This window comes from Cheilinus undulatus, linkage group 2 (genome assembly GCF_018320785.1).
Source record: "Cheilinus undulatus linkage group 2, ASM1832078v1, whole genome shotgun sequence".
In the NCBI taxonomy this organism is placed as follows: domain Eukaryota; kingdom Metazoa; phylum Chordata; class Actinopteri; order Labriformes; family Labridae; genus Cheilinus; species Cheilinus undulatus.
The window spans coordinates 22,199,855-22,264,063 of record NC_054866.1 but is presented as its reverse complement, the minus strand read 5'-3'; the positions used below and the strand labels follow the sequence as shown (position 1 = coordinate 22,264,063).

The 64,209-nt window shown below is 37.5% G+C and overlaps 2 protein-coding genes across 3 annotated transcripts; both read left to right on the top strand.

Moving 5' to 3' along the window:
* Positions 1–7,748: 7,748 nt before the first annotated feature.
* On the top strand, positions 7,749–42,299 carry cuedc1b (CUE domain containing 1b). Of its 2 annotated transcripts, none has more exons than XM_041805001.1 (11): positions 7,749–7,887; positions 16,836–17,467; positions 19,205–19,332; positions 21,070–21,196; positions 23,115–23,376; positions 25,993–26,058; positions 26,264–26,344; positions 27,962–28,055; positions 29,894–29,952; positions 30,918–30,984; positions 39,482–42,299. In XM_041805001.1, coding segments are annotated over exons 2-11 (1,188 nt in total). In that variant the 5' UTR covers positions 7,749–7,887; positions 16,836–17,164; the 3' UTR covers positions 39,483–42,299. The 2 variants fall into 2 exon arrangements, with proteins under 2 accessions (XP_041660935.1, XP_041660926.1); XM_041804992.1 differs by having other exon boundaries at positions 30,915–30,984.
* Positions 42,300–47,038: 4,739 nt separating this feature from the next.
* Positions 47,039–63,035, top strand: wsb1 (WD repeat and SOCS box containing 1). The gene is made up of 9 exons (XM_041808142.1): positions 47,039–47,397; positions 48,928–49,096; positions 52,327–52,610; positions 52,696–52,827; positions 53,788–53,888; positions 56,120–56,292; positions 57,655–57,768; positions 60,240–60,347; positions 60,532–63,035. Exons 1-9 carry the CDS (start codon positions 47,358–47,360, stop codon positions 60,692–60,694), a joined length of 1,284 nt encoding a protein of 427 aa, XP_041664076.1. The 5' UTR covers positions 47,039–47,357; the 3' UTR covers positions 60,695–63,035.
* The last annotated feature ends 1,174 nt before the right edge of the window (positions 63,036–64,209 follow it).

The window sequence follows — 64,209 nt, the reverse complement described above, 5'->3', positions numbered from 1 at the left end:
CCTATTTTGATGTTTACTGTTAAATTATAAACAGAAGCAAACTGCTGGATGCAACCTGAAGGTAACTTGTTGCACCAAATCTTAGTTTGATGTTTCACATCAGACAAATCCACGCATTTCGTATTTCTCTCCCTAGACATTTAAAATGCCATTCAGTATCTCCTCATCCTACTTCCAAACCACGGACCAGCAAGCGTTTCTTACTTGCATACAGCCCCCATAAATAAGTTGTATTCTATTACATGACATGGTCAAATTCAAGGTGGGTGAATTTGATTTAGGACTGTTTCTCCTGGTCATGATGGTATAGTGATAATTTCTAAGAAAATCTAAACGCCGTGGAATTGAAGGGTTACTTTAACAGCAGCAGAGAGCTTTTTAAAATCCAAATGCTTGATAACAAATGTTTAAACATCCAAATCTGAAGGGAAATGAGGTTGCTTGATGTATGCACTGATTTACAATCATGAATTTGTCCTGTTGATTAAATGAATGTGTGTCAGTGTGGACACACACTTGTTAAAGATTAGACATGAGCTGTCCTCAGGCTCTATGAAGACTTGAAACACAAGGGAAACACTAGAAACTCAAACTGACATAAGGAAATATGACACAGGGGTAGTTTAGGGTTGCTGCTCTGTATCTGCAGTTTCTACTTCATGTTATTTAGTTATCTGATATTTGTCATTGACCATATTCACATACGGCCAGTTTTTCATGAAGTGATGCCCAAGATGGTGAGCTAAAATGGTGTAATGTCTTACTGCTGAATGTGTTGTCCACTGCAAAAAAAATTTGAAGTAAGAAACTGTCTTCATATGTTGATTAACCAATTTTAAAGAAAAAGCTTCAGATTCAAAACAGAGGGACACTGTTTATATTGGGTAAAATAATTTAAACCAATTATGGGGGTTTTCAGCAATGAGACAATTTATGGAACAAAATCAAATTTAATCCTAATTTTTTGCTCCCTCAACAACAAAAAGAAGTCCTAGACACCCAGTTTCAGTTTTTTTTTTTTTTTTTTTGCTCTATTAATGAAAAAAATTGCTTGCAAACTTAAATGCAGTCTTTAGATTTTACAAATTACACACTGTTGATGTTTTCTATAAACTTTTGATGGTTTAATTTGTCTCAATGCACCTTCCTGATGAAATGGGTGTAGTTTTTTCAGCTTATGAACTTGTTTATTCTGTAGATCATTCAAATAACAGATGGTATTCTTTTTAAATGTATCATTAGAAAAAATGTCATATAATGATGATTTGATACCGTCAGTCAACTTTGGGTCAAAATCTAATATAGCTAACAATTCAATAAATTCCCTGCTCTTTAGCGTGCCTACTGGCAAGAAATGTTCCCCCTTTAAAAATGCATTGTCATCAGTGATTGATAGAACATTCTTGGCAAATGTTAGCAAGAAATTGCTAACATTAGCAGTTATGACTTGGCTTTTCATAGCTAACGGCTTTTTAGAAAGCATTTTGGTTAAATCTCTGGGACAGTTAGGTCAGCTAGAATTCCACCAGCTTTAAGCTAGCTTTACAGTAAGCTAGCAAAGAATAAACCTATTTCTTGTAGTTTCTTTTTAAATTCTCAAACATCGGAGTTTGCTGGAATCAAAGCTAAGGCTGAAGGTTTTGGCTCATTAAATATTGTGCTAGAATTTTGATAAAATCAGCTGAAAGCAGCTTAGCAGCTACTAGCTAATTAGTTATTCCAGGAGCCTATTTGTAAAGTTATTACTAGCTTTCAGCTAGCTAGAATAACATTTAGCCATCTGAAATCATGTACCCTTTCTTTTGTAGCTGCCAAACTGCAGTTAGCTGCATGTAGCCTACATTTCTTACTAATCTCAGAAAATTAGAATAAAGTGATAACGTTAAAGAAGTGAAACTCTCATGGCTTGCAGCACATGAAAATCAAAAGTAGTGCAGCACCAATTTAAAATGTTATCAGGCTAATCAGACTGCTAAAAATTAAAACTTTTAGCTATAACCTCGGCTATCCTTTATCATTAGAAAAAAAATGCATGCCTTAACTACGTTGTCACATGTGATGTTTGTGCTAGCTTTAAAGTGGTTGAATGCTAAGATTAGCTGAGTCTGGTAGTCACATGTTTTAGCTTTAAATAGCTGTTTATCAGGTGGAGAAATTACATGTTTTCAATAATTGCACACTTAATTCAGCAGTAAGATGTTATCACAGCATTAAAGCTCACACTGTGAAGGATATGTCCAATAAAAATGGCAGCTGTTTAAATAGGATATATTAGTGAGTATGGTGAACAGCCCAGGAGCTCCTCTGTCCTACACGTGGTTTTGTTCATATCTAAGCTTAAAAAAGCATTTTTATCATCCTGTTATTCTCAAGTCTAATATCTTGATGTTATTTTGTTCTGCCCAAACCTGAGTAACCTCATGCTAAATGTTTTCAATAACTCCTGCTTTTGAGGGCCTCTTGTATCAGAAATAAGTTCAGCTTAGTCTGGCTCACTGATTTCAGAAGGCTCATTATGAACTGTCTCTGTGTAGCCTGGATTTGGTCTGTCTGAGTCTTTAACAGTGATTTATCACAGAAAGATGTCTTAGCTTAGGGATCTGTGTATGTTTTGGTCATGGATTTATGGCTCTGAAAATTAATTGTTAAAAAAAAAAAAGAAAAATCCAATTAAACACTTCTGCTTGTCCAGTTTTGATGAAGAAATAGAAAATCTCACTGTTCACTAATTTTTATGAGCTCATTTTAAAACAAAAATCAAATAACCACTAATTTTTCATTTCTTAACATCTATTTCAAAACCATAAATCTACGACCAAAAGATGCAAGAACCCTTTAGATAAGGTTTGGATTTACAACTGTTTAAGAAAAAAAGTTGTTTAGAGAACAAGTGTCACCTCAGAGAGATGACATACAAAAAAATGTTTTCCTAGAAAGGATACACCCTCAGATTTTGGTTGGTTCCAACCTGAGATCCAGCCCCTAATTACTGCCTACAGGCTGAATTTTATGATACAGGTTCCAGGTTAGAAAAATCTCATACAATTAAGAAGAACAAACTATGGATGACATTTGTAATAAACAGATTTCAAATCTAATATACTTGGATTAGTACATCAGGATTTCATTTTAACTACATGATAAACTAACCTGACAAACCAGATGGATGTGTTTCACACATCCATCTGGAAAACCTTCAATATACAGTGTTTGGGAAAGGGCAGAGCCTTTAAAAAAAAAAAAAAAGAAACTCGGAGGGTGGCGACATCTTTACGGGCCAATCAGAGCAACAAAACACGTGACGTTGGCGCTAGCGAGGTGCGCGTGCGCAGCTACCGAGGAATACACTCCACATAGAACTGCATAACATGAACCATGGCAACTGTGGACATGCTATTGCATTACTAAGTGTTATCTTTTTGTTTGCATTTCTTCAACTTTCAGCCTCACTGCACTCTGGGTGTTTTCTTTTTATATTTAGCATTTTCAGTGAATTTAAGGCAATGTTGATTAGCAATAAGGCAACTTAATGTTGAAACTGAAGGACATTATGGAGGGTAGATGTGGGGTTACATTCAAATACAACAGGGAATCAAACAATATGGATTTTCAACTTGAAGATGATTGTAGTTTTAAAAAATAAACTATGTTGATACACGTTTAATACCATGGCAAAAGAAACACAAGTGATAGACACCCATTTTTTATTTCTTGTTTTTTTAATAAACAATTGCAGATAAACTCCTGCAGGCTGTCAAAATTGTATAGACAATGGCATTGTTTCCATAATGATACATTGCCAATGTTTTTGTGCAATTTAGACAGAGTTGTTTTTCTCTAGTGGCAGCTTTTAGTTAAAAATGTGACTGAAGATTTTCACGTTTTTCAATACTATTGATCATTGTAATAATGGAGATTTTAGCATTTTAAACATGGTATCAATCAAAATTGTAGACAACCTTAATAAAGTGTAAAATAACTTGGCTGGTGTATCTCAGGAAGGTAAATAAGCATGTCTGGGGCAGCTGATGGAGGTTAAGGGTCATAAAAAAATTTTAAGTAGGAAAAGTTGCATTTTGACAATGATTTACTGACAGGAAGTTGTCCACATGTTGGTGCTGGGAGCAGTAGCCATATTGTCTGTCTAAACTTGTGGTCGTGTCCGCTCCTTGTTTTTTAATCCAGATTAAAATATGCCATACTATCACCACCCCTCTTTAAAAGGAAAACCCTCGTAACCCAAATGATCAAACTGTTCATTTCTCTGTAAATAAGATACTGACAGTACTTTTCTATAACACTGGACAGAAAGAGATATAAAGGGAACATGATTAGCCTATTTTTTTGTTTCTGTTTGGTTTGTTCTGCTTCATCCTCCTGTCAGTCTCACGCTGTGCGGCTGGTTTTTACGTGTTTGCAAAGCTAGACGACAAGTCGATCATTGGATTATTTAAACGGGTGTGAAGTTCATGTGCCCAGAAGCATTTAACATGTACAGATCAGTTTTTGCTAGGCTCATCTTAAGTTTGATTTGTTGATTGTACAGATCTATTAGGAGAAAAAATAAAAGTTATTAAAAGTGTTTATGGTATACTCTTTTTCCATGTCCTCTTTGGTGCATTCTTGGTATGTTTTCCCTGTTCAGTTTCCTGTTGTCCAATGTTAAGATCACAGAGGCTCATGTGTACCTCGCTTTGTCAGGATGGAGCTGGAATTTTGTCACTATTTTTTTTTTTAATCGAAGTTTTGCTCTGAATAATCACCATCATAATCTTTCCTTCTTTGTAAATTACACATCATAAACAGTCATGTGCACAAGTTTTAGGCATGTAGGGTGCTAGGGATTCACCCCAGGGCCTGATATGCCACAACCGGGGTGGAGGGGGGACGAGTCAAGCTCAACACATCAATAAAGCCAAGGTCGGCAGTCAAGGTCAAGCTTGATGGCATCTCTTTTGTCTGGGAGTTTTCACCCCCGGTAATATGCTAGACATGCTAGACAGTTGGTGGTTTTCAGGCCCTTGGGACATCCACAGCACAACCAAGTGGCTCGTGGCAACCCTACTACCCTTGCGGACAGTACCCTAGGTCGTGCTGACTTGCCAAAAAAAAGTCCACTCCTTACTGTACCTGAAAGGTGTGGACTTTGCTATTTTTTCAACAAATCATTTTCTCATGCCCCTGGTAATATGCAGAGACATCCAGAGCACTAGGACCATGCCCCACCTCTACAGGTATCTTCCCCGCTGGCCCCTCCATGATGCATGCAGCCATCCCTGATGTCTGATTCAGCCTACTGGGTTCTGGGCATCCAGTTTGCAGTGAGCTGGTGCCCGTTGAAGCACAGCTGACACTCTCATCATTTATTTATTTATTTATAAAGTTTATTTGATAGGGACAATGCAAATTACATAGTAAAACTTCAGCCTGTTACAAACAAGCTAAAAGTAACTGATGTTTCACATATAGAGATTATAGCTATTGCTAGTTTCCATCTCCTGTCCCTAGTTAGGCTTTTAGAAAATGAAAATGAAAGAAGGTAAAAGTCATCATCCGACCCTTTCCATCCCCGCTCTCCAGAGCATGTCACCTTTGCACACGGTCTTATGCAGTACTGTAGTTGAATGTTGCCTGAACTTTCCAGGGCTCCTTGTGGAGGTTTCCTTCAGGAACACATGTCCCATACAGGCAAGTATATCCTACAAGAAAGCCTGTGACCGAACACAAGTTGGAAATTAAGAATATCTTTGACCTTACACCTCTTCCAATGACTGGACTGCATTGAAGACACTGTAACAATTTTAGGGGAAACAAGTTTCTATTTGTTTTGAGTACAGACAGAAATAAGCTCATTTTTAAATTACCCAAATCTAATTTCACATTCAGCCTTAGAGACTGCGTGGTGATGTAGTGGCTTGTACTGTTGACTCACAGAAAGAACATTACTGGTTTGAATCACAGTTGAGCAGGGCTCTGTGTGGAGTTTGCATTTTTCTCCTGTGCATGTGAGGGTTCTTACCGGGTACTCCAGCTTCCTTGCGCATTCCAAAGCCAGGCCTGAAATGCTAGCTTAATTTGTGACAATTAATTGTCTGTAAATTTGAGTGTGACTGCTTGTTTGTCTTTATGTCAACCCTGTCATTGACTATCAACGAGCCACGGTTTTACCCTGTGCCCTGAATGTGACCAGCAGTAAAGATAATGGAGGAAAGCATGCTGCCATGTACACTTCTTCCTTGACCAAAAAGGTAGTTTAAAAGGTTTTTACTTAGACTTTTTTGTAACACTGTAGGATGTTAACAACAGTCAACACCCTCAGCAGCTTTTAAAAACTGACATAGCACACACGAAAGTGAACATGACTGAACAGATTCCCATTAGTCATGCACCTTTATTTTCTACCATAGCAACATCATTTACGGTTTGTCATAATACACAAGTGAGAATCATGGATGAAGCTGACTGTTACAGTACCATACACTCTAGTTAACACATTTGTCCATCCAGAAAGACCCTGACATTAAAAATTGCAGTGATTGCAACATCAGTGATGATTGACTGAGATGTGCATAGAGAATTGCAATAATCTAAATGGAAGAAAGTTAAAGTGTATTACAGTTTTAAGATCTGGAGAGGAAAGCTCTGGTCTTAATTAAGTGATCTTACTTTAGTGATAGCCACTGTTTGATAACAGCAAGCAGGTACATGATTGATCCAGACTTTTTAATTGTGTGAAGATAAATCTGAATTTCAAAAGTATAACAGTAAAACAAAATAAAACTTACAGTGGTTGGATATCCTGTACACATGCAACAACATATGCACAGAAAAAGTTAATGGTCCAAATACTGAGCCCTGGGGAACTCCACACAGTAGAGGAGGAAACATGATTGTTGATTCAGATTGTCATAATAACTAATTGAAACAGAAAAATCAAAGTTTACACACACATCCCTGTGTCAGAGTTTTTCTACATTATTACTGCTTTGAAAAAACACCTTAATTTGCCCCTACCATGTTTTTCTTTTTAGATATGCATGCATCCTTCAACATTTAGACTTCTCTGTAAATGCAAATAATCAAGAAAAGCTAGCTTTTTGTTTCCAGAAAAATCCAGACAATGCACACCAGTATTTCATTTTAAATTTGGAAGTTCATTGGTACAGATTTTTTTTCATTTATAAAGTCAAATTTGCCTACTTATTTCATGTAACATCTTCTCCACATCAGCAGCTTGAATAAACACGCATCCATTTATTTGTGTTTGCTTTTTCTGAAGACACACATTCCTTCTAAATTCATATTAGCTCTACAACTGCACAGTCTTTGAATTTACTGACAAAAATTACACCTTTGTGCATATTACAATAACGATGATACAAATTGGCATATTATTTGAACTATGAGTTAATACACTTATTTTATGATTTTTATCTAAGAAGTGAAAGGAAACTTCAATTTTTTATTCTTTGACAGAGCTAATCCACCTTTTATCCATTCAGTGAATATAAATAATATTATTTGTGTACATGATATTATCTCTCAATTACTGTAAATATGTAAGTATAGGGAGTTTCAAAATTAATTTGTGTCAAAATATTATTTTGGGATGCATACCAACCCCTCCCCTCCCACTTCGAAAAATAAGGAGACACTGGTATTTTATTTTGAAGTTTGGAGTTTGTGTGCTCGCGCTGTCACCCAATTTCCATCTGTGTTTTTACGTCGGACAGAGTGTGTTTACGGCAGCCAGTCTGCTGCTGTTTGAGGCTCGGACAGTATCCTTCTGTTTCACATTACAATGATAAAAGGCTCCGCTCTGCCTCACAGCTGTTCTTTACATCGACTCTTCAGCTCTGCGTTGATGTTTTCCGTTCGTCTTTAACTGTGAGTAACCTTCTTTTTAATCCACATTTTCATTAAACACATTTATCCGCTCTAATGTTAAAAATTAACCCCACTTTATTACCCCGTGTTGTTTGTAAACACCAACAGAACGACTGGAAAAAGGTCTTTCTCTTGTATAGCATGCTCGGTGGTAATAAGGGTTTTTCAGCAGATTATAACTGTAGACAGAGATTTAGTGATCGTTTGATTTTGTTTGGGTGCAGAGAGTCAGTGACCGCGGCCTTCTCAATCTGACTTCTCTCTCTCTCTCTACGTGCCTGGCACTGATTAGTTAGCTGTTATAGCTAACCACTCTTTACGTTTTATAACCAAAGGTTCATGTCGTGTTCCTATCATTTTATATTGCATAAACTCGCCGTTATATTATTTTAAAAGAAACCATTCGAGTCATTAACCACGTTATTTAAAGCAGCATTGACAGATCTGAGTCTGCTAACAGCTGCTGAAGAGAACCGTTAGCCGTTAGCAGCGGAACGATTGCAGCACATGCAGACCCACTTTACACAAAAACAACAACGGAGATATTTAAAGACAACGAAATATGACAAATAAATGATGAGCTTCAAATATCTTTGTTGCCCACTCTTAAATCTAGCATACATGTGGTGCGTCAGGCACTTAAAGATTTCACTGAAACGGTCTCATTATTTTCTCTCTATATAATCTGCTCTGGATACTGTGTAGACTGTAAGCCTATGCAGTTATCAAGAAATGGGGTTTCACTGAATAAATTACCTATTGAGAAATGTCTAGCAATATTATAACTCCTCCCAATACATTTAAAAAATCAATACTATTATGTAGAGTTTGAACGAATTACACAACTGTATACAGTACATTGCAATAATTTTAACTAGTAGGGGACAATCATGTCTTTATCAGAGTTTTTTATTTGTTAAATTAAATCTGTATTAGCAAAATTCAAAAACCATCTGACAGAACTCAGTGTAATATCCTGGACATGACTGCAAAGTATAAAATTGTACGTGTCAAGAGATTTTTATGCCTTGAGTTTTTCTTTAGGAAGTTTATGCAGTATTTCTCCACAATGTATACTGTATGACAATTTCCATCCACAGTGATTTTGGCCATTTAGATGGATAACAGACCCAGTGAGCTGATAGTGAATATGGCTCAAGAAACATCAGCAAATTGCTAGGGGTTAACTTGGGTCTGTAAGTCAACTCGTCCTCTGCTGACATACTATTGATATATTTAGAGAAGGTGTCCAGATGGTCCATAACTGCTCCACAAGACACATCATCACTGTTTACATAAACAAAGATGGTGGTTTGAAATAAAAGACTTATATTTATGATAGAAATGCCATATGAGTCCAGTATTGGGTGTCTAGGACTTCTGTTTTTGTTGCTGTAATATCAAACAGATATTTGATATTGCTTGATTTGAACTAGGATTGCATCAAAACTTATTAGAACATTATGGAATAGAAATGACTTTTTTCAGGTATTAGTCAAACCCTCAGGTGTAATTAGCATAAAGCGGTCGGGGGGCAAGGCCATCCATAAGGGGATAAAGGGGAGAGCTCCTGGGGCCCAGCCTAACTAGTGGCCAATGGAGGTTTGCAAAATCATGTCCATTATAAAGTTCAGCTATGATGAGCTTTTTTTTTTTTGCCTTGCTAATAACCACTCTTTTCAAAGCAACATTTTTTTTTATTATTCATACCTTGGTATAAAGCCTTTTTAAAATGTAAATCCCTTTTCTTGAAGTGGCTAAAAATGGGTGGAGAAGGTGGTGTACTGGGATTTTACAAGCAGCAAAAAATGGGTTAAAGTGGCAAAAATTGACTAATGGAGGCAAAAATGGGCAGAAAGTTGCTTAAATGGGTCAAAAGTGAAAAAAAGAAACAGGCAAAAAGGGTTGTGAAAAGGGGATATTAGTCAAAAACTGTTAGAAATAGCTGGAAAGTGGCAAAAGGGGTGGGGACATGGTGGGTTAAAAGTGGCAGAAATGGGCAGAAAAGGTGTTAAAATTGGATTAAAAAGTGTCAAAAATTGGTTAAAATGGGCAAAAGAAAAATGATGAAAAGGGTTAGAATGTAGCAAAAATTGTACAAATTTTTGGAAAAGTGGCGAATACCAGCAGAAAAACTGGGTTGGTTAAAAGGGGCTAAATGTGGGCACAAATTAATAACTGATTCAACATCACATTTAGACATTCTTTTCAGCTCCAAAATGAAGTTACTGTTAGCCAGGACGCTAACACCAGTACTACGCATCCAAAACACATGCATTGATACTATCAATAAATCACAACCCCCATTCCTGGGGTTTGCCAGTTCTGTGGGCAGGCTTGTCGCAGGAATGAATCAAAACTTAACATAATGTTCTTGTTATTTCTCATCAACAGTATATAGATAACATATATATAAATGTTTAAATTGGTGTTTTTAGCCAATTTCTTCCTCTATTATATGTCTAGAAAATGCTTTGTAAACAAGTTATGGTCACTATTTTTTAACGGGGATACATCTCTGTCTGGAGAAAAAAGGAAATATAAATACTGAAAAAAAAACAACAAAATGGTACGTCCAAAACTAATTTTGTGCATGGAAATATTTCAATCTGCTTTCCATACAAAAAGCATCTTAATCACTGAAAACTGAACTTGCAGTCAACCAGTTGGGTCAATGTAAATATCAGTGTTAAAGTGTGAAATTTTAAAGTAGAGATTCAACTTTAAAGCTGTGCATGAAAAAGTCTTTTATAGCCAGCATGCTCCAGTTTTGAATAAGAATAACTGAGTTTCATCAGTTTTCATTGTAGGCGGTTTTGGTCTTTGTAATATTATATTTTAGCTGAAAACTTCTATTTGTATGTTTTCCTTTAATCCCAATTTCTTATCCAAATGAGAAGATTAGTTAACATCTGTTCAAGAGTCATTTATTGTTTTTCAGTTTGTTTTTTAAGACGCATACTGGTGTATACCTGCAGTCACTCATTATGTTTTATTTTGATGTCTTCAAAATGAGCTGGGTAAACTTGAATTTTCCCTGTTTAGGAACAATCTCTACATGTCATTGTATCAGCCCTGACGCACTCAGAGTTGTTTTATTAAGCCTTCATTTAAAGCCATTATTGTGCAAGCAGGAACATCTGGCTCTCCTGCAGCGGGTTATGATCCCTTTTTTAATTTAAATGGTGTCAGGCTGTAGAATCGCTCTGCATTTGTCTGTCTCAATCCAGCTGTTCTCATCTGTGTGTGTTTACATACATGTACGTAAGTGTAGGGTTTCTTTGTCACAACTCCAGACTAACAAAGATGACAGAGACTAAATATAACCAGGAGAAATGTTCACTAGAGCTGGGGGATATTATGGACAAAAGTTCTTTTTCAATTTTTTTAGCTGAATGCAAAAACTATATCTCAGAAAAAAATAAAGAGGGTTTCTGAGTCAAACCCACGTGGGCCAGTTCCCAAATGTCACACAGGTACGTTTGTTTACAGCCAACGACATGGTGTAAACATGTACATGAATGTTGACATGGAAACAAACTACCTGTAATTGGAAACATAAATTAATTAGAAATACATTTAAAACATAAAAATATGGAAATGCTCCTTAAATTAAATTAAATAAAAAGATGATCATTCCCCACTTATACTAAACATTTCAAATAGATTATCTTGTGGTCAATCAAATTGCATTTTTAAACCTTGATATGATTCTATTTGAAGTAAAATCTATTCAAAACCACCAAAAATCCCAGGAAATCTTCTCCACTCTGTTTACATTGCAGAAAAAAAAACTTTTGCAGTGTTTTAGACATAAATTAATTGGTGATTTAGACAGTTCTCGTTGTCTTTCTCTTTCTTGCTTAAAAATATGAATGAAGGAGGGAGCGCAGGTGGCCTAGCGGTCTAAAGGGCTACCCATGTACGCAGGCACCCCGGATTCGAATCGTGCCTGTGGCCCTTTGCCGCATGTCTCTCCCCACTCTCTCCCATTTCTAACTCTATCCACTGTCCTACTCTATCGTATAAAGGCATGAAAAGCCCAAAATAAATCTTAAAAAAATATATAGCCTATATTTGAATGAAGGTCTGTAGATTTGTCAAAGCGTATGTACTTTTCCCTGTTGACGATCATTAACACAGACAGGTATTGCATTCACATGAGGAAATAAAGTTTTGCTCTGTTTTTCTGAGTTTGTCACACATAAGTTGAGAAACTCTCTCAAACCAAAGTTGTAGGTGCTGCCAGTGCAAAAAGCCCCTTCTATGAACACAGGCCCTTAATGAGGCCTTCTTGTAGTCCATGTATTTACTGGTTTAATTCCAGTCCAGTCAGTCAAAACAGTCAAACCAGACTGTATTTTCTATCTTCAGCTGGTAATCAGCCATTTTCTGTGCACTGATACAGACACACTCTCTCTGAGGACCCAGAGTCCTGGATTGTGTGCTAAATTTAGCCAGCATCTAAGGTGCAGGATTAATATGATGATGTTGGGAAGATATCTTTGTAAGTGCACCATCCTGGCATGGTTTCACATTTAGTCTGGTACTTGTATGCTTATATTCTGTGGCAGAACTGGGTTAAAACATTTCACAGTTAGTTTTTTCTTCCAGTGATTTGGTTTTTAAACTTTTAGGTTGTTTAAAAGTCAAGAAAAGTCGAAAAGAAGACGTATACAATTAACGTTGCACGTTGTCTGCATTATTAAAGTTCTTTTAATTAAAATAAACTCAGTAATGGTGCCGTAGAGCTGCTCATTCTACTGTTATCACTTTTTTAAGTGCAGCAAGAACAAGGTCTCTGTTTGACTTAAACCCCCTCTTCTATCAGAGTTACTAACCTCTTTGTTTCTCAAGATGCAGAGGAAAATATCACAGCAAGATGCCTCATAACCTTTTTCAAAAGATGCAGTTTTCATAAATACGATGCTTTTTTCATGTGCAAAAGTTGAGAATGGGAATTAGAATTTTTTATCCAACTCGGCTGTCCGTTTTCCCGTCAGCCTTTTATGTTCTGCAGGAAGTTGTTTGAGGCCAATCGGTAAGTGCAACAGGAAAAAATCTGGAAAATTCTTCATGAGTGAGTAGGTAGGCAGGAAGACCATAAGACCATGCCATCTTCATGTTCCTAATGAAACTGCTTTATATGCTTTTTTGCCTGCCTTGACTTGGAAATGTAAACATTACATTGTATGAGTCCCTTTTACGTCATGTCACCCTGAGATCCCCATCTTCTGTTCTACAAGGAAAATATGCTGTGAGGGACAGACATGAATAAGCAATTGAGGAAAGTTTTAGGGGCAATCTATCTAAAATTTTCACGAGTGCATGTGCGAAAAGAGCTGAAAGGTGACTTTCAGATGTCAAACTTAAACACCAGTCTCTCAGCACAGAACAAATTTTCTTTGGCTGTACCTTCACTGTCCATCAGCGCACCACCTCCCCTCCTCTGCCTCCTGTCACTATGTGTTCTGACTGCCATTCATAGGACTGATCTTATTTCTTTGAAATATTTTAGGCGAAAGGACGCCTTTTCTTCAGTTTGTAAAGTATGCCGGGTCTCAAAATTAGTACACCTATGACAGCACTCCATCATTATGACTAAGGGTAGACCATTTGTTGGCATGGCTGATTATTGATGCTGGTATTTGGCATCTAGTCTATTTCATTTTTCCAATAATCATCCAAAATCAATTAATTCAACAATGTGCTGTCTTGGCTCCACTGCTAGGGGTGTCTTCCTCCTGCCTTTGTTTTCACTCTCCACAGTCTCACCCAATGTCCTTCCCACAACACTATCTGACGGGCTTGATGTCCCACAACTACCAGCCAATCAATACTGAAGCCTGGGTGGCATTGACACTGGGAGTGACGCCATCACTTCCTGTTTCCTGCTGCTAAGGTGTTGCTCTGTACTGTTTCTCATGTTGACAGAGCTAATGCTAAATTGTTTATTTCCCCTAGTGTGTTTAACATGCAGTTTTAGGCCCCGTCCACACGGAGACAAAGTCAGGAGTAGACGCAAAAGTATTTTGTTGTATCAGCGTTTTTGCCACATGGTAACGGCATTTTAGGAGGCCATGAACAGTCCTTTTTGAAACCGGGTCCCAGAGTGAACAAATCTGTAAATGCTTACCATTTTGTCTTCGTGTGGATGGCCAAACGCATCTGTCTTGAAACGATTAAGTCACACATAGTGTAGGCCACTTACCCCGTATGCACATATTGAACCAAAACAACAATGGCGGATTACAGGGGGTGTGTTTGTGCTGCAGAAACTATTGAGACACCAGATGTTCTGAAATCCAACACAGAGAACAACCTGGAGGGCAACTAGAAGAAAGTTTATGGCAGTTTTCTGTGATCTTCTCTCTTTTGGTGCATTTCCGTGGCGGCAATATAGCACCATGTACAGGCTTCGCATATATACTACAGCGTTTTCAGTTGTTTTCAGAGGGCCCGTGGTTACAAGGATATTTCCTGAAACAGTCCCATATTTATGGAAAACTTTTTCGAAACGAAATGGAAGTATATCATTTTGGTCTTCATGTGGACAAGGCTTCACTTTATTCTCATTAGTACAGTTTGTTTTTTTATAACAAACGTGTATCTTTTCCAAATATTGGTTATTGGTCACATGCTTGCTCCTCTAATTCTGAGAGACATAGAGTTTTGTTGAATATAAGACATTTTTTACTCTAGCAAAAAACTAGATTATTTATTTGAATTAGTAACAAGAAGTTGATGCTATAAATGTGGTGGACATGGGACTCGCTGAAGCGGGACAAAGATCAGATGTGAAATTCTCTTGTCTCATCACACAGTAATGCATTGTGAGTTTAATATCTCACTCATTCAGTGTGTCACGTTCTTAGTGCACACGCACACACTCGTCTTCAGTGTGGCACAAGGGTGAGACCATCAGAGCAGACATCTTGTTTACATCAAAGGCAGACTCTTGATGAGAGAGAGGATCTGTTTATAGGCTGGACGGGGCCTGGCACCGCCATGTGGCACTGGGCAGCCGCCAGCTACAATCACCCCCCCCAATCCTCTATCCTCCATCCATCCCCCTTCTGCGAAGCAGGAAGGAAGAGAGAGGCAGGAATTAATTAAGAGCAGCTACAGCCAGTCTCTACATGTCTTCAGTTTCATAATTCAGTCCACCATATGTACAAGGATGTAAAAGCCTTTTTCTAAGGCACAGATACAGGGACCATCTTGGAACCTCAGTATTAATCATTACTTTTGTTTTCTGTTATTCTGACAATTATTTTTTTGGATTAGTTGATTCATTTTTAGGTCTACAAATGTCTGAATGATATTTCTGTTTTGAAATAGCCCATTTCCATGGGGCAAAAGTGATATCTTACATAGTCATTCAAATTGTCCAGCCAAAAGAAAATAGTATAGCTAAAGCTATTAAGACTTGATTTGCTGTGTCAAAGCACACTTTTTTTGCACATTTCTGTTTCGTTTGCAGTCTTCTCCAGCATTTATGGTTGGGCTTTATTTTGAGGTTGTTTGAGTAATTATTGCTCACTATTTTAGGAATTGATTGTCAGATTTATTTTTTATTTCAACATGCTTACATGCACACTTAAATAGATTTTGAATTCACTGCAAACAATACAAACTATGGTATCACATTATGTAGATTTTCTAAGGCAGGAAGTGTCAATACATTAATTGTGAGTTAAGGTTCATTATTAGTGCATAACTTTTTATATATAGGCTATATGTATTTATATTGTGACCAGTCCAGGGTGTACTTCGCCTCTCACCCAGTGACAGCTGGGACAGGCTCCAGCCCCCTGCGACCCCAAACGGGATAAACAGTGTAGAAAATGGATGGATGGATGGATTAATCACATGCTTTATTGTTCCTTTCAACATTGGTTAAGCCACTGCAGCGTCTCCCTGCAGCCACAGTGATGTAGAAGAAGTCCACTCCTGCTCCCTAATATCTCACTTTACTCTAAAAAAAACTCACAGACAGCTTAGTGGAAAAGTCAAAGTCACCTGCACCTCGTGTTATCAAACATTTATCTTTTTACTGTTCCCTTTGAACTCATAACAAGTTCCTTTTTCCATGGTTGAGATAATGTAATACTCTTCAATCTTCCTGAAAGTCCTTATTTTCTTCAAAATAAAAGCAGCCCCCTTTAGTTCAAGACAGTACAAAAATCCCAAATGAAGCAAAAGCATTTTAAATGTAAAATTGTGGAATCTCAAAATGGGGAGATTAATTGTGATTATTGTTATTTTCCTCATTTACTCCTGAGACATGAGCTTTTGTTTGGAATGCATTTTTTGTTTCTACCACTTACTTGGGATCAGTAGGACCTGATAAGGATTAAACCCTAAGCCTTGTCTTTGAACAGGAAGTAGTTTTCACCAAATAATGATATCTGCATATGAGGACAACAGGCTTACCTTACTTTAGAACACACAAAAATAAAAAAAAAATGTAAGTTTTAAGTTTATATACATTTTGATTTTGTTTCTGCCTGTTGATAGGGGGCGGTTCAGTCAGTAAGACATACTGTCAGTGATCCAAAGGCGTACGGTTTAGTCCTTTCTGTAATGATAGACAACAAGAAGTTGGTAAGGCCAGGTATGAACTTAATTTCCACTAAAAATTCAGGAGATCCTTGAAAAATCCCTTTTAAATAATGCGGGATTAACAAAACATTAAAAAATTAAAAAAGACATTAACAAAACTTCTGTGAAAAAAATCCCTTAAAAACTGACCCAAAAATGTGCTCAAATATTCTTCAAATACCTCGGTAAGCTTTCTGAAAAAGTTTAAAGATTTATATAAATATGTGACCAAAAAATCTGTGAAAATTCCTGAAAATTTTAAAGCAAATTGCCTCCAATTTTTCTGATTTTTCTGCATATCAGATTATAGACATGACTAAGATTCTGCGTTTTTCTCTCTGCAGGTGCTGATGACTGTAACGTAGCCATGAACATTTCCAGGTGGACTTTAATCTCTACCTGGTGACAGAACCTCAGAATTTTTATTTCTGTCACCACCTCATCAGGCGATCCTCACACTCCCTAAAACACTGTCAGCCATGTTGGATGAGTCTGAATAACGTGCAGCTGTGGAGGGGGGTCTCCGGATGTTCTGAGCTCCCATTGACAGACTACTATGTTTGTGCTAGAATGAGAAACTGAGCAGGAGACGGCGAACAGAAGAGAGAGTGACGGGGCCGCAGCGCTTTGTTGGTAACAGAGAAGAAGAGCCGTCCAATCGGGAAGCAGGAGCATGACCAGCCTGTTCAGGCGCAGCAGCAGCAATGGCGGCTCCAGGAGCAGCGGAGGGGGCAGTGGGGGGCAGGGCCAGCTCAACAACAGCAGGCCCAACAGGCAGGTCCGGCGGCTGGAGTTCAACCAGGCCATGGAGGACTTCAAGACAATGTTCCCCTCCATGGACTACGAAGTGATCGAGTGCGTGCTGCGCTCCAACAACGGCGCAGTGGATGCCACCATCGATCAGCTTCTGCAGATGAGCATCGACGGACATGGATCTGATGACAGCTCAGACTCAGATGACAGCATCCCAGCAGAGGTCAGAGGAGGGTTGGAGGTCAAAAGACATTGAAACCACACTGCAAGAACTCAAATCCTACCCAATGTTTTTTACTAAATTAGTTAGTAGTCTAGTCTAGGCAATGCAGGGCTTAAAGTGTCCTTTCTATTTCTTGAAAGAAGATGTTTATCTGGACTTGTCAGGTGAAAATGGCTTATATTAAGTGTAATGATATATTTTTGGCTAGAAATTAGACAAATACTCTTGGTAAGATTTAAGTTTGCAGTGCACAAGATGGTGTAATGTAGATCTGAGAGGCTATGGGTGTAAACCCCCTATTTTCATCACAGTGATTATTAGACAGAAGCAGAAAAGTGCAACTTGAGAATCAGCAACGCATATTCGTTCACCAGGGGAAACATTAGATCATTTCAGCTGTGCTTATAGACAATATAACAGTAAGTAGAAATTTTAGTAAAATACAATAAAAATGAATATTCAAAATTAAAGCATAATGGAAAGAATTATTTAAAGGACTAGAGCAACTTTAAAAAAATGTAGAGAATTAACCAAATGAATATAAGTTTTTGTCCCGTATCTATTACCTTGTTCAGGTCTTAGCAGGAACGTAACTATAGAACTCCTTTTGAGCTACACGCTTTTTGTAGGTCTCACATTTTCTTTGTTGTTTCAAGTCATAATCACCTCTGTGTGAAATGGAAAAATTACTTATACTAACTTGAAAACTGGTCAGTCAGACAGAGTTTCAGTTGCATGACTTAAAACGTAATGAAAATGCGGGACTGTCCCACACAAAGGGGGACATCTGATCACTTAGTTAAAACTTCTCTACTACTTAACATAAAAGTTAAAGAATAAAAGCTGACAGTTCTGTAGACTAACTGTAACTCTTATAACAAATAAAGATAAAAAAAACTTCATCTCTGTGTTTTCAAGAATTTTCCAAAATTTGTGTGTGTCAAAGACTTCTATTTTTGTTGCAGCGATGTCAAAACAGATACCTGTAGAGCTAAAATCATTTCAGAGTTTAAAATTTTGGTATTATGAGTAGTCCAATACTATTACATTTCACACTTTCAGAATTGCTGATTGACGAAATTACATGCTAAACAGGGGAATCACTCCTCTCCAGCTCCTCCCTCTTGCTTTTTAAGAATTTGTGCAATTTCAACAAAGTTTAGGACAATATGGCAATGAGAATTATTATATTTCTAATATTGGGTATCTAAGACATCTGTTTTTGCTGCAGTAGTATTCATTATCAATTAATGTTTGCAAGTATTGTACTGAAGTTTGAAATTCTGGTTTTCAGACAACAGCTCCAGATCAAAGCAATGGTTGCTTTTAAATATGGAGATTGAATCTGATATGACCAGAACATTACAGTATAATGTACTCCCTGCTGGTCTTGCTGTTATCTCCATCACAGACTCTCAAAGCACCTACACGTGTTACTGCTTTATGCTCCCCATGATCATGTGATTTGTACATTGCAGTGAAAGGATGGACTCTGTTCTAAATCTTTGCTGTCCAAACATCTAAATTCAATGACAGGAAGGATCACACCCCTAAATGTAGCACTGCAGAGCTGAAACATTCAGGCTTTGTACCAAAATAAATATCAGATGAAAGGAGCTCTAAATACAGCATCCAGTGATATCTGTCTTTGGATACCCGACCGTAACTGTTATTAAAGTGGGATAAATCTAAATCAAGCAACTCTGAAGCAGCGCTGTTGTGCTTCTCTGTTCTTAGATTCTAGATCGAACACTGGAACCCGATAGTTCAGACGAGGAACCACCTCCGGTCTACTCTCCGCCAGCGTATGACATGCACATTTATGACAGGAAGTACCCAGAAGCCCCGCCCACACCCCCGCCCAGGTGAGGAAGAAAAACAATGTTTTTTTTCTTTTTGGAGGAAGCTGAGGCCCTGATTACACAATAAAAAGATTTCCCAGTTCCGATAAATGCATTTTTGTGTTCTTCTGAGGTTATATTTAACAAATGATAGTGCTGAATAGAGGATTGTATTTGTTTGTAAGGTGTTTGGCCTCATTTTTTATTGTTTGATTGATTTTCTGAAAAAAAAGATTTATTTCAGACTCCTCAACTCTAAAAAAATAACTTGATAAGCTGATGTTTGACTTGTTTAAGGTGTGTGGTATTTTTCTAAATTAATATGAATGTAACATGTGTCCAATTGAGTTTTCTAACCTGTAACAGCTAGTAATGCACTGATCAAACATGTTGACCTCTGATACTAATACTAGGGCTTTGGTATCTGCTGATACCAGTCTGATACACATGTTAAATTAATAATCTGTACTCTTCACTGTTAACATTAGGCTGGGAAACATTTGAATGTGAGCAAGCATCACCCAACAGCTGATGTCTCACTGAATCCTAACAGAGCAGCACTGTTTGTGCAAAGAAGCCTATACTGTGACTTTCATGTTGTCCACAGCTTTTGCATATTGTTAGGATTGTTTCTTCAAATGTCATGCACTTTAGTAAGCTGATAAAAAATTTCCTTGATGACAGTTGAAATTGAGCTCCTGATGTGGGATCTGCAGAGGGTTTTGAGCCTGTAGCACTGCACAGTGCAATAACATCATTGGTGGGTGGGTGATTGCGGTGAAGCTCATAGCTTTTATGTCCATTAACTCTGGTGATTAATATGCTCGCATGTTCTCGGAGAGGCCAGGAAGAGTGCCTTTAAAAATATTTACATGAAAAACTCTACTGTAGTTCCAAGTGTTTTGTTGCTGTCAAACCATCTCTGACTGCCTGCTGTAAAGGCCTTACGTGGTCAGTTAGACAAACTGTTAACAATAAATTTTAGTTGTACCTTTTTGTGGTGCAATTTCTTGATCTTAAGAATTAATTTTAACTTACTTATTTAACCCACCTTGATTGATCTGTACTGAAAATTTTTTTTTTCTTTTAATCTTTCAAGTCTTGCTTTCATGTTTTGCAAGTGTATTTGTAGTTTAGAATTTTAGTTTGCTATGTTAGCGTTAAAAAGCTTCAAGTGAATAAGCATCCATACATTTTGTTTACTCAGTTTTCCCACAATGAATGCAAGTTTGATGTTTTCTTGAGGTCTTAACTTATTTTTCTCATATCCCCAGAGTTACAAAAGGAAGGAAATAGAGATAGCCTTAAAACAAGCCTTTTATCTTGAGGTTAGAGAAAAATAACCAGAAATTACTTAATATCACAGGAAAACATAATAAATAAAATGTATAGCTGTTGATGTCTTCAATGGATATGGATGTGATTAGTTTATTTTTTTTCATCAACTGAAATTACAGAAGTAACTTTGATAGTAGAAGAAGAAAATTAGCTGCAACTCTTGTAGATCTTTGGATTAGTGAGTTACATGCTGACAGATTCCTTAAGAGATTACCCAACTCTTTACTTACATGATAATCTGCAGGCACTTGGTTTGTTTCTGATTGTAAAACCGTTAAGTGCTTCTTGTATCAGGCTTTTAGTGGGCAATTATTGGATGTTAATAATTAATAGTTGTTTAGAATAGCTGGGCGTGGGTTTATAATGTACCTAATGCAGTTTATGGATTAGTAATGATTCCTGTAACTCCTCTCCTACTTGCAGATTTGAAGCCGAACCTCCACCAGGTCACCAGCAGGTCAGAAGCTACCGGAACTGGAACCCTCCTTTACTTGGAAACCTCCCTGATGATTTTCTTAGGATCCTGCCACAACAGCTCGACAGTATTAAGGTCAATTTATTTTAAAAAATCTTGTCTTTTTTATCTTCTTGTATTTGAAACATTGATACCTGAATTACTTTTTATTCCAAAGGTATTAATGGTGTTAAAAAAATAAGTGTTTCACTGTTTGTTGGTGAAATTACTGCTTGTTGTAGAGGCATGCAATAATTATGTATATAATAGTAAAACTGCTGCTGTGGTATGGTCATAGGTGTGTAAAAGGTAGTTTATTGACTGCATAAAGTTGCTGGTTTTATAGGTGGTTGCCAAATGGTTTTAGAAGCTCAACTGTACTGTAAAGCTTAGGTTGTTACTGAAAAGATGTAGAACATTGCTGTTTCATTAAAGACTGTTGCTTTTGGGTTATAGTTTGTCACTGTGGTGTGATAGGTTATTGCTTTGGCTTTCCGGGTTGTTGTGAATGGATAGATTACAAGTGCATCTCAAGAAAGTAGAATATCATGAAAAAAATATTTTTTTCTTGTGATTTAATTCAAGAAGTCAAACTTCCATATATTCTAAATTAATCTCATACAAAGTGAAATATTTCAAGCCTTTTTTATTTTGATTATTACGGATTATTTCTCAAAAAACCTCAAAACTATTAGAATATCACAAAACCACCTGTCCAAAAAAGATTTATAATAGAGATATATAGACCTTCTTCATAATTGTGCTCAGTTATGCACTCAATAATAGGTTGAGGCTCTTTTTGCACGAATTACTGCATCAATGTGATGTGTCATGGAGCCAGTCAGTCTGTGGCACTGCTAGGGTGTTGTGAAGCCCAGGTTGCTCTGATAGCAGCCTTCAGCTCGTCTGAATTATTGAGTCTGGTTTCTCTCATCTTCCTCTTGACATTTCCCCAGAGATTCTCTACTGGGTTCAGGTCAGACTAACTGGCTGGCCAATCAAGCACATTAATATGCCACAGTCAGTGAAACAGTTTCTGATAGTTTTGGCTTCACTGTGGGCAGGTGCCGCTATGAGCTTTTGTGGCTTACCCTCCTTGTGGAGGATGGCAGTGATTGTCTTTTGGACAATATTTAGGTCAGTCTTCCCCATGATTGCAAGTGTACTGAACCAGAGTATGAAGATGGCTGCTCAGGAAACCTTTGCAAATTGAACATTTCCACAACACTGTAGTATTTTGAGATAGTGGATTTTTTATTTTTGTGAGCTGTGAGCCATGATCATCAAGATTAAAATAAAAATGTCTTGAAATCTTTTGTTTTGTGTAAGATGAATTTAGAATATATAGAAATGTACCTTTCTGAAGTAAATCATGTTTGAGATGCTGCTTTTATGTGATAGGTTGTTGCTACAGTGCTCTTTAGGATTGCTGTTATTGAATAGATTGTTGCCAGGCAACAATCTATTCAATAATGCATAGGCTGTTTCCAGATGGGCCTTATTGGTTGCTGTGATGTGAATTGAGATTTAAATTGAATTGTAGAAGGATGTTTAAATTGGATGTATTTTTGCTTTTAGGTCTTGATGTTTGTTTAATGTATTTTATAATCAAAAGGGTTTTTTGTTGATATGATAAGTCATTGACTTGGGTTTTAGATAGTTGCTGAGATGTTATGGGTATTTGCCATTGAATATCAGTTTACATACCGGCTTCAGCTTAAAACATAGCGTAGAGAGGCCACAGAAATATAAAAAGGCCTAACTTTGTATTAGGACCATAATGGCGTTTTAAAAAGTCATGTGTACATCCTTAGTGTAATCAGTGTCTTTCTCACACTTTACTTTCATTTTCAAGTAATTTGTAACACAGAGAACTAAACCTTGTAGTTTTGGAAAGTTTAAAGAAGAAGTTTAAATTATCGCCATCGTCAGATAATTAAGATATGGAGCTGGCAGGTGTAGATATTTTATCAAACCTCATAAAATTATATAAATACTTTCTTCCCATCCACAGAGCTCTCAGAGCAGTCTCTCTCAGCCTTCATCCTCCTCCTCCTCCTCAGTTTCTTCAGTAAGCCAATGGACAGCAGGGTCAGGTTCTCTGTCTGGAGCTGCAGGAACCACCGGAGGTCCAGGTCTGAACTCAGGAGCTACAGAACAAGACAAGAAGCTAAAGCAGTATTTGGAGGACGAACGCATAGCCCTGTTTCTTCAAAACGAGGAGTTCATGAGAGAACTGCAACGCAACCGCGAGTTCCTCATCGCCTTAGAAAGAGGTATGACTATGTGTGTTTGACTGGATATACCTTGAGAAATTCTGGCCTTAAAGTCAACAGCTGAAGTGTTTTTGGTAGTATTGTAAATTGACAGGAAGAAGCGCATACATTCTGAAAACACTGAAACATTAAACATATAACTCTTACCACTGAGATCCTGACAGGTCAAAAGGTTCCCTGTGGAGTTTAGCAGATGAATGTGAGAAGAGGAAAGTATTTTGAACACAGCTGTAAGACCGCAGTGTATTTTGGGTGGAAAACCTTGAATGCAAACCTGCTACAGAAGAACTCCACAGACAACCTTTTAAAAATGTTTGATTTTTTTGTGCTGTTACCGCCATGATATGCCTTGATGCTCAAGTCCTTTGCTCGTCTCTCCGGAATTACTTTTGTCCAAGTAATGAATCTTAACTGAATGATTACAAACTGTACAACACAAAAAGCAACCCAAAGCTACAAACACAAAAAGGTGGTAGAGATAAAATGACAGAGATAATCCAAATTTACTTTCCAAAGTCACCTGTCCTGCTGGAATGAATTTTATATGTGGTTTGCTGTGAATGGATGATAATGATGCACTTCATTCAGTGTCCACCAGAGGCTGACTCCTGTAGTGAGTCAACCCACATAGAGCTCCATGTTAAAATGCCAGACTACTAGATAGACTGTTTTGCATATCCATTGGATGGGATATATTTCATACCCACCTGGGCAATCACCCATAGTCTGTGTTTGGGAAAAGTAGAACCTATCAAGAAAATCTCACAGGGTAATTGAATGAACAGTCTCTCTGTCACATTCCTTACAGGCCTGTCAGAGCATAAGACTTTTGATATTGTCGGTATGCGCAGCCCCTGTAAGTACAGGACGTGAACTGAACAGGCAGAGCTGAACGTGCAATTTTTGTTCAGTATCAGTGAAGCCAATTGATCCATCAAATGCTTGTCAAAGCCAGCTGCGAGAAGAGCAAAAACAGCTTTTCCCCTAACAAGAGCTTTTTTTGCGCACTTCTTTGCTTCTCCTTTAATAAAGAAATGTACGGTTCTGATTTTAAAAAAATCTGCTGCTACATCCAAGCTAATTGCCTTAACGGCAGCCATTGTTTACAGGCTTGCAGTAAAACTAAACCACGCCCATAGCTACTCTCTTGTTCTCCTCAAATTATGTTTATTAGTCTGTCCATTCTCAGAGGACAAAAATTATGAATGATACAGAAATTGGTACAACATTTCAGATAGAAGCTTTGCAAGATGGATCTGCCTGATGACAGACATGGAACATGGCCAATCCATCAGCTTTGCAAGATTACAAAAGAATAGTTTGGGTCCCAGTAGCGCATTTCTTTTCAGCTGTACAGGCTGTTTTATTCTCTTTCATGGTGTACACTTCTCTTTCTCTGCTTTCTGTCACACTTTCAGATGATGAGATTAAAGAACAGTGCTGCTACTTTTGATGGTTTTAAATTCACTGACTGCAGACAGTAGTTTGCTTTGACAGTAGGTCAGATGCTGCAAACTGAACCAGAACTGACTTTTATTTTTGTTCCTGCTGTATCAGGCCATTAACAGTATTGTTTAATTATTTTTCTACCAGGTTTAAAGTTTGTGTATTGTGATAGGTCTACCTCTCATTACTACTGTGCTCAGCTGTGTTTTTACTAATCCATCATGATTTATATATTTAAACTTTTTCTTAGATGATGAGTTTGAATTAACTGTTAAAACATCCATACAACTCTACCTTTACAAGCCTTCCAAGGATGGCTGCTGAGAAGCATCCCCACAGCATGATGCTGCCACCACTGTGCTTCACAATGGGAATTGTGTGTTTGTGGTGATGTGCAGTGTTTGGTGTTTGCCAAGTGGGTGAATACTTTATACAAGCACTGTAACTTACAAATGTATAAGAAACAACACCTACAATTTTTCAGATTTAAAGTCATATATTCATGAGTAAAAAATCAGAATCTTTTAGATGATAAATTTATGAGTTTACAAAGAAAAATCCAGAGTTTTCTAGAGTAGGAAATTAGATATATAATCTCCAAAATATTCTCAATTTTTCATGGACATTTATAGCTCTATTCTTTTCAAAATTTTCAGACTGTCCCTAACACACAACCATATACTGGCCACATTGGTATAAGTTTTTGTGGCATAGGTTTACTTTCTTTTTCTTGCCAATGTTTATGTACTGACAGACTTTTACACTTTTACACTTTTGTCTTGTTTACCTGTGTGAGCAGTTTTGGATTGTGATAGTTTGAGTTTTCATATGTTTCTTTGCTGTTCTTTACTTGGACAAAATTAATTCCATCTGTCTCCATTGTTCACAGTCTTAACATCCCCCAGCTTATGATCAAAGCTCGTGCTTCCATTGTTTCTCTAAATCCCAGCTCAGATTTTAAGCTCGGGATCGATGTTTATTTGCCCCAAATTCTAGTGTTTAGTGTCTTTGAAAAATGTATCTCCAAAATTCTTGGTCACTCACAAATTTTACACTTTACTCAGGTAAACAATTCCCGCCTTCTGTTCAAAGCTTTAAACTGGTTGAGATGATCCCATAAGACCAGATCCCATCACATCAGTGTTCATAACATATGCTCTCTGTTTTTAGATCGCTTGAAGTATGAGTCAAAGAAATCAAAGTCCAATCATTCATCTAGCATGGAGGGTTCTTCAGGTAGATATCACTCATCAAGCTTCCTCTGCTCAGCTGTATGCTCTCTGAACTCTACTGAATACTGGTCTGTGTGTGTGTCTGCACATTCACTGTGATAACTGTTGGTTTGTCTGTAGATATCATACGATAAATACCTGTACAGTGTTTGTGTTCATATACATACTGTAAGTGTGCATTGTGGTAGTGCTGCTGTGTCTGTGTGCAGGAGAACAGTACTCCGCAGCTTCAATGGAGGCCGTCTCTGATGACGCCATGTTCAGGGACAAACTCAAACACATGGGCAAATGTAAGTCTGAGGATTTCATAAACGACTGCAACAAATTTGAAGGGGAATTAGTCTGCTTTTTTTTCATATTTTGGGTCAAATGACTTGTGCACAAAGTTATGAAAGGCTTCTGTTAAATTGTTTCATTCTGCAGCAGGGAAACAGACAGTAATGTCTGCAACATATTACTTTTAAGTGTCAAAGTGTGTCAATTAGAAGTTGTTTTTGACATTGATCGCAGATACAGCCATCAGTACACCTGTATGCATGTTATTATAAAAGTGAAGAAAATAACTGATGAATTTGGTATTTTGGAAGGCAGTTGAGTTCTAAATAATCCTCTCTAAAACTTTTCTTTATCTAGGAATAACTTTTTTAAAAAGTGGTTTGCAAAAAGAATATTAGTTCCTCAGATGACAGCTATATTGGGGAATCTGATGCAAGGGATTTTATTTTACCAGGTTTTAATCAGTCTTAAGAAGATATTGGTGTTTTAGTATGTTTCTTAAGTCCTCAACCAATTTTACTGGTAACAAATTAATCTGTAAGACACTTCAGATTACTTTTTTGTTGTAACATATAATGTAATCAGTTTGCTCTGCAATTCAAGTAATGTGCTGTATGGTTACTTGCTTATAAAAATAATTTTATATTGAAAAAAAGATGCTTTTCTTTTTGTCACAGAAAAAAACAGAAAATCCTTGATGCATCTGCCCAGTTTCTGTTTCTCTCTGGCCTCTGGTCTGGTAGCCGCATACCTGCCCAGAGGCCCAGGTAAACCTACAGCTGTGTCAGTATACATATGCAGCTAATAACTCAGTGAGATGATGGAAAGAGCAGCATTTATTCTGTGGAAATATCCCAATTTTGTTGAATTTTTTGGAAGAAGGGGTTAAGAAAAACAAAATGTAAGTTTGGGAGCCTATGTTGTATTGGTTAACTGTGTCTTATACTGTATTCTTCTACAAAGTTCATTGCTAGATTGTGAGCATATCAAGGGGATGTAAAAGTTATCACATCTGTTATACTGTTATAAGGCTGCAGAATTACAGATAATGGGCAGTAAACTTGGCTTAAGAATGACAGAGTCCACTCATTTAAAGATTGATGACCTACAGTAGACTGCATGCTACAACATCAAGGACATGTAGCAAGTTGCTGAGGGGTTTGGATTTTTGGTAACTCAAAAGCCCTCTAATGTTCTGCTTTTTCAGTAGAGTGATGTCACAGCTGTTTGTTGTTTAAAAACATCATCTTTCTCAACAATGAAGAGGCATATTTCTCTAGTGATCTTTTCTATAGTGTTATCAGACACTCAATCCCATTACACACCTTGCTCCTACTACTTATCCCTTCCCCTATGTTTTGCACGTTCATGTCTAGGAGCAGGGATGTTCGATTCTTATTGAAAAGGAGAAGTAAGCTGAAGTATTAGAGGTACATGAACCTTTTAATGGACACACTTTGATCCATCAATTATGATGTTGCAGATATTACAGCCTCCTAGTGAAAATGTTCAGAAACCTTTTGTAGTTCATTGAGTCATTAAGGCTCAATACATAAAAACTGGGCCCAGGTATGGAATTACCACATTAACTGCATGTTTGGTGAAGTTACTGTTGTTTTCTTCTGATTTAGCCACCAGAAAGAAGCTGTTTGAAATTGCCAAAACGTTCTCAGAGAAGACGAAGAGGAGAAAGTCCAAAAGGAGGACGCTTTTGAAGCACCATTCGTATCTTTCACTTAAAATAAGTTAATTCCATTCCATTTTCTAACCCATATAGACCTAAAGATGCATAAAAGTCACCCCCATTTAACCTATGTATTGTCTAAACCTCTATATACTGTAGTTTTTTAAAAATGGCACAGGATTTCAATGTTTAAAAAGTCTTTATTTCTCATCCTTAATTGCAAATAGAGACTTGAAATCAAGGCATTTGAAAGCTTAGACCAGGGGTGTTCAAACTTTTTTCACTGAGGGAGACATACAGAAATATAAAAGGTTGTTGATTCCACTTTAATATCCACAAGGCGAGGCTTATGATATTTATTAACTCAGAAACAGAATAAAGGACGAGCTGGGGTGGAGGAGGGTTGCAAGAGCAGCTTGCAGAGAGTATGGTAGAGCCTGGCCAGGCAAGAGCAGTCTGAATAAGGCAGCTTGACTGGCCACTAGCGTGCTTAGGGCAAATCAGCTGGCCATCAGCTGATGAGGGCTTGCATTAGATCAGGTGATTGATACAGAGCTTGACTCTGTAGTCTACCTGAACTAATGCTAAAAGCTCGATTTAATGGCTAACAAGGCAAACAGACGATCAACTCAAGGTTTTTGGGGGTACTAATCAGATTTCAGGGGGCCCTGTTTGGTCCTAGCTGCCACTGGCTCAGCCCCTATTATTGGTACTGCTATTCGCTAAAACTCATCAGGGAGTTAGGAAGCAAGATATTATTATTTTGATTGTCACAAAACCACACAAAAACCACATCAATAAATCATTCTTGTTGAGATATAGCTTACAGAATTAGCATTGTAGCACCGTCTTATGCTTAAACTATGAAGTACAATACAGTTGAGCGTGAGCTCTATGTTCAAATGTGGGCCATATTTCATTTTATTTCTAGAATTCGCAGTGGGCCAATGGAATGCATTTGGCCCCTGGGCCATAGTTTGGACACCTCTGGCTTAGACCCCTGTTGTTATCTGTTAATAACTGCTTTTGCACCAAAGTTTGTCAGTATTTTAAAAACCGACAATCAAATCAAAATCATTACTATCCCTCTCTCCAAACATGTCCCTGATCTACTGAACCTTGGCTAGTGGGTCTGCCTTCATATAGTCTGGGTTTTTGGCATTGTTTTTTGTTGTCTGAAAAGCTACTGTAGCCATCGTCTTTGTCACTGCTTAGCTTTAAAAACCTTGTCATCCTTCAGCTTTTCTGTAAAGAGCCTAAGAAAGATATTTTTGATCCTATCTGCCTTCCGTGTATTTAAGTTTACTGCTTTGCAGTTTGTTAGTCAAGTCTTAAAAACACAAAGATCATCCTTAACACGCTGACATCACATCAGGTCTTGAAGGTAAAAGGAGATGCACATTACATTAGGTCTTAACGTGTTAAAGAAGCAAGTCCTTTTGACTAACCATGACTATCAGTCATTTCAAGAGGAAATTATCTTTTATTGTATTTTTCTCTCAAAGAGATTTTTTATCTCAGTGAGTTTTTTTCTGGTTATAAATACAGGTTAAATACATTAAAAATCAATTCAAATAAATATTGAAATCAAAACATCCTTAAAACAGAGTAATCTTGGAATAGCGTTCTCATTATTTTCCTGATAAATGGACTTAACAGCTGAAATATATATGACAGAATCAGCCATTTTTAGCTTGCACATGGCTCTTTGCTTGATGTAATGAATTGTTTTAAATGCTTTTGGAGACAGTGTTTGCTGTCTGGAAAAGACTGAAAATGGCACATATTGAAGTCTGAAGACTGAAGTATCAGTTTGAAATAGCTTATCTGTCCTGTAGCTGTTTTTGATTTCTAGTTTCTTAACTGAGCTCTTTCCCAGATTGGGCACTGCCAACTCTACAGCCAACCTCCTGGATGATGTTGAGGGAAACCCTTGTGGTAAGACTCTTACATCAACTGCAGAAAACAACTAAACAGTCCCTCAATTTGTTTTCATCTATCTGTTATTACGTTTCAAAGAGTGACCGTGTTAATTTGTGACTTTCCGCCAAATGCGTCTGAAGATGTTATTACTGTGGCTGCTGAAAACAAAAAAGATTCCTACAAATGTCTCTGTTTAGTTTTTCATTATGTGAAAATAAACTTGTCAGATGTGTATTTGATGTAAAACCAAAAAACAAACAGTCATGTACGCAATCAGCTGAAAGTCAACAGTCTGCAGGGTCACTAGATGAACCAAAACATCGATTTTGTTTCCATTAATTTTAAAAAGTTTCCATGTGGACTTCTTGAACAGAACATATCTGTCCCACATTTTTATGTTTAACTGTTTATTTTTTATTTTATATTTTACATAACAGGGCAGTCTGTGACACAGGCCTTTTTTAAGGAAATTAATTAACATGTATGTGATAGAGAGAAGGAAAACCTCCATGCACAGAGCTGCTTTCTTTACTTTGAGACATCATTATGATATATTTTCATAGATCTGTGGATCCCATGCTCTGAATCATGGCTTTAACCCCATATGGATCGCAGATCAACTCTGACCAGTTGATTAGCAAATAGTGGCTAACTCCCCCAGAGTTTAAACGTGCATACAGCAGAAGAGGAGAAAAAGGGAAACGACAACACATGAGCTCAGAAGTCAGCATTTTTTTAAATCACTTTTTTTGTGCAGAAACTTATTGATGACTACAGGAAACTTGAATCTCAAGTAACAGATAAAGACCTTCATTCTAATAGTGACAAAATGCCCTGCTTCCATGATGAAAAAGATAAAAACAAAAACAGACTTTTAATGACCTGCTTTTCTATACATGATCAACAACTTTAAATAAGACTGACTTAGTTTTCTGCTTATATAAACAATATTTACGTTTTTGTGTGTTTATGCCCAGAAGAAGATGGTCAGCCCAGAAGAGCCAAAACTCAGGAAGAGAATGAACAACGTAACGAGCCATTATCATGGTAAGATCCTCCCCATTGTCTCCAAGGTGGTCCCAATCAGTGCTGTTATATTTTACAGCTTAATTAAATCGGTCTTTACATGATTGACATGACATGATTAAGGCATCATTCAGGCTCTTGATTGTGGTTGTTTCACACATGTACAAAACTGTTGAAAGTTTCCTGAGGTTTCTGGGGTGAACTACTTGTATGAATGGGTTCCTGAAAATCCTTGAGAAGTCTAAAAAAAATCTTAATTTTAACTTAAAAATCAAGGCCAGAAAAGTCTGAAAATGTCTTGTTTTTATCATTGAGGTCTAACATTTTATGACACTTATACTAAGTCTAGACATGTCTCTATCAAGTCTTTGTGTTCTGACCATTTTTTATTATTATTTTAATCATTATTTTTCACATTGTTTATAACCAGCTTAGCAAATCTGCTAAAATGTATTATGATAAATTTAGCTATACAGTATACTCATAATGATAACAATAATAATATCTTGAATTTATATAGTGCCTTTCAAGAAACCCAAGGACACTTTACAACAACACATAAGACATGGACAAACTATGTCGGGATAGGATGAGTGTAAGGGGTGGTTTAGTGAAGACTGTAGGCTGTGGTGAACAGGTGGTGCTTGAGACAGTTTTTGAAAATGTCCAGAGATGGAGTGCTACAGATGTCTGCAGGCAGAGTGCCCTGGAGGGTGGGGGCTGCAGCACTGAAGGCTCTGTCTCCATAGGTTTGGAGTTTGGTTATGGCAATGGAAAGTAGGTCAGTGTCTGAAGACCAAAGGTTGTGGGATGGTGTGTATGGATAGAGGAGATCAGAAAGGTACTGAGGAGCCAGGGCATGGAGAGATTTGTATGTGAGGAGAATGATTTTGTAGTTGATGCGGGACTTGATAGGGAGCCAGTGAAGGTGGATGAGGATCGCAGTGATGTGTTGCCAGGGTCTAGTGCAGGTGAGAATAGCAGCAGAGTTTTGGACATACTGGAGCCTGTCCAGGGTTTTGCTGGGTACCCTGGACAGGACTCCATTGAAGTAGTCTAGGCGGGAGGTTATGAAGGAGTGAAAGAGGGTTTCTGCCACAGGATCTGGAAATGATGGTCGGAGTCTAGAGATGTTCTTGAGGTGAAAGCGGATTTGGTTACAAATTTTATATGGGACTGGAAGGAGAGGAGGGAGTCCAGGATGACGCCCAGGTTTCGACCTCGGACAACGGACAGATGGAGGTCCCGTCCACACCGAGCATGAGATCTCCAACCTTCCGCAGCAGCACTTTGGGGGGCACAACCATGAGTTCTGTTTTATTGCTGTTGAGTTTGAGTTGGTTGGTTGGTTGATAGAATAGAAGCAGTCATTGTGCCAAAAATCATCACATTTGGTGTTTAATACCAACAATTTTAATGTACTATTACATTTGACATTTCACAAACAATGTACTAAATTAGGAAATTTAGTCCTGGTCTGGTGTACTAAAAGGGTCTTGCATGCCTTTTATTTTTAAACTTTTGCAGCACAGAAAGTGGTATTCATTTTTCTTAGTCCAGGTCTTAAAAGGTCTGAGAAAATCTTAAATTTTATCTTTGAAAGTATAGGAACCCTGAAATGGGATTTAGTTTTTACCCCTAATTATCCCCGATTATTAATGCTGATGCTGTTATGACAGTGTTTGCCTTTGTTTCAATGCTACGTTTAATTGTCACATTAACACCTTAAAAACTTAGAATAATTTGATAACTTTTAAAACAGTACAATAAATGAAAAATAATTTTCAAAATAGTTTAACTTCACATTATTTTTAGGGGAATCTTGTTCGTTCTTCATGACTATTAACTGGATAATTGTTTAGTGAGGTTTGAAGTCAAAATTAAGCAGTTTTGAGTGTTATTTTTTGTTTTCATGGATTCAAATATATTTATATACAGGGTGCGAATTGTTGAAAAACCAGAGGGGGGGACATTAAAAAAAAAAAAAAAAAAAAAAAAAAAAAATGTATTTTGCAACTGGCCTTTAATCTGTAGCCATGCATACACTGTGAGCCTTCAAGCCTATTCTCACCTGATTTTTGAGTTTGCAGTGCGTCGTTTGTGAGGACACAATGGCAGAATTCTGCCCAATCATTTAACCATATATTAATAATTGGGTTAACCATATAACAATTTATAACATCTTGTATATATTTTTTGATATTTGATGGTTTGATAAGTCAGCTCCTCCTCCCTGGCCATGCCAGCAAAAGAGAGAGAGAGACAAACTGTTGATTATCCGTCCTAACAGTATTTCTCAATTATCAGTAAATAGTGCAAACAGCACCACTTTTGCAACACAAAGGTTCTGGAATCATCAACAATATTATAGTCTGCATGAGTCAACATGTAGGCCTGTAGCAACTGCATGTGCTAAATGCATAGAAAAACAACAGCTTTGCACAATAATGCTAATAACCTCATTTAAACTTAAACAGCAGGTGTGGGACACCACAGACAGCAGCTCTATGTGATATGATCACCTCTCAACTGCCAAACAGTCACGACTGTAGAATATAATTCTAGTTTCATCACAGACAATCACAGGTGAAATAAGCCTACCTTTACATGTTTACACAGAGAGCTTACACACCCTCATGGAGCATCTTTTCAGTTTTCTGAGCCAGTTAGTCCTCTGTACAGTTCATAGGAAGTCCGTTAAGTCTCTTCAGATCCATTAAACTGTTGAGATGGTGGTTTTAAGTCTGAAAGATGAAAATCTGTGCTCTTTAGAACAGGTATGATCTTGCTGCTGCAGCCGTTAAGGGGTCGAAGATCGGGGTTGTTGTGCAGTGTGTCATTTTACCAGCTCAATGCTTTACTGCAGTGGCTCTCAACCTTTTCAGCCTGTGACCCCAAAATAAAGGTGCCAGAGACTGGGGACCCCCACTGTACCTGAAGGTGGTTAAACACAGCCATGCACAATTTGGAATAGTCATGTGCAGACAGGACCATCCATAAAGGGGGATAAATAGGAGAGCTTTCTGGCACCTAGCCAAACTGAGGGCCCATGGAGGTCAGCAAAACCATGGTCAATTGTAAAGTTAAGCTGTGATATCCATATTTGATATTTAACCTTAAAAAATAACCACTCTTATCAAAGAAACAAATATATTTTTAATCATTTGTGTAGTAAATAGCCTTCTTATAAATGTAAATCCCCTTTGTTAAAAAAAAATCATTAAAATGGTTTAGAAATTGCTACAATGGGTTAACAATGGTAAAAAATGGTGAAAAAGGTGGTGAAATTGGATTTTACAAGTAGCAGAAATGGGTTAGAAGTGGCAAAAATTAGATAAAAATTACAAAAAAGGCAAAAATGGGTTAAAGTGGCAAAAATGGGCATACATAGTGGTAAAAAGGAGTTAAAAAGTGACTAGAATGGCTTTAAATTGGCAAAAATGGGTGGAAATTTGGTGAAATGGGATGAAAAAATGATATAAACTGATGAGGAACTGATGAGGGTCTGCAAACATGAACACATCACCCCCATTCTGAAATCTCTTCACTGGCTCCCCGTCCCATACAGAATTGAGTACAAGGTCTCCCTCCTCACCCATCAATGCATTCATGGACATGCCCCCCAATACCTCAAGGAACTCCTCATCCCCCAGACCTCCCCGTTCACCCTCTGTTCTGCAACAAAAAAAAACCCTCCAAGTCCCCAGAACCAAGCTTTGCGCTACGGGTGATCGGGCCTTCTTCTCTGCAGCTCCAAGGCTGTGGAACGCCCTCCCTGACCACCTGAGGGCCCCACAAACTGCAGATGCTTTTAAACAAGACCTAAAAACCTATCTTTTTACTAAAGCTTTTTGCTAAATGTCTTTTATAGGTTCACCTCTTAATTAATTTTATAATTATATCGTATTACACTTCTGCTCTGTACCACTTTGAGATTGTTGAAATGTAAAGTGCAATACAAATAAAATTTATTATTATTATTACTATTATTATTGTTATTATTATTACTACTATTATTATTATTATTGTTGTTGTTGTTGTTGTAATTGTTAAACGGGCCAATAAGGGTTAACTGAGAGAGAAAAAATAGGCAGATGGCAGACATTGGTTAAACAAGCAAAAATGGGCATATCAAATAGTGAAATGTGGTTAAAATGGGGAAAAAATGGGCGTAAAAAGTGGTTAAAAAAAGGGGGGGGGGGGGGTTAATAGTAGCAATAATAGGTCAACAGAGGCAACATTAAGGTATGATATTCCTTTATTAGTCCCACAAGGGGAAATTCCAAATTAAGCTGAAGTGGCAAGAACTGTTTTAGAAGTTGCAAAAACAGGTAGAAAAAAAGTGGTGGAAAAAGTTCAAAACTGACAAAATAGCTGTTAAATGGTAAAAATGTGTTTAAATTGGAGGGAAAAAATGATGAAAAGGGAAAAAAATTGACTAAATTGGTGTAAAGTGGCAACAGTGTAATTTATAAAATATTTTTAGTTTTTTTAGGGCAACTGGAAACCCCCTCTCAGTGTCTCGTGACCCCCAATGGGGTCCCGACCCCAAGGTTGAGAACCACTGCTTTACTGGACTTGATGGTGGTTTTAAAGAGAGGTTAGCTTCTGATCTGGTGATTTTGCTTCTCGCTGAATTTCAGAGGGGATTAATGTTCTATCAGTCTGTGATCATGACATGGGTTTGACAGCAGCACCTGCCAGATGTCCAGTTAGCACCTGCAGCTGCAGAGTTTGAGCATTAGGATTCCAACAAACATTCACTGTGAAAATAAATCTCAAGAACATCTGTCTTTGCTTTAGAAGTCCTTCCTCCTTTAGTAATGTCCTTTTTGTGCTCACATGTAGATAATTTTGGTCATTTGGACATGCCGCTGTTTTAGCTAACTTTGTAAACAGACTGGTAAGTTTGTGTCAGTAAACCAGGCTCTCATTGGCTTGTGAGAGTTGAGTCGTGAAGCAGGGATTGGATGAGGCTGTAAGGGCTGATTGATTGACATGTCTGTCAGCTACTCTTTGTGCTTACAAGAGACAGACTGTACGAAGTGAGCTGAACCTGTAATAAGTAACTATGTATAATTTCACATGCAAAATATGCCTATGCCACTGCACTGCAATGGGCAAATGCGGGTGCACCAGCGGTGCATATGCATGCCCATGGCCCAGCATTCAGTCAGAGCAGAGGCAGGGATAAAACGTATCCCCCCGGGGATGAAAATTTATCATCAGAGAGGGGGTATCAGAACCAGAAGAGGGGAAATTCCCCCCATCCCCCCGGCAATTCGCAATCTGTTATATATATGTATATATATATATATATATATATATATATATGTATATATATATATATATATATATGTTTATACACAACGCTTAACAAATTTATTAGACCATCTGTCATATTTGTCTCAAAGACCATCCAGCATCATGAAGTGCTTTAATCCAGACTCTTTCATTTTCAGTGAGCTCTCCACGTTTTACCATATTGAACAGGAATGAGGAATTTCAAACTGGATTCACCCAAATTTGAGCCAACTCACTGGGCTTCTCTGAGAAGTCAGAAATTAATTGAGCATAACATTCAACCTCTAAAACTCATTTTTTTGTTCAGAAATGCAAGTAAATAACTATAATTTGACATATTAATCAAGACATAATAATGTGCTTTACTATTTTTTCAGTTTTTTTTGTAAATCAGTAAATTTGAAAATTAATGGATAACAATTCATTTTTTTGCAGAAACATAAAAAATGATTTTGCTAATTACCAATGTGTTAATTTAGGGCAGCTGTGGCATAAACCTTACTTTGGTTAGGGTTAGGGTGGTCTAATAAATTTGTTAAGCACTGTATATGGTATAGTTACAAATCTATCAGGAAGATTTCAGGAGTTTTTGGCATATGTGAAAACTACCCTTGTCAACATTACGGTCTATAGATTAATGTGCAAAGTATAAAACTAGAGGTCATTCAGGGTAAAAAAAAAACAATGGGGGTATTCTCAAGGTGAGTATGTTCATTCTGCCTTTAACCTAGATCATAACTCTTCCACCCTCCGGTCTTGTTCCTTAAATTGTCTCATAACCCCCTGTTACATCACTTTCTTCCTGTCCAGTCACTGGTGAAATAAATGCTTCCTGATAAGTGACAAAACATCAGACTAAAGCACCTCTGACCCTTTTATTTTAAATCAACACTAAGGGTGACAGGATAACAGACATCAATCATAGAACAATAGTTACTGATTGAAAGTAAATTGAATGAATGATGAATGATAAACATTTACTCCAAAGAAGCTCTGATTAGTTCTAAAATCAGACCTGAAAATAGTTCTTCTCTGCTCTAAAACAGTAGTTACTGGTGCCAGTATGGTACTACCAGCACATGACTGTTTGCTGTGTAGGTTCCTGTTTAGAACAGAAAAGAAGAAAAGATACTCAGTCAAACAAACTGTTATTCTGAGAATGGGACCAGAAATATGAATAAGCATGTTTATAACCTGGTAACAGATTTGGTCTGTCTTAATGACATATACTGTATATAGGCAGAATTTTTGTACACATTACCTTTTTATATTACATTAAGGGCCTTTCTCAAAACCATGCCCTCGTCACTCCTGCTCTGGTGTGGAGCGAACTCTATTTGACATCGCAGATGAGGCTCCCTTGCTTAAGCTGGGGGGTTTAAACACAGCAGCAGGCTTTGGGACGAACTCCACGCACTGCTGCAGAAACCAGAACTTTTTTGTTGCATGCTAAAATATTTTCTAAACATAAATAACATTACACAGACATTTAAATCACTTCACAGCATGAAAGAAAAACTACATATTTGGTGGAATTTTTTACAGTTTATAATTCCAATCTGATATTTATAAAATGATTTGTTTATTCAGTCCCTATGAACATAAAACAAATGAAAAAAGAATGCAACTAGTATTATACTGGGACAGGATTCATTTTTGTGTGTGTGTTTTTTGTTTGTTTTGTTTTTCTAGATACTACACATCCAGTTACACACAGTGCTGTTAGTTCATGTGCGAAAAGGAAACTTAGGAAGAATTAAGAGACTGACTTTTTGAATTTTTTGGGGAAGGAAATGCTTCAGTAGCTGGCCTATAAATTATTCATATGCACAGACTTTTCAGGTTTAATAAACTAAGCTGTGTTCACACTGCTAGGCTCAATGTTCAATTTAAATTATTTGTTCAAGTCTTGTTTACTTATTTGTCTTTTCACAATATTTCAACTGTTGCCTGTATCAGACTCCAGTATGAACTGACACAGTCCTGACTGACCCAGAAGATGTCAGATGCAGGATGGTATAAAGAGAATAATTTGATAAAAGGCAGCAATGATGTTATTGTATTATATCTTCAGGGCTAACTCTGTTTTTCCCAGCTCTATGCAGGTGGCTCACTTCCTATCAGATCATAGATGTAACTCTTTGATACTGAATATCTGACCTGACTTTTAGCAAGTTATGCTCAAAATGTTCAAAATAGGAAATCAACCTATATGAAACTTTGTTTACTGACTAAGCAGATCTCTTGATAACAGGTGTGTGAGCAGAGAGAAGGCGATATAAAAGCACTGTTGTTTTTTATCCCCTTCAAATATCTGATGTTGAAATATATTGTCTTTTTCACAGTTTTCATAATACAACAGAGGCTAAGCAAAGCACTGACAATTTATTGCTTGTTTAAGTCCAAATTATGCATATTTTCTGCTGTAAACAACATTTCATTTTAATTTTATAAGCCCAATACCATCTGTATATCTAAACGGCGAGCTGCAGCTGAAATATTATGTCTTTAAAATAAGACATGCAATGTAGGAGAAAAAAATTAATTTAATGGAAGAAATGGATTTATATTCAAAACTACTGCAGTCTATAGATGATAGAGAAGTGATAGAACAAGCTTTAATGTGTACATTCTCCCCACATTTGTAACTGAAGCTGTGCATTTATTTTGGATTGCATGTTTCTTTTCCTCAGATTTTTTCTAATGTCACAGTTTCTCTGAGTTTGTAAAATAGGATTTACTGGCAGCAGGCTTGTCCAAGATCATGGAAGCTTGAGTCTGTTTAATGTGGTTTGTCATGTAAACCCCCCTCGCATGCAGCTTTTGAGTGATGTCAAAGCCATATGAAGACTGAAGTCACATAACAAAAGAACTAACCTTTGGATCCACATATGAGTTGTCCTGTGACTTATGCTATGATGCCTTAAAAAGTCAGATTGGAGTCAATTTGCTCTCCCCTGTAGTAACCTTTCACCATACCTCAGTTACACCCTTTGTTTAAGTATGGTCACCTTTGGCTCCAAAATACCACCCTATGTCGGACTTAAAGTCTTAAGATGGAATAGTCTCCATGTCTCCCCCTTCATTTAGACAATAACCTGATTTCTTCCTCTTGAGCTAAAAATAAAAATATCTTCTTTTTCTGGTGAATCAAACATCAAAAAACTGCTGAAGACGTCTCCTTATCACCCCCTCTCTTGTTTCTGAATTCTAGATCCTCTCCTGCTGCACCATATCAGGGTTACCATGGCGACAGCAGCATGACCCATGGGTGGTGGCCTTGCAGCTCTTCCTGTCCTCCCCTCTCTTCCCTGACCAGCCAGCGTAAGGCTCCCCTCCCCCCTGCCCCCTCCCTGGGAGAGGCCGTGGACTGTTCCCAGCACTGTAAATGCATAATCTCTGTATGATAACACTCTGTTATATATAATTTTAATGTAAATGCATTAGTCCTGACCAGTATTTGTTTATAACGGCTTCCTTTAGACAGAGAGGTGCACTGGTGTAGTGGTGAACCTGGTTAACCTCTCAGTAGCAGACTGTGAGGCTCTGATTGGCTCCCTCAGGCCGGGCAGCTCAGAGTGCACACGCCCCTTTATATACACTAAACCATGTAGAGCTTTTATACCATGTTTTCTAATAATCAGATTGTAATATTTTGCTCTTTTTGAACGTCAGGGGTTGTGTAACTGAAATTCTTATAATGTGTCAGAACTTTGTGGCCGTTAAAGCCGTGGCTGCACAAACATGATAACCAGCTGTTCACATTTAAGCGAGCACTGATTCCACTGAAGTTTGAGTTGTGTGGACGGGTGAGAACAAATCTAATGTTGTTATTGTAGAGCGGCACAGGTGAACCAGTAGAAATGGTGACCAGATTAAACAATCTAAACATGGCCTGCATTATAAATCCTTAATGCATTAAGCCGCTCACCCTAGTGTGCTTTGTGCAGCATTTTCAAAAAAGACATGTTCAGATTTTTCTTAAATATTCTGTTTTTTCCCCTCAAATATGATGAAAAGCTCTTAGCATGTTGCCCCTTTTTATCCCAAAGTTGCCCACCCAAAATGCTTTAAACTCGCCATTTATTTGTCCCTGCACAGTCTAAATAATTCTGCACAAGACAAATGTTGGAATAAGACATAGAATTTTTTTTAAATCTTACAAATCTTGCCCATAACTGGATGGACAAATATTCTAAACTGATGGGTCATTTTCAAAGGATATTTTCATTAATAGAGAGTAATTGATTTACATAGGATTGACATCAGTAACAACACATCACTAGAGGTCTATGATTATTAAAGTCCTGTGTAAAGAAAAGGTTTCATTTTAAAGTGAGATTAAAAGAATCTTGAAAAATTTTAAGTAAACAAATAGTCTAAAACGTATTCAAATAAAATCTTCACTTCAGGTGTTTGCATGGATAAGTGTAAGTTAACTTCAGTGCTGCAAGAAAGCAGTGTTTGAATGAGGTGTATGTATGTAAAATCTTTGGATGTTATAACTGTGTCCATTCTTTCAGAACAATCAACCACATGAAAATAATGACAGGTTTTATTGATCTGCCGTTTGTTTTTACAAACGGCAGATCGACAGGGTTGTCATGATTCCAGATTTTTATGAATTTCAAGAGTAAAGCCGGAAAACTTAATAATCTAAAAGTTAGGATAAGTCAAAACTTTTTACTTCAACCAGTATTTGTCTTGTAGTATGAGGATTAATAATCCAAGTGAGTTAAGACCAAAAAGTGAAGTGCAAGAATTAAAAGGGGAGAAAAGTTAATATGTTTGAAAATTAGAAAAAAAGTACAGCAAAGGAGGAATGTTAACAGTTTGTGTGACTGACTATGTAGGGCCTTAAGACGAGCAATTAAATATTAAAACATTGCTTAATATCAGTCTGGGTTGTCAAGATGTAAGGATTCTAAACTGTAACAAAAATGATTCTACAAAATATCAGAAGATGTTACCTTTTTAGGTATTAAAAAAACAAGAGTAGAAGCCCTAGACATCCAATATTGGTTAATTTCTTATTTTTGATTGATAGAAATTGCAGACAAACATCTGCAGATGTATACTTTCCTATCAAAAAATACCAAAGCTTCATGAAAGGATCATCTTTTTTTTAGACATTTGTATTGGAGAGGAATGAGTCCATCAATAATTGTAGGCAAAATCTTGTGTACACTATCGAAACTGCACAAATTGCCACTTTTGTTTACCTCCCAGGGCTGATGACTGTAAAAGTATTGTGGAAGCTGCACCGTACCGTCAATTTGAAGAAAAAGCTACAGACAAACCAAAAATAAATCTCACAATAAACAAATGCAACCCAATATTAATGAGATTTAAACCAGCAAAAGGCTGATTAATCAAAATACATTTGGACAGTATTTCTGTTTCAAATTAACAGTGTTAAAGTTGCTCTCAAAGAAAATAAGGGAAAACAGATAAATACAAGCTCAAAATATGGAGATAATTTTAACTACATACTCAGTACAGATATACTGCACAAAATATATGGGACTACAATAAGAAATGAGAAATAGGATCATAAATTGCTCTGCAATAATCACAAATTAACAAGAGGCTGTCAGGTTATGCTCATTCTGTGAAAACAGCCTAAATTTCAAAATATTTTAGGTCAGTTGGCCATAAAAAACCTTTTTTTGCATAAAACTTCCTCAGACACATACTGACTGTTTGCACAAGAAAACAATATGTTTCTAACCTGACACACCAGATGGATTTGTTTCACACATCCATCTGGGAAAGCTTCAATAGGAAACATTTGAGAAAAGGCAGAGGCTTTGAAAAATCCTTGGAATATGATTGGGTGAATGTTCTGTCTGTCAGATCTCTACGGGCCAATCAGAGCAACAAAGCACGTGACGTCACCACTATTGAGCTGCTTGTGCGCAGCTACTGAGGAATAACGCAAAACATGGCGACTATAGACATGAAGGTACTCGACTTTTGTCGTTTTTTAAAAAAAAACAACAACTCACTGCTGTTCTTTGTTCTTCTTTTAACCAATAAATATCGTCAAGTTCTGATAAAACTGGCGCTTTAGCCGCATCTACACTAATCTCTTCCTTAATAACCGCACCAGCTCTTGCTGCTGCTTGTTTACGTCACGACTCTGCTGCGCCTGAAAGTACTGCCCCTCGTAGCTGATTGGTCCTGTCACTTTCTAACCAGGCCCAAACGGTTCAGGTGGGAGCTTTGCAAGATGGGTTCGCCAGTGAAAAACAAGGAAATGGGCATATCCATCTGCTTTGCAAGGTTTCTATGTTTCCACAATAATGATGAATTATGATAAGAGTATTTAGGAAAAGAGAGAAAAGAAAAAGAAATGGAATAAAATCAATCATTTGTAAGTGAAATCTTAATCATATATAAAAAAAAAACCTTAAGAGCTAAACTCTACTAACTACATTGAGATTTATTTTTACCTGTAACAAGAAATCCAGACCTTATGTTAGCCTGGATTAGTCAGGTGATTTTAGCTCACATAAAGTCTGATGAGATCATTTAGATGATGAATTAGTGAAAATAACTTAGGATTTGAGTTTTTGCTGTGATTCGATCATGTCCATCTTGTAGGGCTTTTATAAACAGAGATGTCTCACCTGTATTTTGTTTCGAAGATATTTTTCTCACCTGTCCTGTAAATCCAAACTAGCATGTGAATCGGCTGCTGTGTAAAGCTTCATTCACAGCGTCACCTCTCACTCTGCTGATAATCTGCCAGCTTTCCAAACGTCTGCATTACAAACTTTTATAAAATCGGGCAGAATGCTCTGGAAATCATAGATATCACTCGTTCTACATTGCCATATCTCAGCTCATCGCGCCGTGTCTAACAGACAGTGATAAACATTTCCACATGAATGATAGATGTGACTGTGTGCAAGGACAAAAAAGCTTTTGATCGGATGATCGCCACATGAAGACTTGATCTGACTGGATGAAAGTGAAGACATAAAGAAAAGCCCAGTGTGTTTTTTTCATTTGACCCTTTGTACCGCTCTTTCTGTTTGTTTGTGTCGATGTGAAACTAGCATGGAGTCCAGATGTAGTCTGATGTAGCCTGTGTGAACACTGAAGTGTGAGCAGAGGAACAAAAAAACTGTTGTTGTGGGTTTAAGTAAGTTTACAGTGAGAGGGTTCAAGAAAAAAACTGCCTGATTTTAAGCTTTAGACTGATTAGATGAATTAACTTTCTCCCTTTGTGAATAAAGTGTTTTTTATCACTTCAGAAAAACTTGTCAACTTTTTTCTCTGATTTGTTTATTTGTTTTTGCTCCATCAATACTGTTGGTTTTCCCTTTGTTAAGATATCTTATGATTTAAAATTATGTTGTGGGAACATGTACAATTTGGTTGTTTCTCAGCAACTTTCAGATATTTGGCAATATCCTCAGAAAACCATCATTATCAAAAGATAGCAAAATTGATAACTCACAATCCGAAGAAAACAACTGAAATAAACTCATTATCATGAGAAATTGATTCAAATAAAATACATGGATGTACTGTATGTCTGCATAGGGCTTCCATACATTGTAGGCAGTTCCTTTTTTCCAGGCACATGTTTGCAACCGGCTTTTGGGTCCTGACCCACCAGCTGAGAACAGCTGATCCAGACAATATGTAGCTGACTGTATGTCTGCCTTTGAATTTGTTGATTCTTCTGTCATTCTACAGCCTGGTTTAGAGCCCAGAATCTGTCAGCCACTAAGCCAATAACTCTTCCACCTAATAACAGGGATAAACAACATGATAACCTTCACCTTCACATTATGACAGTGAACTACACAGGAATACAGTGTTAGTGAGAATAATATAATATGGATTCTCCAAATAACAATTTATCAGGATGACATTCTTTCCTCCAAAATTGGAAGAAAATGTGAAGGGAAATATAGTCATTTTTCTGGTGATAGATTACTTTAATAAAGAAGTAACTGTACGAGATTGCTTGAACTTCAGAATTAATGTGTTTTGTTACTGATGACAGCAAAAATGTAATCCAAATACTGCAACTAATTACTTTATAATACCTTACCCCCAACATTATTGTTAGTGCATATTAAAGAGAAATCATTCCTAACCAGATGTAACGTCTACCTTAAGTGGACAATTCTTCAGGAAGGACATGAAAAGACTGTAGACAAGCTTTACTTCATAGAAAAAATAGAAAGTAAGATATATATATTTTTTAATGATGTAAGAAATCTGGCTACACAGATTTCTAAACATGCTGGATAAGGTGTTATTATTGGTGTGAATAGGGATAAAAAGCTTGTATTATCATGGACAACTCGTGGATTTCCAGGAGAAATGGGTGGCTAAAAAAGGAATTTCAAAAGCTGAAATTATTGGTAAAATCTAACGTTTTTAATGGCAGAAATAAGGAGCACTTCTAGCACTAGAAGTGTCAGAAGTGCTTCTTAGGAAATCTGCAGATAACAGTTAAGACATGTAAGGGTAGAAAAAAACCTACATTTTTTTGACTGATAAAAGAGAGAATAAATAATCAAGATAAGAGGTTAAAATGAATATAATTGATCTGCATTTCTGTGGTTTGTTGCTGAAATAGATGTTAGTTTTTCCTTTTAGCGCGGTTACATTGATATACTAGTATAATAGTAATAATATACTAGTATAATAGTAAAAATAATATAATAGTGTGGCGCATTAATTTATTTACATTTTAACACTGTGACAAATTACCTGAAACATGCTGTTGGTAAATTGTGACACCAAGAAAATGGCTTTTTTTGAAAATATAACCTCTCTTTCAAATATGATTTCTCTGGTATACTGTCACATCATACACATCACAAATTGTTTTTATCTACAGTAAATTATTTTATCAAAATGTATACCCCAAATCAAAATTAAGCTGAAGCTTATATCATTTCTCTTTCCTCCAGCTTTTTGGGGTCACCTTGCTGTTTGATGCTGGCCATGCCTACCCATGTGGTGTCCCAAAAACTGTGATTTGTGAGGATAATACTGATTAAACTGTGTCCCAAATGACCAAACCTGATGTCCTAGATAACCAATCACATCACTGAAAACAGAACTTTGTCAATGGAAACGAAAGGTTGAGCCCCACTTTTTGCAAATAACATGCACATTTATTATTTTTACACAATAAAAGGAGACACCATGAAGAATTTAGAAATCCATCATATATTGGTTTTAATTTAACACAAGATTATTGCCAAGACTATAATCACAAAATGGAATCTAAAAAATATCCAAATAGACTTGTACTCACCTTTGCCAAAGTAAAGGTAAAGATAAAGCACAGAATAAACTACAGTAACTGAATAGCAGAAATGATCATCATCATCATTATTATTATTATTATTATTATTAGTAGTAGTAGTAGTAGTAGTAGTCTTCATTATTAGTAGTAGTAGTATTATCATTATAATTATTATTATTATTATTATTATTATTATTATTTCCTGCCTTGTATACAGTGCCTGTAATAAGTATTCATCCCCTTGGGTGTTTTACCATTTTATTTATTTTATAGGTTAATCATGGTTAAAATAATTTGCCTTTTTTCCAACCGAAAAAAACCCCTCTCTTTAATGTCAAATTCAAAACAGATCTCTACAAAGTAATGTCAATTAAGAAAACATGGAATGTAAAATAAGTGACTGAAATCAGTATTTTGTAGATACACCTTTCGTTGCAACCACAGCACTGGGTCTGTGTGGCTAGGCCTCAATCAGGCTTTCACATCTGAGCACTGCAGTTTGTCTGATGGCAAAAAGCACCCGTTTGGTCTCATCAGACCAAAGAACTTTCTTCCACTCGACCATGGAGTCTCCCATAGACCTTGTGGCAAACTCCAGTTGAGATTTAATATGAGTTTTTTTCAACAGTGGCTCTTTCTTTGCCATAAAGCTTTTAATGGAGAACAACCCAGGCAACAGTTTTTGTATGCAGTCTCTCCCATCTCAGCTGCTTGGTGGCCTTTCCCACTAGTCTCCTTCTGTCACAGTCACTCAGTTTGTGAGGACGGCCTGATCTAGGTAGATAAACACATATGCCATATTCCTTCCATTTCTTGATGATGGATTTAACTGAACTTCGGGCGATGTTCGGTGACTTGGAATGTTTTTGTATCCTTGCCCTGACTTATACTTTTCAATAACCTTTTCTCTGAGTGTTCTTTTGTCTTTGTGGGGTAAGGGTAGCCAGGAACACAGATTAACCAGTGAATAAACCCCTGAGCCTGTAAAGAAACAGGTGCCTTTATACAACAATCACTTGAGACACATTCACTGAACTCAGGTGATCCCCATTTCACTAACTGTGAGACTACTGGCACCAACTGGCTGGACCTGTGTAGAATTAGGTCAGTCACTTTAAAGGTGGTGAATATTCATGTAGCCACGTATTTAACTTTACATATTTTATGTAGTTGAAGTTTTTTTTTTTGTCGACAAAGCCTCATCATACTGGCCATCAGTGATTTATAAATTCAGTAAACGAATAAAACATCAATAAATGGACAATATTTAGGCACCGTAATTTTTTTTTAAACGTTTTCTTGTGTTCTTCCAGTTGGTGGCAGTAAGAGGCCGTTTTGTTTTGTTTACAATATGAAGAAGAGGGGCTGGCAGTGGGAGGTGATAATAATATCACCATGACAACAAAGTGCTGACGTTTAATAGAAGGTCCCTCCCTCTATTTGACAGTCACAGCCCTCCTCCTTGTGTAGAAAATAGCTCTGTCTCTTTCAGTCTGAAGCCATTATTATAACGATCGTCCTACTGCTTACATCAGATACCTTTTTCTAGAATCGTCGTTGACAGCTTAATATAACAGCCGAGCAGCATATATTAGCATAAAGCATACATATCGAATTGCTAAATTAATTCGTTTGTCGAAGAAGTAAAAGAAGACATTTACACAGGTCGGACGCTGAGCTTGGCGGAAGGATACATCCGATACAACCGACTGTAGTTGATAGTCATCAGAAGAGGAAAACCCGTCTGATCCCTTTTTTTATAGTTCGTGCTCGGCTTATTTTCTCTTAGGTCAGTGTCTTTATTTAGATGGCAAGCTTCCCAGATTCTGTACACGAAAATGATATAGGTAAGTAGACACATTTCTATTTTCTAAATTTCTCTGTAGGTAGGCTGGTCCGCCTGTTAGTGTGACACTAACGTGTACCGTTGTCTTAGCCGTTTACGTCTAATTAAGGGCCCTCAAACTGCTGAATATATTAAATCCGTTTTCAAATAGAAATAACGCAACTCTAAATTAAATATAACGAATGTAACAGCTAAGTGAAACAGTTTATTGTTATAATGCATAACACTATATGGCTGTGCTGGGCAGGGATAGTGAAAGCCAGGTGGCTTTTTATGGCTCGCTTAAACGTTAATTTAAGACAGGTTATTTTGGGCCACCTTGTTATCTAATGGTGCTGCATTTTATTTTCTGCGGGTATTTGAAACCTTACCCGAACCTCCGGGTTTAACATTACAGACATCGCCACAGTTTGGCGTTAGCTCCCTGCATGTCTGGCGGAGTGTCTGACACGCGACTCTGCATTAGATAACGCCGGGAAAACACCCGGATTAATTTACAGCATCTGAACGCTGTATGTAGAATGTGCATTCATGTAAAGTATGGTTGGTTATAATTTAAGTCCGAATGCTTGACGACAGACATTAAAAATTATTTTCTTCCTCGCTTGGTCACAGCTCAGACTTGTCCCTCCCCCACAGCTGCAGCCGGTGATTCATAGTGTTGCTTCATTCAGGAGACGTACGTGACGTACTGAACGTCACACTGCATGGTTATGTACATGCTAACTTTTCTACTAACAATCTGTAATACCTGGATATCATAGTACTTTTTTAAATGATGGGAAAATCTCCTATTCGTGGATACATCTCGATATCACGGGGTTGAAGAAGTTAACATCTTTAGCATTGTATTAAAAAAATAGTGTCGAAAATAACAGAAATGGTAAAAAAAAAAGCAGGTTTTTGCCTGAGGGATGCATTTTAGAGTAATATTTCTATCATCAGTTGCAGGGAACCACCCGTACTCTTCAACACTTCCAGCATATGTTTAGTGTTTAGTGGGTTTGCCTGTGATTTTGTTAATTAAACACAAAAAAGCTCAAATATTGAGTGTCAGTGACTCCCATTTTAAACATAGTATTCAGACAGTTTGTAGAATAGTATTATTTTTATTGCTATGCAATTTTTTTCCATCAAAGGGCACTTTTCTGAAGGAATTTTCTTAAATGACAAATGTGAATAACTGAGGAGCTCCTTCATAATATATGTGACTGTTGATAGAAACTTTATTTTATTCAGTTAACTTGCTGCAAATACATTTACATTTTCTAAAATGTGCTGTGGCAATGTCAGTTTGGTATTTTTCTTACCAAGGTTAGATTCTTTTTCTCTGATGCTGCTTCTAGAAGCTTCAGAAAATTGTGACATTTTCAAGGACAAGAGTACAGTCAGTGACAGGCCCTCTTCTGTGTGCAGACGTCACTGAGGACGTAATTTTGCCATGATTTGAATTTCTGTGTGTGTCTTCTAGTTGATCATTGATCGTATCGATTGGTGCAGCCGATGTAACGGGGTTTTTGTTGTTTTCCAGGTAAGGCTAAGTTCATTGGTGAACTCCTGGTGCCTGTTGCTCCCTTTGACCAGAAGTCTGGACGTGAGGCTTGGACTGTCGCCTTCGCACCGAATGGTTCCTACTTCGCTTGGTCTCAGGGGCACCGCATTGTGAGGCTCATTCCCTGGACACAATGCCTGAAGAACTTGTAAGTAGCATATCAAACTGAAATACTCTGTTTCAACACATCATTTTAAGATAGCATTCAAGATAGATTAAAAGTTGTCACACAGTTATATTTCCTTAAAATATTTAAGACTGAGTAGACTTAAAATCTCTGTTCTTCATACTTAAATTTTCTATATATGTGCACTCCAAAAACTCCTGGAATCCTTGTATAATTACTCATCTTTATTAATCATTCTCCAACAGTGTGTGGGTTCATGAAACCATTAGGCAACAACACGTTCAGAGCTAACCCCACAGCACACAGCAAGAAAATCTACTGAGAACATCTGTTCAGTCAGACATATGAATTCCTCTTTTTCATACCAAATAACTTCACCAGCAAAATCCCCAACTGATCCTTATGGTTTCCTTTCCTACATCCTGTTGAAAATGCCGTTTTTTTCCATCTTTAAAAATACATAGAGACTTTCAAAGTTCAAATTTCATAATCCTTAAATTCTTCATTAAATGAAAAGCTTTGACCGAGCTGCCCAAAAAGTTGTTATATACCCCTTTCCCTTAAATTACTGTCTATGAAAAAGTTTGTTGTGTAATGTGTGTATGGTTATTGTGCTAAGAGTGTGTATCTGTTTCCAGCAGCAGCACTGCTAGCTGAGTTTGAAGAAGCTGTAATAGTGATGGCAGAACTTCTGTAAATGCTGACGTAATTTGTCAAATAAAGAACATTTCAGAAGAAAATCACTATTTAGACAGGCTTATACCTGGCAATAAAGGCCTGGAGCACTAAAATCCAGCACTGTGCAACAGTCTACTCTGAAGTTTTGTCTTATACAATCTTAGGCTATTTATAGCTTAGCAAGATTTTTATTCTTTCTTGAAATGGTCTGATTTTTACTTTAATAAACCATAGGTACTGGGTGCTGTAGCAACTCTGAAAATGAGACACAATTAAGATTATTTACCCCTTTTGACGGTATACGGGGCTGGAATAAATAGATGATCTTAAAATCAATACTTTGTTGTTATTTTGGCCTCTGACTGTTATTTGTTTATTAAACATCCTGCAGAGTGAATTTGCAGTTAGATGGTGCTTTCCATTGTATTGTCCAAATCAAAATAAGGCCACATAACAACATGTTCCCACCATAGAGCCCATAGCTATTAATACAAATGTACTGGACACAATCCAGTGTACATGCCCTGCCTTTCTGACTGTGTCTGTGTCTCTGCTGGCATCTAAAGTGCAGCATTGAACAATGCCAAAATACTGTTTTGAACTCTGCATTATGTAGAGAAACTTTCCTTTACTGCAGTCTCTTCAATTTATCAAGTAACTTCATGTTTGTTTAAAGGATTGTTCAGATGACAACTTTGAGTTATGTTTTAATTAAGAGATTGTCTTGGAGATAAAACAGACAAAAAAAGTTTTGAAATCTTTCCAAAACCAACAGAGTCAATTTCTCCATTTGATAAATGACATAAGAGCTAGTCTCAACTTGTAAAACTTGCCTTCGCACTTCGTTTATATAACAAATTTTTGTGTGTTGATTTCAATCATGTAATTTGTTTAAGGGTATTCTCTGAAAATAGGAAATCTTGGTCAATAAATGAATTACACAATACAATGATTTTCATAAACTTGTGTCAAGTTTTTAAATCAACATGTGAATATCTCTGATACTTAGCCTTAGAGAAGGTTCAAAGTGTATCCCGTCACTGGGAACACATTTTATGCCCCCTGACTTCCACTTATTTCTCCACAGATGGATTTATAAGACAAAAATTAATAAATTGTAGCAGATCATTAGCTCAAAGATCAGTGCCGTCCCACACCCAGGATATTCTCTGTCCTCAAGCCTGCTGTGGCCGCTCTGTGGAATTCCTGTTGACAGTTTTACGGACTAGCTCCACTTGACTGAGCCAAAGTCAAGAACAACCGTCTGCAAGTTGGTGATAAATCACTCGAGTTATGTAAACCAGGAATGTTAACAGGAACCTGAACTTGAAATCTCTTGGTCTTACATAACTGACCTGTTTTTTTTTACACACAGGAGTGAAGTTAACAAAAATTACTCTAAGAAAGTTATCCAAACTTTGTCTCCAGTCTGACCCAACGTCAGACTGAAGACATTTTGAAGAGGCAGAAACATTAGTAGTTGGAGAGGGTTACCACTGAGCTTTAGTCATAAAACTTGCAGCTGTGAAGCTTTTCAAAGTTGTTACATGAACAGCTGAACTGCATGAAATCAAGTTCTGATATATTTGCTCGTTTAGTGAAAACGTCACATAGATCATGTTGAGCATTACTTCCATAGAGTGTGGAGTGTTGATGTTTGTGGAACCTGTGAACTTTGCAGCAGTTTATGGTCCCTCAGGTTCCCTCCACACCTGAAACACAAACATTCAGAAGTTCTCTTCAGAGGACACACAGCCCACATTATCAGCTTCCTTTCTGCTTAACAGGTTCTTTTCTCTCTCAAACTGGCCTTGTGACTCTCCAAGCTGCACTTTGAAGCTGTCTTTAAAACACATGCTTTTTGTTCCCAAACATCAGGCAGTGGCTGCTGAGCTGCTGTTTTCCTGCAGTGCCAACAGATACTTAACTTTGCAGGAGGTTTCTCTAGACTGGTGTTTACTTGGCTACAGAGACAATGATATTCTTTGATAAAACAAGGCTTATCCACCAGACAGAGATGTATTTTGTGCTTTTTGTGCAGTGGATCTATTCTTAATGATGCAGGGAAGAAAAGTAGGAACAATCTTCTCTCTGTGCCCCGTGAACAGCAAGGCTGTAACACGTCATCTGTGTAAACAGTGTTACCTCTCTGAGTGCTGCAGTGGAAAAATACTAGGCTGCCTCCTGTTTAACTTTTTCTAAGGCTGTCAAAATTTCTGATCTTGTTCAATACAACTTATTTTAAAATGATAAAGTCTGTCTTAATTTAGGTAGTGATAGACATGAGAATTGCCAGGTCTTGAAAAAGAAACTTAAGGTTGTAAGTCTTGTTTTGGACTGTTTGATGTGTACAAGTACACTGCCAATATTTCAGTAATGAAGCGTTGCCACCCTGGTGACTAAGAAAACCTGCCCAGTATTGCATGACGTCCTTAGTCTCAGCTATTGTTGTTAACATGGTATGAAACAGGTATTGAGGTATTTGATTTAACTGGAATTTTATCCAAGCTTAAATTTCTGCTGTTGTAACAATCATACCTCCTCCCTTCTGTCTTATTTCCCTGTTGTTGTAGTTCACTTGGCCATTGTGGGGAGGACACCGATGCTCCAAGCTCTCAAAATCTGTCCCGTCGAGAAAGCAATGGAGGACAGATTCTATCAGCACCTGGCGAGCCCTGCGAACACACCATTGACTGTGGTGACATTGTGTGGGGGCTGGCGTTTGGCTCCTCTGTGCCGGAGAAGCAGAGTCGCTGTGTGAACATCGAGTGGCATCGCTTCAAGTTTGGCCAAGACCAGCTGCTGCTTGCAACTGGCCTCAACAATGGTCGCATCAAGATCTGGGATGTTTACACTGGTGAGGAGGCCAAACTCCCTCTTCTTCAGCTGATTTTTATTCCAGTGATGTAGCATTTTATTAATAATGTGGTTGCTGTTTGCAGGAAAACTATTGCTGAATCTGATGGACCACACTGATGTGGTGAGAGACCTGACGTTTGCTCCTGATGGTAGCCTCATGCTGGTCTCTGCATCCAGAGATAAAACCCTGAGAGTGTGGGACCTCAAAGATGATGGTATGGACATCCACTTTCTTTTCGTTGATTATCCTTTACCTGATAAGCAAGCACTTTTGCTTCTAATTTGATAAAGTGACTCCCCCCGCTTCTCTATGTGCTTTATACATTTTCATTTCTATGTATTGTCATGAAGCAGTGTGATGTGATTCTTTGCTTCTCTGATGCTGTTGACAATTGAAACACCTGCCAACCCCTCTGAACTGTTAACCCTGTTTAAAGAGTAGAAAAAACTTGTGTTTCTCTTACCAGGCTGGACATTTAAAGAGTTTTTATATACACAACATACAGACTCTATGAGGGTCCCTGATGTGCTGTTTGATCTGTTTTTACCTCAAACTGCAGTTCTCCTTTAAAACAAACACTCTCTGAAACACAGACACAGAGATCTAATCTCTGGCCTCTGCTCTGGGAGGATGAGGTCCTCTGCATGGCATTAACACTGTGACCTACATTTCCCTAATACATTGTTCATGATGTTGAAATGGGTTACACATGCTGCTTATACAGGGTTTACTGGTAATACGTTAATCTAACATATGCTGAAAGTAAATTTGAGTTGTTGTCACAGTAATTCTGGTTATATCCTGTGTTTATTTATAATTAGCTGCTAGAACTGGTCCCCAACATGTGTGCACTTCTTCCTCATGTTTTAGTAGTGTTTTCTACTTTTAGAAACATGAAACTTTAAAAAATGTTCAGAGTTTTATTGTTGGTTTGGCTCTAATAAGCAGAATAAGTCCACAAAAAAGGTTTGAAGGCATGGTTTTGAATGTGTTGAATGAATAAGAGGCTTTTGTTGCTGGTTTGCCTCTTTACGGACATCCAGATTCCTCTTACCTCCTCCTCGGCTTCCTGTCTCATTTCACTGATATTCTGACTCATTCTGTATATTTTATGGCAGCTGTGTATCGCTGGCAGTTAAAACATCCTCTCACTGATGTATTTTTTGTTCTGCAGGGAACATGGTGAAGGTTCTGCGGGGGCATCAGAACTGGGTGTACTGCAGCTCCTTCTCCCCCGACTCCTCCATTCTGTGCTCGGTCGGCGCCGGCAAAGCAGTACGTATTCAAGTTCCTCTTTACTTACCTTTGTGTTTATTTGCTTGTTGTGAGTTTTTCTCAATCTACCCACAAATGAAAACTCTCCCAATCTGCCTCACCTGCTATTTGCACCTTAGAACAAACATATGTGCCTGGTGTTATGATATGTTCAGCTACCTGCTTCTAGATTCTGTTTGTTTTTGTTTGTTTGCAATCAATTAAAAAGGCTTTTGGTGTTCTGAAGTTTGCATGCAGAGCAGAAATCTGTGAACTTAGTTCATCAATGAATCTGATACCTATAAAATGGTTTATGCTGCTATGGGAAATTGAAAACTAAAAAATTTAATGTTTTATTTAAGATTATCTTTTGAAACCTCATGTTAACCTTGCATATAAACAAAGGTCGAATAAGAAATATGTGAAAAATATGTTCTCCTTGTGCAGTCATATTTGTGGTGTAGACTCCATCTTTACTTTACCTACAATATGAGCGTTAGCTGTACATAGAGGTATTGGTAGTCATGGTGGTAGATTATTAGGCTGTGTGTGTCCCTACAAAGTGTGTCTTGCTCTCCCTGTCACAGGTGGTGGCAGAGCTCAGTGTGTGATTGGTTTTGAACGGAGCGCCGCGCTGACATTTGAGCAGCCGGTGTAAACCGGGGACGCACAGTGCACAATGCCCAAAGGCCTGGCCAGGGGCCGCCTGGCACCTGACCCCAAGGTCAATCTGTACGTAGGTGCTGCTCCGTGTCTGTCTACCTCTGCTGTCGCAGTTCCTCTATTTATTTAATTTCAGTTTAAAACTGGTTTAAAAATTCCCCCTACTCCACCCCCTCACCTCTCCCCCAAACCCACCACCCCATTCCCATCTCTAAAAAGCTCTGCCCTCTTTGTACACACTAGCTTCTCTTTGTTATCAGGAACTTCACTGTCAGTCTAAATGTTTCCTTCTAAGCATAAAGACTTTAAACTAATTCAGTAAAACCCATTTAATAACAAGCCTGCCCTCACTGTCACTGTTAGCCAGCACATTTCAGATTTCAATCTTTCACCTGGACCCAAAATCCTCTAGTGTGTAGCCAGCCTTAGAACACATAAAATACTGTTTGTGCTTCTTCAGAGCTGCTTCTCTAAAACACCTCTGAATAACAGTCTGGCCATTTGTTGACTTCTCCATTACAGCTGTACTGTGGCCTTTGCAGCTTTTACAAAGAGCTTTTTAGAATTACTGGCAGCAAAAGTAGAGCAACACTAAATTATACTGTGTTTTTCCACATCACCCTATCCACGTATGTTATGAGAACCACTTTTTAGAAATCCGCCAGAGACAAAGCTGCTTCTGTTTTTAACTTTAGTTGTGAAACTATAAGATGTGGAACTGGAGAGTACAAAGAGGAATAAACTCACAGAAAAACAGAACCATTAGTCCTCATGTGACTGTTATGATTAGATAAAATAATTTACTGCATCGATCAGCAGAAAGTGTTAGCAATGAAAAGTAAGTTTTTCATTGTTAACCACAAAAATGTTAAAGGGTGCAGCAGTTATGTAACTCAGTTATTATCTAATTATAAATATGTCCTGCTGCAGAGATGTTAATAGTGTTACTTAATCTTTGAGAGTGTAAAAAGCTAAAGGCTTCCACTCATGATAATTTTGTATGTGAATGTGTGTGTGGGTGTGTGTAATGTGTACTTTGCCAGAGGTTTCGATCCTTTGGCCATAAAATATTCTTTTCTCTTGCAGTATCTGTCTCTCTTCGTAGGCTTCTGCCGGAGGTGCGAGCCTATTGTAAACTGAACTAAAACTCTGAAAGGGGAAACCAGTGGAGTAACATTATGTTACCTTAAGTTACTACTTGTTTTATTTTCTCTTTTTTTGTCTAGCCTCTTTATGTTAACATAGTGGAAGTATTTATTGCATTTAATGTGTTAAAACATTATTTTACATTTAAACTGTAGTGTTGTAGTTAATTTCTATCATATAAAGATGTTTGAAAGTTAAATATAATTGTGAACGTAGGTGAAGTGTTGCATTTTGATGTAGCCTTGCTGCTTGTGTAGCATGTGCTCTTTTGTTTGTTTGGCCTGGTTAAAGGTTATAAAGCTTTACATAACTCTGTTTAATTCTCTTTTAATTCATTCTGTTAATTTACTTTGTGTATTTAGTAATAATTCAGTGTAAGATAATACATCTATTCTGTATCAAATCATGACACGAGCTATAACAGTCCCCTCTTCACATTGCAGGTGTTCCTATGGAACATGGATAAATACACGCTGATCCGGAAGCTGGAGGGGCATCACAATGATGTGGTGTCATGTGAGTTCTCACCAGATGGAGCACTGTTGGCCACCGCCTCTTATGACACGCGGGTCATTGTGTGGGACCACCACAAGGGCTCCATCCTGCTGGAATTAGGGTAAGAAATATACACAAGACCGGAGCAACTGACTGCCACTTGATTCATATATTTCCTAAGCTTTTATAACTGGCTTTAAAAACAGGCTTTACTGAGCGGTATTCGTCAGCTTTAATTAGCTTTATTGCTAGATTTATAAACTAGTTTGATCCTCAGTTTGTATAAACTCCATTAACAAAGTGTACTGAGTGAGACTTATTTCAAGCATTACTAAGTGTTATGAACCAGGAATATTAATACCTTTACTTAAAGTATTAACTGAATTTTCGTAAGCTTTTCCCTTAGCTTTGAAAATGGCCATAGCAATAATGTCATGATTCTCTCATCTCTATTGCAGCGTTACTATGGCTTTATGGTAACTTTTCAAAACAAATTTATTTTAATATGAAATATTTTCAAAAGATTTTAATTTTTTTTTTTTCTTTTGAGTAACTTAAGTGCTGTCTTAAATGAGCTTTATTGTGACATTACTCCACTTTATTACTAGTAGGGATGTAAAAAATGTAATACTTTATGATGGGATTTTACAGTACAGTCTCTGTTATGAAGAAGCTTAAAAATGACAATTTCATGTTAGAGGAATGAAAAGTTGCTGTTTATTTTCAAGAGTGTTCAGCAGATTGCTTGCAATTTTTGTCAAAAGAAAACAGAAAATGTCCTATGATGTGACAGCCCAGTTTAATACTTTGTCCTATATCTTTTTAAATAGCTTTACTTAGCTATATCAATACTACAAACTAGCTTAATGTAACCATTTCAAAAGATTATTTCTAGTTTTGAATACCCGTAATTAACTCCGTTTATAGCTGGCTTCATAAATTAGCTTAATGGCTGGGTTTTCTGAGAGGTTTTTTTTCCTCACTTTTTCTCTGTGAAGTTAGTGTGTGGAGTTGTGGTGTCATATTTTTCCACTTTCTATGGAGTAAAAAGCCCATAAAGAATGCTTGATTGTTGTTTTTCTGTTCTTGTTTTTAAAAGAAAGTGCCTCCTTTGTCTAAACCATGGTCAAAAAGTATCCCTTACAGGAACAGTAAATCCTAAAACCACTTGAATTCAGCTCAATAGGCAAAACTCATAAAGTCAGTTAACCAGTTCAGAAATGTGATTACACAACAGTTTCTATCAACATCTTTGCTGACATCAGCTGCTGATTGTTCCAGATCAAATAAAGATGTTATATAATTGGTGTTTGTTCAGAGGAGAGCAAACTTTGTTCTGTTATATAAGAGTTCCTTGTAATTCTCAACAAATGTGTTAAAAGTTAGATACCTATGAACTTAAAAATTCTGTCCTCTTCAAACATCTGATGTTTATCTTAAACCTGAGGACATTTTCTCTAATCGAACTGTCCTTGTTTTGCAGCCACCTATTCCCTCCTCCCTCTCCTATTTTCGCTGGTGGAGCAAACGATCGCTGGGTTCGCTCTGTGAGCTTCTGCCCTGATGGCCGACACATCGCCAGCATCACTGACGACAGGTGAGACCTAAAAACAAGACCTTGAGTTTTTATCCTTCATCTTCGCTTTTCACTCAAATAAAGATAAGTATCAAGTAGGCGTCGTCGTTGCATCACGGCAGTTGTGCATGCAGTGGTTAAAGAAAAACAGTGGAGGTAAGAGGGAAACAAACTAATTAGATACTGGAAAAGGTGAAAATATCTTACTGTGCCATTGACATACCATCTTTGAATACTTGCTGATGGTTATATATCTCTGTAAAAGTGAGTATAGCTCAAGAAACGTCAGCCTATTATCAAGGGTCAGTATGTCACTGTAAGAAGTGTCTTCTACCGTCAAACAATTAAAATGATTGAAGAGGGCATCTAACCTTGCAAAGGCGATGGATTGGCCAGTTTCCACATCTGTCATCAGACGAATCTATCTTGCAAAGCTTCAATCTGACACTTGTGCTTGCTCTGAAAATGAATGGAACATGCAGCGTCATTTGAGGAGAACAAAGTGGTAGCTACTGGGTGGGGTTTAGTTGCACTGCAAGTTGGTAAACAACGGTAGCTGGTGAAGATCACGCCAGCCATAGCAGCAGTTTAATCAGAATTGGACAGCATTTCTTTATTTAAAGAAAGAGCAAAGCACCACACTGAAAGCTGTTCTTGGTGGGAAAGATGTGTCTGCTCTTCGCCTGGTTGGCTTTGACAAGCGTTGGCTCCACTGATGGAGAACCATGATAACATTTTCCTGTCAAGCTTGTGTTGTATTGTTTACTTCCTGGGGCTCCACACGGCTACTATGTCATATGTTTTGTTGCTCTGATTGGTCCATAATGGACTTTGGACCATTGCCCATCCAAAATTTCCCAGTATATGTGAAATATATCCCATGCTAAAGGTATGTGGAATAGTCAATCTGGTGTGTCTCTAGGTTAGAGGGCATCCAGAAAGTACAGAACTTTCTGGTGTGATATGAACACAAGCTACCAGTAACTTTCTGCAACCTGTTGTGCTCTGCCCACAAAACATGCGATCGCTGTTTACAAACACAAAATAGTCTGTTGGGATTGTAAAGCAGTGGAATTTACAACACCATAAAAGCGTGACATAACATGCACGCGCCTTAAAAACTTCGTAAAATTCCAACTCAGCCTCGTGTGCATACACACCCTTTATTATAGCAAGTATTTTTAACTCTGAGCAACCTGCACATAAACAGTTATGCCACACATTTGCTTAAAATGTTTTACAAGTCTCATTGCTCATTTAATTTATATTAAATTTAATATTACTAATATTCTTTGACATCTATTCTTGTGTAAATCAAATCTGGGTTTAATATGGAGTCCCTGATTTGTTTTTAGAGGAACTTATTTTATAAAGAATTGTTGGAATGTATGTTTTTGAGCTTGAATATAAACCCATTAACAAAACTATCATTACAGCTCAGATTATATTTTTACAGCTCTGGGATGTTTTATGTCATGTTGTGTTCCAGGAGGTCAATTAAGAGTGCACGTTTCAAGATAGGCAAGTACACAGTCTGCAGCACGACTGTTCCATATCAACCATACCCTAAACATGCAGTCTGTACAGAGTCACGTGTGCTGAACAGCGTGTAGAGCCATGTGTTGAGCCGTGAGCCTCCTGAGCTGATATTTGCTCACCAAAGCCTGTTAATGCACACAGGCTGACAGAGACCCGTGCACAGCAACAGTTTGTTTTCAAAATCTCACTGCGAGTCATGAGTCTTAATGGAGCGACTGTATGTTGTTGTGTTAAGACAGATCACATGACTGTCACAAGGTGGCCATTAATCACCATGACCGCTGGCTGACCAAGCTCAGAATTGTTGGTGGAAAAAATGTGCAGAAGGAAGCTGATGGGAAAAACAAACCAGAACAGATCTCCCACTGAAAGATGGCAGGAAAGCACAGCAAGATACAAAATTCTTTTATCTGCAGGGGGACAACTGAAAGACCTTTATGAAAATATGGGATTAAATTTTAAAAAGGAAAATCTTTAAATGTACACTTCTTAGCTCTGAGCATGCCAGTGTTACTTTTGGCAGATATTTTAGATTTAGTCTTACTCTTAAATTAATAAATGCTCATTAGTTTTAGTCACATTTGAATCATTTTGCCCTATTTTCATAGTTTTAGTATGGACTCAGTCGACAAAACTCGAAAACATCTTAGTCCAGTTTTTGGCAAATAACGAAAAAGTAATTACATTTCCTACCAGCTATCTGGAAAAAATTAATATAAATGTGAAACACATATTAATGTTCTATCAATACTTTGATCTCTTTTGATATTGACACACTTCTAAGCAGCCTTTGAAACCCAAGTCTTTGTCTTTTAATACTTTTCTGTTATTTGCTGTGCAGCAAGATTGATCCTAAGCCACACATTTTTCCCCAGCACAGACATTTTTTTCAGAAAACAATGAAAGGTTTCTGTCTCTAACATCACTGTGCCTGTGTCTCTTTGTGCTATCAGGTTGGTTCGCTTCTGGAGTATCGAGGAGAGAGCTCCTCAGACCGTTGCATCGCTGTCCAACGGCCTCTGCTGTGCCTTCTCTGCTGAAGGAAATGTCCTGGCTGCTGGGTGAGACACATGCTCATACACGCTCACACACACCCACATGTTTTCTCTGCCTCATCTTATCACAGAGTAGCTGAGGAAACGGGTCCTCTGGGTTTTCTCTCTTTATGTTGGTTTTGTTCTGATTCTGTGCGCTCAGGATGTTCTCTTCTCATGCTTGCTCTCTCATCACTCTTCTCTTGTTCAGGACTCGTGACGGCAGCGTGCACTTCTGGGAGAGTCCTCGCAGTGTCTCCTGTCTGCAGCACATGTGCAGGATGGCTCTGCGCCGGGTGATGACCACGCAGCAAGTCGAAGCCCTTGCGATTCCCACACCGCTCCGAGACTACCTTACCTACAAAGTCATCTAAAACCTGCCTTCAAATCCCCCCAACCAGAACCAAAACCAGAACCACCCACATGGAAACTGGAAAACGAATGAAACCGTTAAAAACAGTCTTTCATAAAACTTTATTGAACCAACGATCAGGAGAGGCGGAAGAGTTACACCCCTCTCCCACACCTGCTTACAGCTGGATATCGTGTTGTTTTGTACATATTTATTTTTATAAATGCTTTAGTAGACGTGTGCTGGGATCAGCACACCTTCAAACCTGTCAACTTATTTCTGGGGCCCCAAGTCCCTCATCATATCAGTGTGATACTTGTAAGTGTTCAGCTGGCTATTCAACAATCTCCTGCTCCTTTAACTTGAAATGGCACTCAGTGTGAGCAGCTGTGTAGCAGTGCTCTCTAAATGTCAGGTGTCTTGTCTGCAGGTGGGCAAGCTAAAGGGAAGAGATGCACATAAACGCTCAGAACTACTGAAGCTGTGGACATTGAATATCTTAAATTGCTTAATATTTAATGGCACAAACAAAATCAGACTGTTTTTATCCAGACAAGACCTCTTCAAATTAAAAGCATTCTACGTTACAGATACATCAGCTGATACTTTATATAAGTTGGGATTATGTTGTTTGGTCACACCAAAGACAGAGAAAGACCTCTTCATGTGCTGTTTCACTGGTAAAGAGCCCTTTTTATTGCAGATATAATGGTTTTTGCATCCAAATAATTTGGAAAACAGCCTAAGGCTCAGGAATGCCAAAAATATATTCTGAGTCCCCATTGTAGTTTGTTTTCAACTTAAAAAAAATCCACCTCCAGTCATTGATATGCAGTACTTGGTTGCATTTGTAAGGCATCACAAAGAAAAATTACTTTCACAAGAGAAGATACACCTTCCCTTTTCTTGCAAATTTCAACTAAGTGGTCAAAGACTTTGCTAGAGTTGGCATAAAGACATTTAATTATACATTTAATTTATTTCAACTGGTATTGGCCTCAGAAATCCTGTATTGTTCAGCTTCAGACTTTCAATATCTGTTTAATGAGTGCACTAGAAAAGCAGCATTACTGTATGAAAATTACAGTTCGTTTTGCAATGATTGGCAATAAAAGCTAGTGAAACTAGTAGAAATAGGTGTTACAAAGACTGGTGTGACCAAACATTTTTCTTTTTGCCTTTGTTACGAATATTTAACCGTGCTGCATGCACCAGAATTCTGCTAATTATTGCTTTAATATTTATCAGAGACATTGTTAAGTATCGGAAGACAGTCTGAAAGAAGTCTAAAAATATAGCCTGTACATTCCCTCTCTTGCAAGAATTTTTGAGAAATAATTATCTACAACATGAGTAATGTACAAACAGAACATGAGCGCCATAAAACCATATGAACCTGTCAGTAAACAGTCTGTCCAGCCCTCATAGTTCTGCTTCCACCCACAGTCCACCTGAAAAATGTTTCAGAACGGCAACAAAGATGGCAAACGTATGCTTGAATCCGCAGTGTGTGTCTGTGAATGAGTGAGTTGCCCTGTGGGGTACTATAAGCCTTGACACCTGAGTGAGTGTCGAGACTTCACATTAAATCAAAGCACCTGTGCCGCTAAACTGCCATTTTTATTTGAACATGTACAAAACCTTGTAAACAGTTTCCTGTGACATGTATGTAAATATATAAAAATGTATCATGTATAAATTCATGGAGGTTTTTTAAGCCCTTTTCCATTTTTATTTTGTCATTTGTATTCATTTTGTAATGTTGTTTTGTTTTGTTTTGTTTTTTTTTGTCCTTTAAATGTGAAAGCGTCGACATGTCTTACTACTTAAACACAGAATGAAACGTGTGTTCGATCTGACTGAAACCTGTCTTATTCCAGAAAAAGGTTTTTGTTTTTTGTTTTTTTTAAAAAACAATCCTCTGTATTTACCCTCTGTGTTTCTGGTTCAGTTTGTTTGTGGCTGAGAGGAGATAGTGTATGAAGAAGGGAAAGTGATCGTCGTTAAGCATTTCGGTGTCAGAGCAGCTGTGTTCTGAGTTGAGTTCATGACAGTCGGTGATGAAGCCAAAGGTTTTCTCTTTCAGGTTATGTAAGCATCCGGGTTGGTTTCATACTTTCCTGCTGACTGATGGAGGATATGTCTCACTAATACTCTGCAGAAGAGCCTTCACAGGGATCTGTCTGCATTACACATTTGCCAACACAGTGATCAGTAAAAGTCAGTCCTGCCTCAGTTAGACAAAGTATGGAGCAGATTATACTATATATCATATACATGAATGTATGACATTTCTGCAGTTCTCTTGTAGTTTTATGTGTGAGTGTGTTTGTAGTTTCAATAAAGGCTTTTTGACTAAATAATAATGCTGTTTTGATTGAGAGAGTCCACAATGAGCCTTCAGATATAATTTTTCTCCAACAGTAATGACATGAAATCAGTATTATTACACATAATTCCACAATTTTCATCAGTATGGAGAGAAGTACATATTGTGAAAACTAATCGACACAGCAGCATGTAAACCCTTGACTTAACTGTAATATCTTCATCTGTGGGCTTTTAAAAAAAATATTTAAAAAATCAACAAAGGTCCAAGGTTTTAAAATAAAGATGACATACAATTTAAAAACATCCTTCATCAACGCACATGCACACTCACACAATCAATAAAACATGCATGACGTTTTTCTTTTTTCTTTACTTCTGTCCACTGTCCTCCTCTGTCAATAAAGGCAAAAAAGCCCAAAAATGAATCTTTAAAAAGTTGCTTAAATGGTTTAAACATGGTAAAAATGGGTTACAAAAATGCAAAGAGAGGCAAACATGGGTGGAAACTGGTGAAAAGTTTTTAAAAAGTGGCAAAAATGGGCTAAAAGTGTGGGGAAAAAGCTGCAAAATTGACAGATATAGAAATAAGAGGACACAGTATTGGAATGGGGTTAAAAAAATGGGCGGGAATAAATAATTATAGCAACAGAAACCAAGAATAGCTTGATGCACTTTTAAGCTCAACAATGAGGGAACTGTTAGCCAGGACACTAGTATCAATGCTACTGATCCAACACACATGCCTTGAGATTAAAAAATCACAACTGAGGAAGGCCCATTCTCTGGGTTTTTTTGGGGCCTAGCCAATTCAGTTGGCAGGCCTGCTGCTCTAAAAATATAACATGAAACACTGTAAAACAAATGGCGGATCTTATCATGAAAGAAAACATACATGTACTTTACGAAGTCATTTAATATCTCTGTAAATGTGTAGCATTTAATATTAATTTGCATCAATTCAGTGAACCCTTTTTACCAATTTAGTGGAATCAGGGACTTTCTAATTTTCTTATATTTCGTCAGCATTAACTTTAATTTTTCTACTTAATCAAAACAAGAAAAAAAGCATAGACATACTCTCTGTTAAAGTGACAGCCAGTCTGTAAAGAAATGTAAAACCCACATAGTTTTAAAATGTTCAAAATTGATTTTTACAAACGTTGACAATATTTTAAGAGAGCTATGAAAACAACACAGTTTTCATAT

Coding starts and splice junctions, on each gene's coding strand:
- cuedc1b (XM_041804992.1), top strand. CDS start 17,165: ATGACCAGCCTGTTCAGGCGCAGCAGCAGCAATGGCGGCTCCAGGAGC. Junction 21,197..23,114: donor AACAGCTCGACAGTATTAAG/GTCAATTTATTT, acceptor TCCCATCCACAG/AGCTCTCAGAGCAGTCTCTC. Junction 28,056..29,893: donor ACGCTTTTGAAGCACCATTC/GTATCTTTCACT, acceptor GCTCTTTCCCAG/ATTGGGCACTGCCAACTCTA.
- wsb1 (XM_041808142.1), top strand. CDS start 47,358: ATGGCAAGCTTCCCAGATTCTGTACACGAAAATGATATAG. Junction 57,769..60,239: donor GCCAGCATCACTGACGACAG/GTGAGACCTAAA, acceptor TTGTGCTATCAG/GTTGGTTCGCTTCTGGAGTA. Junction 60,348..60,531: donor GGAAATGTCCTGGCTGCTGG/GTGAGACACATG, acceptor TCTCTTGTTCAG/GACTCGTGACGGCAGCGTGC.